Below are 72,089 nucleotides of genomic sequence, written 5' to 3'. Positions count from 1 at the left end.
ACTGAGGGTTAGTACTCCAGGAAAGGATAAATATGAAATAGAAACAGAGAGCCAATTAAAATCCTCCACAAGTGGCATGCGAACTTCGGATACATCAGCATTCGACAATATTATGGATAGTCCTAATGTAATATCACAAATTGAAGCAGTTGGGCATCAAGTTGATTCCGATGGCAAACCATTAACTAAAGAGGTTTTAGAGAAGACACAAAAGTCAGAAGAAATGGACATGGACATACCTAAAGTTGAGGTTTCTCTTGACATGCCAGATGTAGGACCAATGAGCAAATCACCAAGAAATGGCAGCGACAAGGAAAAGAAAGAAAGAAACGTTCTAGAAACAGAAAGTTATGGGATTCGAACTAGGGGACCAATGGCAGATATAGCCACATCAAAGAGTCATTTTGCAAACACAGTAAACAGACTAGAATTTACACCAGACACTTTTGAGATTCAAACAAAACAAGATGTCTCTTCAACAGTCATGGACACAAAGAAACCAATCACTCCAACACCAGTTATATCCCAGCCAAAATCACATGCTCTGGAAGTGGACAAAAGCGGGAAGAGTATTGGGGGTAGCACAGACATTGAAGTAACAACAAAAGCAAATATTGAATCAAATTTTAAACTACCTAAGGTGGATCTCTCTGAATTCAACCAGGAAGACTTGATAACTATAAGACAAAGAGACCCAAACAAAGTGCCTCTCCTGAAACGAGAGGAAATTGAGATTCCTGGCATGGAGGACAAAGGATCAAAAGCCAAGCTTAAGTCTCCTAGAATTAAGGAACAAAAAATTGAGAAGATAATAAATATCTCAAAAGCAGGAAAACCCCGAGCTCATGGGGAAGCAGAAGAGTTTAATGTTGAGGATGTAAAAGAAGCAGTATCAAAATTCCCTGCCTTTAAATTACCTGAGAGAGATATCACAGGAGTCCTTGTACAGAGAGAGATCAAAATCATGGAAATGAAAACAGACAAGACTGGCATGACACCTAAAGGATCCCCTTGTAAAATTTCGAGCATGAGCACAGAAATAAACATTAAGTTGCCTGACACAATGGATAAAGAAGAACAGAGACTTTCTCCTGTTGCTTCAAAAGATCAAGCCATCCTGTTACCTAAAAGTGAACAATTTCATCTTGACGAAACCGGTATAACTGAGAGCAAAATAGACAAATCAAAAATTAAGCCAGCAGACCACAAACCAAAAACTGGCAAAATGTTAGCGAGGGATAAAATAAGTACATCCTCAGATGTAAAATTCAAACTTCCAAAGCGTGAAGACATTGAAATACCAGGAATGGAAGCCATTGAACAATCAGTTCAACTGCAAAAAATCAAAGTAGCCAAAGATACAGACACTCAAGATGAGGCTGTGAAAGACTACACTGATACAGATATCAAAGCTGACAAAAAAAGACATGAAAAGAAATCAAAGAAAACAAAGGTATCAATGCCTAGTTTTGGGATCATGACTCCTGACATTCACTTCCCTGGTTTCGCGATTGAATTACCAATAAAGGCCACATCATCTAAAAGAGATGATGATGAAATTAAGGAGATGAAAACTGGAGCAAAAATATCTCTTGATGAAGAACATGTCTTTGAAAAATCTCAAAAAGGTGAAAGCTGTGCACCTGAGCATGAAACTAAAAAAGCACATGATATAGAGGGTGATCTAACAATCAAACATGACGTTTGCATTGGCACTGTTAAGGAAACCTCAAAACAAGATGTTGAAGGAGAACTGAAGGCTGAAATCAAAAGCAAAGACACAGATACCTCTCCACATAAAAAGAAAATGCCTAAATTAAAAATGCCCAAACTTGGAGGGAAATCTATGAAAGGAACAACTGAAGTCACCACAAAAGAGGATGTTACAGTGGAAGAAAATGAAATAATAGAGGTTGTATTAGATTCTGAGAAGAGAACATCTGAGACTGATCCTAAAGCATATAGTTCAGAAAAGGACAAAAACTGGAGTAAATTAAAAATGCCAAGCATAGATGTTTCTGTTCCAAAAATGAAAATCCCCAAGACAGAGGGAAAATCAAAGCAGGAGGAAACTGGGCTCTCAACACCTGAAATTCATGCAGGTGTTGAATGTAGCAAAGACTACATTTCTAGTGAGACTACACAAAAGCCGAAAAAAGAAAGGGTTGGGAAAGTTGACATGAAGGTTGAGGCTGTGGAAGATGCTCGAGAGGAGAGTGGATTTACACTGATCAAGTTTGGTATCGCATTGCCAACGGAGAAAACAGAAGAAGGTGGTGTGTTACCAGAGGAATCTAAAAAATCCATCATCAAGGTTAGTGGAAAAACTGAAGTGGAGCCATCTGAACTACCACAAGCTGAAATAAAAGAAACAGAGTCTAAAATGAAGAAAAGGAAAATATCATTTCCCAAATTTGGATTCTCTAAATCAGATACTAAAGTATCTGATGCTGACATAACTCTTCCAGCTGCACAGGTCTCTTTACAAGGTGCAGATGGGACAGAACTAGATGTTGAAAGTAAGACAACAGACATAGAAGCTGAATTCAAGGATTCAACAGATTCTCCCACAAAATTTAGACTTCCCACGATTAAACTTCCCAAATTTGGAGTTTCATTTCCAAAGACAACAGACGCTGGGGCTGATATTCAAATGCCTGAAGTCAGCACAGATGAAACTACAAAGGATGTTAAATTGCCTGAAGCTAAATTATCTGTAGAATCTACAGCACTATCTGACACAAAAGGCCTGGAGATGACTCTCAGTGTATCCAAACCTGAAGTTGACTTGTCTGTACCTGAGGGAAAAACAGAAATCAAAGGTATTAGCATTCCAAAAGTAGATGGCTTTCAGAAAAAAGAAATAAAATCATCTGAAGATATTTCATTTTCTAAACCAGAGGTTGATGCTAGTCTGACTTACCATATTGGAGAAATTCCAGCTGCTGAGTTTTCAAAACCGGACATCAAAGCTGCAGACATTGATGTCAGTCTTCCACAGATTGATGTATCCATTCCAGAAGGTTCTGTGGAAATAAAAGAGTCAGATGTGAATTTCACAATTTTAAAGGATGATGCTGAACATAAAGATCTAACAACTGGTGGTACACCAGTAAAGTTTAAACTCCCCTCTTTCAACTTACCAAAATTTGGTGGGAAATCATCCAAGGTAGTGAAAGACATGCCCTTTGTAGATATAGATTTTGAAGAACCTGATGTAAGCCTTCCCGAAACACAAATAAGCATGAAATTAGAAGATGATGCAGAAGGTCAATGTGTTAGTGTAGACAAGGAGGTTACAGTTACACAGCATAAATTTGGCATTAGCCTTCCAAAGGTTGAAGCCCGCAAGCCAGCTGATAGTATGGACAAAGAAGAATCAATTATAGACACCAAAAAATCAAATGCAGAGTCTGACCATGCTCAGAAAGATCCAAGATCTCCAACAAAAATGAAACTTCCCACAATTAAATTTCCAAAATTTGGTGTCTCATTTCCAAAATCAACAGATGCAGACTTTGACAGTCAAATGACTGAAGTCACCACAGATGACCCTACCATGGAAATTAAAGTGCCAGAAGCTGACCTGTCTGGAGAACTGCCATCATTACCTGAAATGAAACCCCCACAAATTGTTCTAAGTGTTTCAAAACCTGAAGTGGATATATCTACAACAGAGGTAGAAAAGGCTTTTGATGCACACTGTGAAAAGAAAAAAGAAAAGGTATTGTCTCCCGACCGTGCATTTTCTAAACCAGAGGTTAAGATGAGCCTTGTAGGTCATGGTCTTGATCAGGAAGCAACTATAGAAGATCTGAAAGTGCAAGCCGAGAAACTTGAGATGGAAGTCAAAGTTCCTTCAGGTACAGTAGATGTAGTCATCCCTGAGGCCAAAGAAAAAGAGAGTGAAATTAAACTTAAAAAACGTAAAATGTCATTTCCAAAATTTGGCTTTTCCAAATCTGATACTAAGATCCCTGAGGCTGACACCAGTCTTCAAAAAGAAGGAATATCTGTGCCAGACACTGAGATCAAGGAGACTGAGGTGACGATTCCTGCTCCAGAGGTTGAAGTCCAGTTGAAAACCAAAAGTACTTCTGGTTCTCCATCTAAATTCAAGCTTCCAACAATTTCTCTCCCTAAATTTGACATTTCCATTTCAAAGACTGGAGAAGAGTCTATTGCAAAAACTGATGATGATGCACAGTCAGAAATAAAGGCAGCATCAGCAGTTGCATCACAAGATAAAGGTACAGGAGATATAGAACCATCAAAAGCAACTTTCGAATCCCTACCGGTGGATGCTGAAATAAAGATTCAAGACACTGATCCTGGAGGTCAAGGGAGTCGATTTATGATGCCCAAATTTGAATTTTCATTTCCAAAGCTAAAGGGACCAGAATTTAAAAAGGGTGCATCAAGAACCGATGTAGAAAAACTAGAGGCTACACTTAAACATGACATTGAGAGTGCTGAGGGAAAAGCAGACGAAAAGCAGAAGGCTTCTTTGAAAATGGAGGTAACAATGAAAAAGCCAGAAGTGCCAAGCTCAGAGCATGAATTTTCTAAACAAGATGTTAAAGCTCCAGAGATTAATGTTGAGAGAGGTGATACATCTATGGCAGTAGGTGAAGTGGATGTGAATCTTGAGTCTGACATGAATATTCAAACAACAGAGATGTTAAAAGATGATTCAACCACCGGAGGGTCACCGTTCAAATTCAAACTTCCTACTTTCAAACTACCCAAATTTGGAAGTTCATCTTCCAAAGTAAAAACTGAAATAACAGATTTGAGGGGTGAGGAAATTACTTTGGAGGCTGAAGATATATTTACATCAGGAGAAGCATCAGACTTACAAATTGACTTTAATGTGCCCAGTCAAGAGCTGAAGAAACCCTCAATCAGTGTTGATCAGCCAAAGGTAGATACTGGAGGTCAATACACCCTGTCACTTACAGAGGCCAAATCATCAAAGGCAGAAGTTGATATTTCTTTACCAGAGACAAAACTCGGGGAACTGTCAGCTAAAGCGGAAGTACCACAAGCTAAAATAGAAAGCAAAATAGATCAAGAAGTTGATTTAAAAGACCCAGGTATAAAAATGAAAAGACAAGGCTTTTCCTTTCCTAAATTTGGATTTTCTAAACCAGATATCAAGGCCCCAGAGACTGATGTCAATCTTGCACAAGTTGATACCCCTGAACCAGAAGGTGATGTGAAATTGAAAGAAAGTATCAATATCACAGTGTCAAATGTTGAGGCTGAGCAAAAAGATACAACAACTTTTGGTGCCACAACAACATTTAAACTCCCTTCAATCAATTTCCCAAAGATTGGAGGACAAGCTATGGAGGAAGAGAAAACAATGCCAGATGTAGATATAGCTGTTAAAGAACCTGAAGTGAGCAGTCCATATACACAAATAAAAATATCAGGTGAAGCCCCATCAGTTGACATAAAGGGACCTCATCTAGCAACAGAGGGTCAATCTGTAAGTGTGAACTTAAAGGTTGAGGATGCTGAACTTGTAGGACAGGGTGGGAAGCTTAAGATGCCAAAGTTCGGTATTGACCTTCCTAAAGTAAAAGGGCTTGATTTAAGTGCATCAAAGACAGAGGATATGGCTGAAGTACAGGAAATTGATCTTAAAAAAACAGAGATAACAACTGAGGGGAAAATTCACCCACCAGAACGTGATTCTAAAGGCCTAGATGTGAAGATAAAAACACTACCCGAATTTGGGGTTTCAAAACCAGATGTAAAAGCCCCTGAGGTTGATGTAAGTATCCAAAAAACTGATATCTCCATACCAGAAGGCAGTATGAACCTAGATGAAGCAAATATGGACATTAAAGTGTCAAAGGTGGAGTCTGACCAAAAGGGTTCAACAATTTTTGGATCTCCAACAAAGTTTAAACTCCCTTCAATCAGCTTCCCGAAATTTGGCGCTAAATCACAAAAAGGAGCATTAGACGTTAATGTAACTGACTCAGAACTAGAAGGAACAAATATAAAAAGTGATATTTCTAAACCTGATGTTAAATTACAAGTACAGCCACCCAGTGATGAATCTAAAGTTGAAAAGAGTGCCGACATGCCTGAGGCTGATTCCAAAGGACAGCAAGTAAAAGTGAAGAGACCAAGCTTTTCATTTCCTAAGTTTGGGTTTTCCAAACCAAACATTGCAACTCCAGAAGTTGATGTCAGCATACAAAAAGTTGAAGTATCTATACCAGAGGGTAATGTACCCATAAAAGAACAAACAGTAGAAGTTACATTTCCAGGAAGAGAAGATGAACAGAAAGAACTAACAATTGTTAGTTCCCCAACCAAATTTAAACTACCAGAAGTTAACCTGCCAAAATTTGGAGTCAAAAGTTCAAAAGGTACAGCAAGTTTACCATCAGCAGATAAGGACATTAAAGGAATAGAAATTACTGCTCACGAACCAGACATCAAGATGTCTGAACAAGTGCCAAAAATTGAAAAAGAGGCAGATATACATGCCACAATAAGAGAAACTGATATTAATCTAGCAGAAGGTAAGGTGATACTACCCCAACCTGATGTTGATGTTCAAGGCATATCCATTGAAGGCAAAGCAGATATACCTGAAGTTGACTTGAAAGGGCTTGATGTGAAATTGAAGAAGTCAAGCTTTTCACTTCCAAAATTTGGTTTTTCAAAACCAGATATTAAGGGGCATGATGTTGATGCCAGTCAACCAAAGGCAGATATGTCTATGCAAGAGGGCAACATATCTGTTAAAGGCCAAGATGCAGAAATACATTTCGGAGATGAAATGAACAAACAAGAAGATCCAACGCATACAAAGTTTAAGATGCCCTCAATCAACTTCCCAAAGTTTGGACACAAATATCCAAAGTCCACATCTGATTTTCCAGAAGCTGATGTAGATATCAAAGAACCTGAAATCAGTTTCTCAGAAACAGGAGAGGTACAAACCACTGACATGGAAACAAACATAGATATTAAGGGGCCTACTGTTAATGTTGACATTAAGGTCAAAGAGATGGACACTGATGGGACAGGAAGTAAGTTCAAGCTGCCAAATTTTGGAATTGGCATGCCAAAAGTAAAGGAGATAGAGACGGAGGGTAAAGAAATAAACATAGAGACTGGCCTGCTGTGTGAAGGAAAAGTTCATGTACAACAGCCTGATGTTGAAATTCAAAATGTGACCATTGAGGGGAAAACAGATAAAGTTGAAGTTGATTCCAAAGGAATGAAAGTGAAACTTCCCAAACTGGGATTTTCAAAACCAGATCTTAAGGCTCCTGAAATTGATGTGAGTCTACCCAAAGCTGATATGGGCACGTCACTGGGACATGTTGATGTTTCAGAGCAATCGGTAGAAATTAAATTACCAGAAGAACAACCTGATTTGAAAGAGGACACTTTTGGCTCTCCAACAAGATTTAAACTTCCAACATTCAATTTCCCAAAATTTGGAACCAAAACATCAAAGGACACAGTGGATATTCCTACAGCACATGTGGACATCAGTGAAGTTAGCCTTACTGATAAGAAGTTAAACATGTCAGGAGAAGTAGCAAGTGTTGACATGAAAGAGCCAACAATAAATGTTGAGTATCCATCCATTGAGATGGACATTAAAGGAAAGGATAAAGAACAACAAGAGAGCAAATTTAAGCTTCCAAAATTTGGGATTGCTCTCCCAACAACTAAAGGTCCTGAGAGTGACCAAGGGTTTAAGAAGGCTCTGACTGAAACAGAAGTGAAAATGTCAGGAGATGTGCTAACTACAGACAAGAAAGAGCTAAAGTTACCCAAAGGATCAGTGGAATTGGATATGCAAGCCAGTGAAATGACAACAGATATTTCGCTACAGGGCACTACAGAAATGGGAGAAAGTGAGAGAGATGGCAAAACAGAAATAACAAGTCCACAATTTGGCTCTCCAACAAAATTCAAACTCCCAACAATAAAATTTCCAAAATTTGGATTTTCCACTTCAAAGGTCACTACTGATGCTCCTGATTCTGAGATCAAGGAAATTAAAGGTAGTTCAGTGGATTATGAGATAGAGACATCAAAAGTGGATCAATCAGATGACATCGAATGCAAAACTGCAGAGATTGAAACCCCATCTATTGACATCAACATAAAAGCAAAAGAGATTAATCAAGAGGGACAGGAAACTAAATTTAAACTTCCAAAATTTGGGATTTCGTTACCCAAAGTAAAAGGTCCTGAGGTGACAGTAACTGCAAAAGAAATAAAAACAGGAACACCTGAGGTGACAGTAACTGCAAAAGAAGTAAAAACAGGAACACCTGAAATTGGGATCACTGAACCAGAAATTAAAATCGCAGCAGATGATGCAAGTCTCCCAAAATTAGACATTGCTTTAGAGGGAAGTTCCAGCCTTGAAAAAACAGAGGTAGAGACAGAGTTGAAAGATGATAACGTTGCTGTTTCAGGTTCTCCAAGTAAATTCAAATTGCCTACTTTTAAAATGCCAAAATTTGGAATGTCAGCACAAAAAACATCTGATGCAAAAGGAAAAGTAGCAGAAGTAAATGTACCAGATACTAAAACTGATCTAAATATTAAAGACAAGCCTTTACAAGTAGAAGTGCCCAAAGATATACACCGAGAGGGTGAAATTAAAGAAACCACTGAACAGCCTCCAGAGGTTGCTGTTAAAAAACTGGAGGGTGACAAAGGCTCCCCAAGTAAATTCAAACTTCCTACTATAAAAATGCCAAAGATGAGCCTTTCAAGAACAAAATCTCAGGATGGAGAAGATGACACAACCATAAAAGCTCATGCTCCAGAAGCTAAAACAGAACCAAAAGATGATGCACAAGGATCTGGAAAGTCACCCAGATTTACAATGCCTAGACTTGAGGATGTTCTCAGTGGCTTTGAGGTTGAATTTAATGTTCCAACAATAGAGGAAATGGAAGCACAAATGGACAAACCATCTGTTAAGCAGGATCAGGAGGCTGGAGAAAAAGTCGAGGAAGCAGCAGAACATAAGGACAAAGGAGTGCAGGAGAAATCAAAGTTCAAATTTAAATTCCCAAAATTAGGATTCAGCCAGTCCTCAGATGAAAGTGATAAGTTAGCTGACGCTAAGATTGAAGAAAGTGAAAAACATTTGGAGGCTTCAGCGGATCAGAAATCAGCTGTTAGCAAAGAACAAGAAAAAACTGAAAAAGGAAGCTGGTTCAAGTTCTCATTTTCGTCTCCAACCAAAACTACAAAATCTGATGAGAAAGAAGAAATAATCAAACCGCCTGAAGAGGCTAAGAAGTCTGATGATGTAGAGAAAGAATCCAGCAAGGCACAAGAGGAACCTGAGAAGAACTCGCTCAGCGAGGCTGTGGAAGAAAACATCAGCCCAACTTTATCACTAATGTCATCTGATGCTTTTGCAGATGTAAGTTCTGCATTAACCACTGAGCAGATTGGCCTGTCACAGACCTCTCCTACAAAAGTTAAAGTGAAATATGCGGAACCCACTGCCACCGTTGGGGTCAATGATGTACAAACTAATGTTGTGACTTCCACAGCCAGATGTGAACTGATATCAATGGAGCCTCACCAGCCAGAGAAAGTCAACATCCCATTCTCATCAGATATGTCCTCACCCTCAGTGGACACTCTGAAACAGATGTCAGGGGAAATTCATGTCATCACATCGAACATACAAGCTATACCAGAAACACAGCAAGCTGCAATCCTTACTAATTTAGATGCTCATGGAATTCACACCTCACCATTACAAATAACACTAGGCTCAGACTCAGTGTTGACAGTGGAGGAAACCAGAGTGCAAAGTGGGAAGCAAACATTGGTGGAAAAACATGTTGTGAAAGAAACATTACATGATGATAAAGAGACAATAATTGTGACACAGAGAACACGTGTGTTTGAAGGAGACTCTGCAGAACCCATTTCTGACGAGACGGCTTCCTCGATTCGTAGGCTGAGAGATACGGTACACACTGAGAAAATGAGGTTTTTTGACAGCGTAGAAAAAAGAGAAGAGGTCACAGTTGTGAGCTATGAAACATCTCTAAGACATGTGGATTCCTCTACCGATGAGAATGGGGGGAATTGAACATGATATATGGCTGAGTTGATTTTATGCTTTTGAATGTATGTTTCAGTGTTCTCTTATATAATCATAAGCCAGCTGAATTGTAACGCTAATTAAGTAAAATGACACTTACTTATGAACATATCACAGAGTATTGTTTAGCTAATGGAGATTTTAAGCTTAAGAAAAAATATATATCCACTGTACAAACTATGTATGTACAAGGAATAATAGGAAAAAAATGATTACATTATAATTTGGTGTGTGTTTTGTCAGTGCACTTTACTGTAAAACTGTTATCTTGGGAAAATTGTTTACAGTGCAAACTCAATAGCATAATATTCAAGCAAACACCATTTAAATAGATATATTCACAAATAAAATTAATTATAAAGTTGGTGTAGCTTTCAAAGACTGTTGACAGTATCACATATTGAGGCATTTTTTTTTTCTTTGAGGTTATCTATTTTGAGAAAACTATATAATTGCATATAAATCAGTGTTTCTGCAGCCTTGACAATAAATAAAAATAATTGTGTAAATATGTTTTATTCATCTCAAAGTCTGTCCGTTAGCAGTGTTTTGAAATCGGCCATCACTAGATATTGGTGAAAAGTCGTTATTTTGTTTTTTTGGCACACAAAAAGTATTCTCGTCGCTTTATTATATTAAGGTTAAATCACTGTATGAACTGTTTTAAATATGTCTTTAGCACCTTTCTGGGCATCTGGAAGTGTTAATTATCTTGCTGGCAATAGAGTAAACTAAGTGTTTAGCAATAATTGATGACTAAAATTGTGTAATGGATTAAGGGTATAATAATTACATAAATCAATCAAAATCTAAAACACGCAAAATTATTATTGTACATAAGCATTGCTAAAAGCCAGATGATTTTGTCTTTAAAAATCATTTGCTATGTAGTGACATTAAATTTGGAGCAAAAACAGAGGGAGTGACTTTTTTTTGCATCAGACATGTGTCACTTTGCTCACAGCTGATTGGTTCAATTGTGGTTTAAGATCTCTTACCCAGAACATAACCTGCCCCGGAGCAGGTTAGCCGTGGAGCGTAAGTTAAAACCACTTTCATGGTGCCTAAAAATCAGGGCGCAAACTAAACTGAAATGTACCTGGCTAGCCACCTAAACTGGCTTCATGATATAGGACCCAGTGCTTCTCAAACCTGTCCCGGGTACCCCAAGCACTGCACATTTTGGATATCTCCCATATTGGACACACCCATTTCAGGTCTTGAAGTCTTTAGTAATGAGCTGATGAGTTAGATGAGGGAGACATACAAAATGTAGCGCTGGCCTTGACCACTACTTCGACCAGAGGAAACCATTGCTTAAGGGTAAAAAAGAACGACTGTGTCTATTGCCACTGAGTGATATACAGTATGTTCTCCTATAGAGGCGAAACCCTTAAATTAAGTCTGTGTGCATTCTTGTGGTTGCTTAGATATTTGATTTACACCAGCATTTGGTCTGTACTACAGTAGTTTGTTTTTATGTTTTTTTAATTTATTTTTTTTAATGAAACTCAAGAAAGCAATAGTCAGCCTGTTAGTAGCAATTAAAAGATGTACTTCATATTAGAGTAATTAGTAAGGGAATTACATTTGTGTGTGTGTGTGTGTGTGTGTGTGTGTGTGTGTGTGTGTAATTGCGATTCAACAAAGAATCGCAATTATTATCATTGCAAGAAACAAAGAAAGTGCAGACAATCAAAAACGATTCATTATAATTTCAGTGCAATAATAATCAGCAGTAACTGAGTAAAAAGAAGTGTGCTAAATGTGAAAAGCATAACAATTAAATACAAACAATAATACAGTAACCAGAGCTGTGTAGTAACGGATTACATGTAATCTGGATTACGTAATCAGATTCCAAAAATCAAGTACTTGTAATTAGAGTAAACTACTTTTTAAAATACTGGTAATCAGACTACAGTTACTTTTTTATGGATTACATGTTTATATACGTTTATATATTTTTTAACGTTCATATTTGAGGGGGAAATATAGATGAATATATATGAAATATAGATTAAATATATATAAGAAATAATAATAATAATAGTATATATATATATATATATATATATATATATATATATATATATAAATATTTGATGTAGCAGTGATATTGATTTGTTTTTGTAATGTTGCTGTTTTCTAAATGTATGTAATTTTAAGTAAATATGTTTTAAAATCATAAGATGTGATATTGTTTTATTCAGTGTTACTATCAGCAAACACTAACAGGTACATTAGTGTTAGTATTTTGAAGTATTAACTGTCTATACGTTAAATAATCTGTTGAGTCTCTTTTTGGTGAATAGAATTTTTTTTGGAATATATTTTTTCTTTGTATCTGTCAAAATTATACAAGATTATCCTACAATATACAGTACAGTCCAAAAGTTTGGAACCACTAAGATTTTTAATGTTTTTAAAAGAAGTTTTGTCTGCTCACCAAGGCTACATTTATTTAATTAAAAATACAGTAAAAAACAGTAATATTGTGAAATATTATTACAATTTAAAATAACTGTGTACTATTTAAATATATTTGACAAAGTAATTTATTCCTGTGATGCAAAGCTGAATTTTCAGCATCGTTACTCCAGTCTTCAGTGTCACATGATCCTTCAGAAATCATTCTAATATGCTGATTTGCTGCTCAATAAACATTTATGATTATTTTCAATGTTGAAAACAGTTGTGTACTTTTTTTTTTTCAGGATTCCTTGATGAATAGAAAGTTCAAAAGAACAGCATTTATCTGAAATACAAAGCTTCTGTAGCATTATACACTACTGTTCAAAAGTTTGGGGTCAGTAAGAATTTGTATTTTTATTTTTTTGAAAAGAAATTAAAGAAATGAATACTTTTATTCAGCAAGGATGCATTAAATCAATCAAAAGTGGCAGTAAAGACATTTATAATGTTACAAAAGATTAGATTTCAGATAAACACTGTTCTTTTGAACTTTCTATTCATCAAATAATCCTGAAAAAAAAATATTGTACACAAATATTTTGTACAATTGTACACATTAAATGTTTCTTGAGCAGCAGATCAGCATATTAGAATGATTTCTGAAGGATCATGTGACACTGAAGACTGGAGTAATGATGCTGAAAATCCAGCTTTGCCATCACAGGAATAAATTACTTTGTGAAATATATTCAAATAGAAAACAGTTATTTTAAATTGTAATAACATTTCACAATATTACTGTTTTTTACTGTATTTTTAATTAAATAAATGTAGCCTTGGTGAGCAGACGAAACTTCTTTTAAAAACATTAAAAATCTTAGTGGTTCCAAACTTTTGGACTGTACTATATGTGACATCAAATAAGGGTTAGCACAAAAGTAATCTAAATGTAATCCAAAAGTAGTCCGATTACGTTACCAAAAATGTGTAATCTAAGAGATTATATTACTGATTACAAATTTAACTGATTACAATTCATAAGTAATCAACCCAGCTCTGACAGTAACGTATGTAGGTTTGATTCTTAGAACTCTTCATTAAAGTTCAAATGGTTAGGAAAAAAATGAATAGGAAATATATGTGGTAAAAGTGGACAATGGGCAGTTACTATTGTATCCTGTTAAAGAGAAAAAAGTCCACGTTTGCATGAAATATGAGCGCAAACAAACAAACAAACACACAAAACCGAAGGCCTTTAAATACCTCAGTGGGAAAAAATGTCATGATGTGCAATGATTTCTGTGAGCAGCAGGGGGCATCAGCGATCCACAACCAACAAACGTCAGAAATGAGTTTTCAACAATGTCCATTTCCTTCAACCAGAAAAGCTCTAAAATATATTAAAGAACACTAAAGCTTTACCATATTAACTAGTAACATGAGGTATAACAATTTTGAATAGAAACTTTTTTTCCTCTCACTGTACCCCGTTGCTTCTAATAATCTGGTTCAGTAGTGCAGGTCTCTAAACTCACCCAAACACTTGCATAACAATCATCATCTGGAATCAGAGATCCTGAAAATTACATGAACAAACAGGCAGTGATGACGATGTGGATGCGCGCTTCTCACAACCAATCGTGCAGCGATTCATGCTGCATGCATGCAGCTCTCAACATGTAAATGAATGACGTTAGTAGGATGAGCACAAGCACTATGACAGCATTCAACAGTAACTTTCCGCTCGAACTGGACGGACTGATGTCAACGGAAGCTGTGTGAGAGTTTAACGGGAGGATATACTCAATATAATAAAATTCCTTGCACTTCAAGAAGAGAAGAGGACAAAATAAAGGTATTTGACATATATAATATGGTGGTACATTGTATATTTAAAGTAAAGTGTTAAAAAGAAATCTTGAGTAGTATTCAGTCTCAGGATTTATTGCAAAACTTAAAGGCTCAACAGCATATTTAGATATGCATATAATTTGTGCCTACATCTTTTTAATTGCTTATACAAATATCTGGTGTATTGATGAATAGCCTATATCTTTGACACAATTAAATTAGGTACCTTTTTGATGGTTTTGTTATCTATATGCGTGCTATATTGTCTTTAAACCACATTTGCCTTTCGATGGAGTTGCATTTACACGCTATGAAACCTTTTTATTATGAGTCATTCCATTATAGGTGAGCTTTTTTGTGTCCCTCAAATATTTTTATATTAATGACTTTAACAATGAAAAGATGACTTAACTTTTAACTATGCCTAGGAATAGCTATGTTCAGAAAACACATTAGCAAAATCCATTAACTTTATTTTTTTTTTTGTTTATTTATTTTTCCTGTTGTCTTGATTCATAAATGTAGTTTGGTCGGCCCCCAACCATGTTTTTCTAACTTCTCCTTGTTGTAATATTAGCAAATTTGCATAATGAATATGAAAATAAAATCTAATATTTTGTATTTATATATTTGTTTAATTTTAGGTTTTATTAAAAAGACTTGAAAAAAAAAAAAAAAAAAAACTGACCAAATGACATCATCCTTTCAGGATATGTCAGTAGGAGAATCTATCTTAAATAGTCAATCCTGTTACCATGGTTTTGTATAGTAAACAATTGATTATTAAAAGTGTCATGACACTTAAGGTCATGACCTTGAATACTAGGCTAGTTATGGCTAAATTAACTGTAAAACTGTAAATTCTGTTTTTTTTTATATATCAAAGCATAGCTATATTGCAAAATAAAATAATAATTAAAATAACAAATGAAAAAGGCACCCATGTCGTGGCATGGCCATCAAATCTAAATCTGTGATTGGTAAAAGCTGAGATCAGAATTTTGTTACACCTGTAGGAGTGAACTTTTAAAATCCAGGAAGCCTTTCTTTTCCTTCCTGATTATAATCTATCAAAATAATAATCATAAAATAGTTGCTCTCAGTGAACTCAAAAAAGGCCTAGACATGATTTGGCACGTATGGTGACGTCTGTGCTTGCAATCCAAAAATCATCTGGCAGCCAGAGGCTTTTGCCACTGAATTAAAATAATATCAATGTAATTTCTTGTAAATTCCACCCTTGCTTACGGGCATTAATACAAGCACACGTGCATTCATGTGTGCACACAAAGACACCAATAGACCTCACGCATCAGTGTTAAAGTTAGACTATACTTTATGGCGTGTATGTCTGTTTTAAAGACCTTGAGTATATTGAGCTGCCTCAATATTCGCCTAAAGCAAAGCCATAATTAAAGGACAGTTCTAACTAAGAGTATCTGTCAGTGTTATTCTAATTACACCACAATCTTATGTAAAACACTGTATTCAACAGCCTAGCAATTCTTTGAAAAAGACCAAAACAATACTCAAACAGTTGCTCAGCATGCTCCTAATACTGGTTCCCTGGTAACATCTTTTCTAACATCCCACAGAAATCTGTTTAATTTTCTCATTTTGCACTTTCTTATCTAGAAACTTAGCAATATACAGTTAGAGCAACTAATGAAACCCATTACAAACTTCAGGAAGAGCATCTTACCACACTCTTTGTGACAGTTCACCCAGAACTCCCCAGTCACACACAACAGGTTCCCCTTTTTCTCTTTAGTGGCTGGGGGTTCATATATAAAAAATAGATGAGATCTCATGAGAATTCATATTTGTTCGTAAAGTGTGGTTCTACCACATTACTTGCCTTTGCATTGACACTGAAACGTACCATACTGACAGCAACTTTACAGACATACAAATAAATCAAAAAACTTATTTAATCTAATACTGAATTCATGGTATTAATTGGTTGATTTTGTTGCATTTATGATGATTATATTATTTAATCGCATTTATTTTACGCAGTTTACTCATTTATTTACTATTTGTGACTTCTGATGCAAACTCATCTAAAAGAATTAAATAATGTTAAACAAGAATACACTTTAAAGTCATAAAATGAATAAGATTTTTGTAATTGTTTTACCATTTGTGTAATATTTTGTGTGTGTATATATATATATATATATATATATATATATATGTGTGTGTGTGTGTGTGTGTGTGTGTTAGGGGTGTAACGGTATACAGTAGTCACAGTTCAGTACTTTCCTCGGTTTTAGGATCACAGAACGATATGAGTTCCGTACAACGGGAAAAAGCATCAAATCCCCAATACTAGGTTTCTTTTCATTTATTTTGAACAGAGAGTAGTGCAAATTACAGTTTGTTCCACTGGCATTTAGTCCTCCCTGAGGTAGTTGGTACAGTACAGCCTCCTTTAGTGGCACTAAAGCACTAAAAATAAAAAAAATGATACTCTAATTGATAGATTCCCTAATGCTGCGCGGTAAAATGCAACAGCTGTTTTCGAAAATATTGGTTTGATTAATGTGTTGTGTGTAGCCTACACTGTCATTTTCTTTGCGTGTGAGAATTCATTAACATGCGGAGAGAATGGCGAATGCACAAAGTTTAATATTGCACTTTTGTTAAAAAAATCACAGAAAGATGAGCAAGAAGAAGTAAAAGAGCCTACTTCACCTTTCCATAACAGCGAGTGAAGCGGCATCTGAGGCTTACCATTTCCAGGACACGCATATTTCATCATTGGACTATAGTAGTGAGACTTACACCACACAAATCGGCACAATACTAAATGTTTTTCTCTCATTATAACAGCGGAAACATCTTAAAATACTCAGTCAATTATGGTCATACAGATAAGAGTAAGACATCATTCAAAACTGTAAAGCGTCTATTTTTATTTGTGTACACTGACAATAAAAACACTTTTGTAAAATAAAGAAAACAAACAGGATGCTGCTTTCTGCCATCCTGGTTTCCTTTCTGTGAAGCTTGTGGAGCGCGTCACAAAATTTAAATGAAAATCAGCTGGTGTTTCTAAAAAGGAAGGCTGCATCCTACAAAGGCTGCATATCTCTGCTGCACGCTCTTGAGGGAGCTGGCCACTTGCATTGTGAACGGTTCTCTACAGCCTCGTTTCTACCGAAATTACCCAGAACAATTTGTCCCAGGAACTTCCCCTTTGCACCGCAACAAACTTTTAAAAATGGTGGTTAAAATAAAATGCTGCGTGTAGTCAACCAATTAAAATGCTGCATGAACCAATCAGCATGTTCAACACCCAAGTCCCACCCTCGAAAGTTCCTGAACTTTGAAAAAGTACTACCTCTACCTCGTAATTTTTGAGGGGAGAATTTTTACCCGGAACTTTATTTAGACCCTGGTTCCTGTGGTTGAAACACACCGATTACCACTCCAAAGTCCTGGGGAAAGTTCCTGTGGTGGAAACGGGTCTTATTAGAGTGCTCCACTCCCGCTTCGCAGTGTTTTCCAAAGAGGAAGGCCAAGCATGTGCACACCGTTGTTCAGGTCCGGTGACTCAGATCATGGGTGTCACAAATGGAGTTGGCAGAGGATCTAGAGATTCTGATCTTTCTCCATTCTTATCCACCACTCCCCTCCCAAAGCCTTTGTTTCGGATCCAGAAGCCCACTCTGCAGTTTCATCTTTCTTTAATCTGAACGAAGGCATTTGGAAGGTGTGACTCAAGCTGTGGCAAGGCTCAGTTCTGATTTGCTAGCTGAGGAGCAGGAAGAAAAAGCAAATTGGATAAGCACTTCATTTACAGTAGAGCACAACCTCTTTGTCTGAGACTTTCATTTGGTTAAAACCATACTCAGCTCATGTTTTTGCCCCAGCTTTGTCTAATTATTACACAATTGCAGGGCTGAACGAGCATGGGTACGGACAATGCCTAAGGTTGAAGAGGCATTAAAAAGCTATCTCTCGCTTGAGTCAGCATCATGCCTGAAGGCTCTGACACTGCCCACAAAGCCCTGCAGGTTACTTCCGGGTTGGTGAGCAAAGCATACGTCACTGCAGGTCAGGCTGGTGCATGTCTACACATTATGCTGGTTTTACAGGCATACCAAGCTGCCCTGCTTATAGATCTGGATGAAGGCAAGGGAATCCTGAGGTGGTGAAAGAACTCAGTCGGGCCAGGGATCTGTCTCTTCATGCCACCAAGCAGATGACCTGCTCTATCGGCCATTCGATGGCTGCCTTGGTTGTCACAAAGAGGCACCTGTGGCTCAATCTATTGTCCATAAAGGAGAAAGATAAGGCTTTCCTTTTGGATGCCCCGATTGCTCACACTGGAAATCTGTTAAACCTACTACCTCAGGTTTTTCAGGGCGCAGTGGTTTCTAGCAGCTTTTTCGCCCAATCTCTGCCCAGGATCGGTATGTTTGTACCATTATGAAGGCTCCTTTGCAATTCCAGGACATCCGTGTGCTCAATAACATAGACGAATGGCTTATTCTAGACCAGTCCAAAGTGATGGCAGTTCGGCATTGAGATGTTGTTCTAACTCAGATGAGGTGCTTGAGTTTAGTTTTTGTCTAAACTCCAAGAAGAGTGTGCTTTCTCCAGTACAGAGATTGTTGGATTCGACCAAAATGCAGGCACATTTGTCCCCTGCATGGATAGAGTCGATTCTCATGGCCATGGGCAAGATCAGATCAACAGTTTCAGTTCCATCAATGTCAAAAAGTTTCAGAGACTGTTGGAATTCATGGCACCTGTGGCTCAAGACCAAGGGGTTTTCTCCAAGTGGCAACTCTTTTCATATTATCATGGTTACATGCAGATACTTATGTACCCTAGTGATGTGGAACAAGCCTTGGTTCTTGGCCCATGGTCCTGTGTTGGGAGCATTGTGTTGTCACAAAATGCTAACAACAGATGCTTACCTCATGGGCTGGGGTGTGATCCTAGACGGCGGCTCAGCTCAGGGTCTGTAAGGAGGCCACCATCTTTCATGGCACATAAATTGCCTGGAGATGAGTGCTGTATTTCTGGCTCTGAAATACTTCCTCCCAGATCTCAGAGGCTACCATGTTCTTGTCTGATCAGACAACACATCGGTCTCATATATAAATCACCATGGTGGTCTGTGTTCATGCCCTGTTTCTAGACTGGCATGCCAGATCCTGCTTTCAACCCAGTCTGCATACCCTGGTACCTGAATCAGGGAGCAGACATCCTGTCGAGGCAGGGGCTGAAGCCTGGGGAATGGAGATTTCACCTAGAGGTGGTGGAGTCAATCTGGCAGAGGTTCGGCAGAGAGGATGTGGACCTGTTTGCTTCAGAGAATTCGAAACACTGTCTGCTCTGGTTCGCCCTCACACCTCCAGCACCCTTGAGGCTGGATGACATGTAACATGTTACAGACATGGCCGAGGCTTCCAAGCAGTGTGTTGCACAATGGATTGTGCAGGCTATCTCTCAGGCCTATGGTGTGCGTGGAATACCTTCACTTCTAGGCATCAGAGCCCACTCTACTAGGGGTGTGGCCTCTTCTAAGGTGTTACTGTACTATTCAGACACAACATACTATTCCCTCAAAAGGGAATGTCTCGGGTAATGACTGTAACCCCGGTTCCCTGAGTTGGGAAGGAGAGACTGCGGCTGCGTCCGAAAACCTAGGTAGCTGTCTTGCTGCCTCGCTGTCTTATAAGAGAATGACTTGTACGGCAGTGTTTGTGCATGAAGGTACCTCACAAAATTGATTTCGGACAGACACCTGAGGCAGCGTAACAGTTTAATGATCTACAGCAATATAGCGCGAGCTTTGGCGAGAACTAAATAAATATTTAATTATTACAGTAGTAATTTCTCGATAAAAATTATATCAAAATTGAAATTTGTTGGTCAAAATTGTACATTTATACACAAACTGAGCAGCAAACACAACTTTTGGACTCCATCTTTATTTTTCTAGCTCAACTGTCACAGAATGGAAAGCACAGGATTGTGGGATATCAAAGGCAGCTAAGGATACATCTATGCTTCCTTCAAAAATCGATCTGAAGAAGGTATCTCATGAGACAGGAAGTGAAGCTAACATTGGATTCGGACGTGCCTTGATACCTTACTACCTTGAAATGTGTCCTCAGAAGGCAGCATTTACCAGTTTTCGGACGCAGCCTGCGTCTCCTTGCCATACTTCCTGCATGCCTGGGTGTCTTAGAATTGGCACTGTTTCACACATGCTTCAGATACCAGTCATGCGTAAACCTTCCCAAAGTGTCAACATTCAGATGCAGTCTTGTTACAGTCATAACCCGAGATGTTTTTCATCTAATATTTCTGCCTCATTTTATTTCAACTTTATTTCAATTACCGACAATTTAATAGTTTTATTTTCAGTTAGCAATAACAACACTAGGCACTGCCTTAGCAATTTGATCAATTTGGGTTTCATTGTCAAAATAACATGAATAGTTTTATAGGTCTTTGTACTATCCAGCCTTTAACTGCTGAATAATTGAACAGGATTTGTGAGTGTGCATGTGGGTGGTACAGTTTTATTATCCTTCAGCATTCGACTATGACTTTTGTCTGTTGAACAGACTGCAAACAGGGGATGAGTCCTTCAGACCGCCATCAATCTGAATGAAAAGGATGGAGGATTGTTTCATTATTTTACCACGCTTCGTTTTTGCAGACACCCTGTCACGCTGCAGTCAAAGCCTGGAGCAAAGTATAACTGGCGTGTTTGGTTGTGTGCATGCTGTTAAAACCATGTCAGTTTGAAAGGGAGTCAGGAAGGGATTTTTTAGGGATCACAGACTGAACAAACATTCAAATGCTGCAACTGACATGTTGGAGCATGAATTTCAATCAAGTATATTTTTTTATTATTAAAGGAATAGTTCACATACAATTAAAATTGTGTTATTATTTACTCACCTTTTTTTTCTTTTTCTCTGAAGTACAAAATTATATGTTTGGCTGAATATCCAAGTGGCTATTTTCCATACAACAAAAGTGGATGGTACTTTATACTGCCAAGCTCTAACAAGGACAAAAATAAATAAATAAAAAAAAAATAACCATAAAAGCAGTTCCATATGTGCTTAATATTACAAGTAATCTGAAGCCATCCTAACACTTATACTGTAGTATAAGGATCAATTGAAATACTTTGATTTAATTGATTATTCATTGTATTTCATTAATAATATTCCCTTCACATGTGTGCATTTCAGAAATTACATTTTTGATGCCAAAAGCATCAGCAAATTAGTTATTATGTGGTTTTCTGTTCTCCAACTGTTCCTGAGTGTTGTTACTTTCTATTAATAAAAGTACTGCATGCACTTGTATTCGCTACTCTCTCTGTGAACCAAGCCATGATTGTAGATACTTAATTTTCCTCATTTATTCGTCAGCATGCATTTCTTTGTATAATACAGAAGTGAAACTGGTAAAAAAGATATTGGATACTATTTATAATATAGGCTAATTTATGATTCATTTTCTTATTAGAATGACAGATATAATGAACAACCCAGAACACAGTCGAGAAGACTTCACTATGAGTGACACCGGAGAGCAAGGCGTTTCCTTTCAGGTTGGTGTCTCGTCCAAGTCTTTTCATTGGTCATTTCATCCCCAGACCCCAAGCTGGGGTGAGCATCGTTAGCCAACTATGGTCGTAAGTCCCATTGAACTCTATTGGTAACGACGGAACTTGCGACCATAATTCGCTTTGGGAAACGCACTCCTGATCAGTTCCTTCAATGCAATCTGATCTCTCTGTCAACTGAATACTGTAAAGATAATTGTCATCATTTACTCAACCTTGTGTCGTTCAAACTAGGGTTGCAACTAACGACTATTTTGATTTAAAAAAAAAAATAGGATAAAAAATCCCAGGTTTTTTTAACTGACAAAACACATTTTTCCACATCCTGCCCAATGTTGTCCAATAAATGTGCCAACTGAATGCTATGAAAAAATATAGTGAATATATCAATCTATATCTATACTCTATGCAAAAGAGCTATAAATCAAAAGGACAGTTTAAATCCCTACCTTAAAAATGAAGATAATAATAATGATAAGAAGAATGTTCTGCAGGAACACACACATTCACTCTGGACACAGAACACACCTGTTACTGTCATTTCTATATCCTTGAAATGTATGAAACGTCTTACATTTATATTCAATTACACGCAGTTATCCCTTTACAGTTAACACTCTCATAAAATACTTGAATTACATGTTGACATTTAAACCTAAATTTAACGTACAACATAATATATTTCAGCAAAATGATTATTTTTGTGCTGAATATTAATTGTCTCCCTCTAGTCCAGGGTTGTTCAACCCTGGTCCTGGAGGGCTACCGCCCTGCAGATTTTAGCTCCAACCCGAATCAAACACACCGGCCAATCATGGTGTTCAGGGCTGCTTGATAATTACAGACAGGCGTGTTGGAGCAGGATTGGAACTGAAATCTGCAGGACGGTAGCCCTCCAAGAGTAGGGTTGGACACCCCTGCTAGTCTAATGGTCCCGTCTATTTGACACGCATGCGCCAAAGTCTGGATTTTAATGCAACTAACTCGCATGAATTTTTAACACTTACCGAAAATGAAAGTTTTGCGCTGAGGAAATATATCTCACACATTAAACAGCACATGTATCTGTCAAAGTGCCTGACAGGGCAAGCCATGTTAAACATTACCCTAATGCATAGTTTAAAGCTTAAAATAAAGAATTCTCATGTTTTGGGCATGCTTGGATCACATACCTTTCCCGCAGCAGCTCACTCTGTTTTCTCTCTCTGTTTTTTTTCTGCATTTTGTCCATAGAAATGCATTATTCGGTGCTTTATTTTGACGCGACTGGTGGAAGTTTTCCGTGGACGGTGGGCAGATGCGTTATCGATGATTTTCATTATTTTATTTTATCGATTAGTTGTTGCAGCCCTAGTTTAAATTACCTTCTTGCATTTTTGAAGAACAACCTGCATGCTCTTTTCCATATATTGAAAGTGGCATAAAAGTAGGCGTACTCCAAATCATACAATAGCTCTGTGTGATAAATAGCCAGGAATTTAAGATATTATTTATTGGCATAAATGTTGTCCTGTTCATCACACAAAGTTATAGTATGGACATGTTTATGGTGTTGTTTTGTCATTTTGTTGCTTGACAGCCCTGGTCCACTTACACTTTCATTATATGAAAAAACTAAAAATATATGTAGTCTTAAAAAAAAAAAAAAAATTGTGTTCCATGGAAAAACGAAAGTCATTAAGATGATTGCAGGTGATTAAATGATGACAGCATTTTCCATATAGGTGAGTGGTTTCTTTATGTCACTAAACATAAGTGGAACATTCAACATCTACATTATCTCAAAGATAAAACATCTATTTTCAGATTTTTCCAGACACAAAGGAGCGCCACCCCAAGCTGTCCAAGCGCCTGCCCTCCATCGTAGTGGAGCCCACAGAGGGAGAGGTGGAGAGCGGAGAGTTACGCTGGCCCCCAGATGACCTGAGAACCACAGACCCTTCCAGCCATACGCACACACCCTCTGAAGAGATCACACCGATGTCCGCGTCACAAACCCAGATATCACACAGCCAGAGTGCAGGTGTGTAAGAAAATAATTTTTGTTTTGTTATTAACACTGACCCACACTACTAATACAAAGGTCTAAAGGGGAACAACTAAATATATGCTGCCTGAAGTCGGATTATACGTTTCAGTTTAGAGAAGTTCATTTATAAATGACTATGTGTGCATTTCCTCCCCTCTCAGATGAAGTCAAGTGCAGCAGCCTGGAAACATCAGGGGCAGCTGAGCATAACTGAAATTTAATAAAGACATTGTCGCAAGTCTGTCATTATCACAAGTCTCAGTTCTCACACAATTTTCACACTTAGAAAGGCAGAAAAACACAAGAGCAGCCAGTCTGTCAGGCTGGTGTGAATAAGATCAGAGCTCACAATGCTATATCTGAGCACAATTTATAACACATTTGTGGCTTTAAAAAGACATTTCGAAAGTCTTTTGTGCTTTTCAAAATGCCTTTAAATTGCTTTCAGATTTGAAGGCCTAGTTTGTATCTTTTCCTGATGCAGAAATTACGCTGCATAAAAGTATCTTCTACATTTGTATTTATGTCTGAGAATATGAGTTTCATTTGGATGCCAGAACAAAAAATGGATTGTATGAGCCCCTTTAAGTTGATAAATTTAAATGTACATAAAGAACTGTTCCTTTATCTTAAGTGAACAATATTGCATCATCATTTATATATTATTCCACTTAATCAATGGCAATACTTATCAAATAAATGGATGTAAAATACTGATTTGAAATTCTTTTATTAGGTGAGACAAAATCACAGAGTGATTACAAAATTATGAGAGAGATTAAATAAGCACAGCGATGTACGAAACCCATTGCCAGATGCATGATCAAACATACTGTATATATTTAACGGTTAATATACAGAAATATTTGACCACAGAAAGTTGTAATTTAGAATCAAGTATATCAATAAGCCATATAATAAGCACAACATACACAATGGTTTTCGTGTATTCATGTCAAATCTAGAGCAAGATATTATTTGATTTGTTGTTATCCCTTTCACTTTGATGTATCCCACAAGCCCATATATATTCGGAATGAACATTATTCATAACATGCTCAATGGCTGAAAACTTTATGTGAGGAGACTCCATCCTCTCTCAACACCATCTGGCTGAGGCTTGTGAGGAATGACTGCTGCTGAACTTCAAACATGTCTGCCTGTCAATCATCCTGAGGACAAGGACATCCTTATATCTCCCAGCCCCGTCTGACTTTCTGCAGACTTGAAATTATGTTTTTTTGTGCACATACACAATATTTTCAAAGTCCCACACTGGACTACAGACAGAGACTGCCTATTATACAACTTAATTCAACTTCTGATTTTAATTAGTTGTGTTTGCTATAAGACAAGCTTGGCTGTTAATTTTTTCTTTCTTAGGATTATAGGAATTTAAACAGACACCTTGGTATATAACTCATTTTGAACAGTTTGTACTACAGGCATGAATGACACTTTAATTCATGCTGGGAAATACTGGGAAGGCCAACTCCAATATCATGACTGGCAGTTCGTAACTATTTTACGCTTTGGCGATTCGGTGTCTTATTTGTATTATCTCATTCGTACGTTTATGTACAATCTGCTTACGCCCCAGTGATGGTTAATATTGAGGGGTGGACCTTCAAGCTTACTTTTTTCAAAAATGTGTTTTTCATACAAAATCACCATCTTGTAAAACAGTTCAAGGTTGTGAGATTGGGTTGGTATTGCATGTACAGTCACATTTTTGTTTAATGGCAATAGTTCAGATATTAATATTGATAATGTGATTCACTTCACAACATACATTGCACTCATTATATTTTTAAATCCCCATTGTGAAACTGCCTTGATGTGTATCTCTGTTTATATATTGAAATTACATTTTATCTACTGTAATATTGTCATAATCCCATAACTAAAGGCTTGTGTTTGATTTGAAAACACTCTCCATCACCATCATATAAGAGGTGTCTCCATCAGGATTATTTTCTCTTTTATTGGCATGCATTGAAAGTTTTGACTTTTAGTACTTTTTAATGAATAATGGAACTGACATAATTAACCAGAAAATACAACTTTTTGGGGGAAAAAATCTGACCGGAATTTTTTTTTTTTTTTTTTTGTCCTTCATTCTCGATAAAATTTTGCAGATGAACTGATATTTTGTATTACACTTGCTCTTATTATGTACACATTTTTTTGTTTGTTTGGTAAGTTAATAAAGATTAATATTAAATAACTGCTGAGTTTGTGTTCTTCATCTATTAAACTGTTCTCCATTGTTTAGACAATATAATCTACCTTAATATTTACACCATTTATCTCTATTTTCTTATAAACTACTGTATATAGATTATGTGCAGTTTTTAATCATACACAGCAAGTTCTCTTCTCTGCTCAACATCCCATTTATTCCCAAAATGGCAAGGAATAATGGGGATATTGTTTGGGAGGAGCATTTTCATCTGATCCTGTCGATAGACAAGGACACAACAACCTCCACCACTCCATCTCCACCTCCATAATTATATTAATTAACTAGCATTATGTAGTCTGGTGGGAACCAATAGCTCAAGTCTTCCCCTTGAGCTCATCTACTGCGGACAGCAAGCCAAATCTATTTAGCTTTATCACTCTCAAGAAGTACATGACCATGTGAACCTTTTAAAAATTAATTTAATGACATGAGGTAATAACATTCACAGATATTCAAACACTTATTTTATATTTTCTCTCTTCCATCACTATCCTATTGGGACCCAGCTAAGATGTATGTGGAGTTCATTGTATCATTAATTGTATCATTTTAATATATTAAAATAGAGACTTCTTTCAAAGACATTAAAAAACATCTTGGGGTTACATATGTAACCCTGGATCCCTAAGATGCTGCATCAGTTGCTGACACAATGAGAATGCATTCAGTGTGCACCGGTGCCTGAAGCATGTGTGAAAACATGTCAATTCTATTGGCAGTCATGTAACGTCACTTGTGCGCCAGCATGACTATAAAAGGGAGCATTACATTGCATTACACATCGTCAACTTCAGTTTGTCTGAAGCAAGATGCTTAAGCATGCCTGCAGTCCATCTTCTGCTCTGTCAACACTGCCCCAGTGCGTCCCCTTCTCTGCTCAAGCACCATGTGCCTCTAACTGTTAGGCAAAACAGGCAAGAGAGTGGATTGCAATCAGACCTGCGAACTGAAATGTCCTCTCAAATGTCAGAGGGAGCTAGAGGGGTTGACAGACCCTGGACATGGTGAAGGATGAACTTCTGAACGCTTGAGAACATACCTCTTGTGGAAGCTCAAACTTGCTGTGTAACACACGAGAATGAACCTCATTATTTCTTGCACGTCAAGCAAACATGCTTGAGCTTCCATTTATCATAACTGATGTGTCCGTTGTTGAATGTTTACATGTGAATATAAGCCTAAATTAAATCTGTTCATCATATTAAGCAATCATGTCTCTACAAAAACTTTGGACTAAACACCTCAATTCATATAGATTAGTTTTACTGAACTAAACACTGCTTCATGAAGCTTTACGAATCTTTTGTTTCGAATCAGTGGTTCGGAGCGTGTATCAAATGATCTCAAACAGCCAAAGTGACGTGGTTTCAGTAAATGAGGCTTCGTTGAGTGATTTCAGTGGTTTGCATGACTTTGGCAGTTTAAAACACGCTTCGAACCACTGATTAGAAACAAAAGATTTGTAAAGCTTTGAAGCTTCATGAAGCAGTGTTTAGTTCAGTGACGGGTGCTAGATATTGTCGAATAAAGTTGCTATTTTGTTTTTCTTTAGTGCACAAAAAGTATACTCGTCGCTTCATAACATTAAGGTTGAACCATTGTATTCACATTAACTGTTTTAAATATGTTTTTAGTAGCTTTCTGGGCATTTGAAAGTCTAAGTTGCTCTCAATGCAGGCCTCACGAGCCATCATATTTTATCAAAAATATCTTAATTTGTGTTCCGAAGATGAACGAAGGTCTTATGGGTGTGGAACGACATGAGGGTGAGAAATTAATGACAGAATTTTCATTAAGTAAGTAAAACAGATTCAATAAAACATGGGTCAAATTATGTTCAGTGAAAATACATATAGACAACAAGGCATGTGTGCATGAGGAGCACTTTAGAAGGGATTGGTATTTTAAGTGAAATAATCTTTCAGAAATAAGATGATTATGAATGAGACTGTTCAGAGTGTCCTTGTGTTTAACAGCATTGGGAAATAAAGAGAAAGGGGGCATGAAGAGATTAAGTTGTCCATGGAGCTCGATGACCTCTCTGTGATTAACATGACCCTGATGACTTAAATTCAGTCTAAAGCGTGTGACGAGCATCGCCTGCCCGCTGATCCAGAAATCCCCCAACAACCATGACATGCACTCTACTATCATTATTTTATCTTGCACATCAGTGTTAATGTCACTGTTCACAACTAAAACATTTTACTCGCCATGCTAAGTATCTAAGCTTCAAACTTAGCCTTTTTATTTTATGATATTAAGTCCTGAATAAAGTGACTCTTACTGACACACGAGTGCATAATTTCTAGATTTGCATTGCCCGTCCTCGGTTAATGTCATTGTTTTCCTTTTTATCTCTTTTCCACTTCTGTCAAAACCCCTCTGTGCTTGCGCTGGGTAACTATGGAGATGGTTCAATGTAGGGGTTTGGTTACATCAGACATGGATAGTGGCACTTGACCTAGTTCAGCAGGAGCCTGATTAGCCACACAGTTATCAGCTGCTCCTCCTCATCATCATCATTATAGCTGTAGTCACAATCTTACTTCTTTGTTTGTTCATGCCATTTGGTGTTTTATAGTCTGTTTTATTCTGTTATATTATTTCAAGGATATAAAAGGTGTGCCGCCCACTGAACAGTCTGCCGTAGTGAACGGTGCTAAGGTTTGTCTCTCTAGTTAATAAAAAGTAATAGCTTGTATCTTCCCCTTCACTTTATCTGTGCTGGCTTCAAACACAGCCAGGTGGGACGCTAAAGAAGGAAACATCTCCATCTACACACATGCACAAACATGCATGAACACACACACACTAAATATACTCCTACATCCTGCAGTCAATGAAATTTAAAGGAGCAAGTCACCCAAAAACCAAAAATAAGAATTCTGTCATCATTTTCTTTCCCTCAGTCTGTTCCAAAGTACACTGTACTGTTGTTTTTACAGAAAACAAACCTTTAAGAATCAAAATTGGCAGTTCTTATTTTTTAATGGAATAATTTTTTTAAATTCATGTGCCCTCTTAATCTTTAATCAAAATAATTTCCCCTCCCTCATGCATGATGTGTTTACTGCCGTGAGAGCGGGACAATAGCAAACCACAACCATCCAAATATCCAAACAATTACTGATGGACAAAATCAAGTGGCGGCCAACATTTTTTCTAGTTCGAGAAGCCATTTCACTATAGGGAAGAAAAGATTATTGTAACTTTCGTTTCATGTTGACTTTGTTTGGTCAGCACAAACTTATCCTACAGTGAAACCTGTGAAATACTGTCAAATTTATGGTTCTTGAAAGTAAAAAAAAAAAAAAAAAAAAAATATATATATATATATATATATATTACCAGAAGTTCCTGCCTGACAAATCACATGATTATATTTTGTATAAATAATTTGATCTCTTCTTATTTTTCATGATTCGTCATGTAACTTTCTGCTTTACCCCCTGTATTAATATGGTGGTTATCAGCAGATTTCAAAGCAAATTTTCGTACTTAATGAAATATACAGTTAATATACAGGCACCAATATGCCATTCCATAACACCTAAAAACAGTTTGAAAACCGCTGTCATTGTCATTGGATCATTGAGTCAGTGAATTGTTATCGAGGATTGCATCAGTCTGAATCATGAATTGATCACATTTAATGGTACTGTTTATATCATTTGATTCAGTGAAGAGATCTGACTCATTCATTCACAAATCAGATATCTCTCTCATGGAGGAGATCTAGAGCAGACATCAATATTTTAATTTTTGGGTGAACTATCCCTTTAAATACACTTTTAATGGGTCAGGGTGTTGCATTTTTATTTCTAAAAATAACACTCAGTAATGAGCATTCTTATTATGTCTTTGATTAGTTTTCATCTTATGAGTGTTGAATAGTGTGTGTCCATGCAGTCTGTTTTTTATTGTAGATATTTGATAGTTAACCCAAAGAAAATAATTTATTTTAAAATAAAAATAGTATTTTCTTTTATGTTCTGTTTGTCCATCTCTTTTTTTTTCTTTCTCAGATGAATACTAAAGATTTTTTTTCCTCCATTAACATCTTGGCAGACCTGCTACTGTAAATGTCATCTCAATCAAATTCCCACTAAAGTCATCCATTAATTGTGGACACGCGCTGTTAAAGATGGTTGTGTGTGCTTGTGCGTGTATATGTGTATGCATATTTGCAAGCATTAACAGTGATTTTCAAGTATGTGTGTGCATGTACTATATGTTTAATAAGTAAAGTTTCTAAATCTACTTTATTAGATTCATACATATAGCACTGAATACATTTATTCATGCATTGAAAAGGAAAGATTTTTTTCTATCAGGAGAAATGATTTCTATATGAAGAAATCAGTTAGGAGGTGAAGGAACTCAAAACAGTGGAAACCTCAATGAGAGAAATTAATTTTAATGTAAGAATGGCACTTAGATAATACTGTTAGGGGCATGTATGTATCTTGATTTCAACATACAGTATGTTCATAATAATGTAATAGGTTGGAGATTTATGTAGCTAATGGGAATCCCTAAAATGATCACATATTTTGGAAAGTATGGTTTATTCTGGTGAATTGGTTTGTTATTCAGAAGGTTAAATGAAGATTTAAAAAATATTAAGCGTTTCGAGCCCATATGTGTCATTTCATGTCTTTTTTGAATCAGTATGTCACAGTTAGCCTATTCAGATTTCATGTCACCTGCATTCATTTAAAAACCCATAATGATATACCAATTTCAATCACGACAACTCTAGATCTGCTTTGCATGCTGCTGCTGCTGCAGAGAAAGTATGGAGAAGTGCTACTGTCATTACATTACACAGACACTCTGCTGTGAGCATGAAAGACATGCTGCTGCTGCACAAATAGGCATACATAAATCCAGCAGTAGATCTGGAAATCTAGGTCTAGGTTTCAGAGTAACTCTGATCAGGACCAGCTTATAGCAAACACTGAACCAGACAATTTAAATGTTGAGCAAGCAAGCTCAATTGGCTGCAGAATCAGCAGAGGCCAATCAGCTTGTGACATATAGTAAACAATGTGATTGCTAGCAGATTGCATGTATATGATCAGTCTGTGCCCTCTAGAGTTTCATGACTGAACTAGTCATAAATAAGATCATTAAATAGATGCACAGAAGAGACGTCCACCCTGTTTCACTGACTTGGAGATTTCAAGCCTCACCACTGTGTTGTATGCAAACAAATATCACAGTCGCAATTGTGCCGTTTTTCCGAATATCAGCAGAACTGTGACCTGAGGCCACAGCACACACCTAAACAACAATACTTGCTCATGTGATATATCTGACCTTGGACCACAAAACCAGTCATAAGTCACACAGGTATTTTTGTACCAATAGCCAACAATTCATTGTATGGGTCAAAATTATCGATTTTTCTTTTATGCCAAAATCATTAGGATATTAAGTAAAGATCAGCTTCCATGAAGATATTTTGTAAATATCCTACAGTTAATATATAAAAAATGTACAAACACAATTCCAAAAAAGTTGGGACACTGTACAAATTGTGAATAAAAACAGAATGCAATGATGTGGAACTTTCAAATTTCAATATTTTATTCAGAATACAACATAGATGACATATCAAATGTTTAAACTGAGAAAATGTATCATTTTAAGGGAAAAATAAATTGATTTTAAATTTCATGGCATCAACACATCTCAAAAAAGTTGGGACAAGGCCATGTTTACCACTGTGTGGCATCCCCTCTTCTTTTTATAACAGTCTGCAAACGTCTGGGGACTGAGGAGACAAGTTGCTCAAATTTAGGAATAGGAATGTTGTCCCATTCTTGTCTAATACAGGCTTCTAGTTGTTCAACTGTCTTAGGTCTTCTTTGTCGCATCTTCCTCTTTATGATGCGCCAAATGTTTTCTATGGATGAAAGATCTGGACTGCAGGCTGGCCATTTCAGTACCCGGATCCTTCTTCTATGCAGCCATGATGTTGTAATTGATGCAGTATGTGGTCTGGCATTGTCATGTTGGAAAATGCAAGGTCTTCCCTGAAAGAGACGACATCTGGATGGGAGCATATGTTGTTCTAGAACTTGGATATACCTTTCAGCATTGATGGTGCTTTTCCAGATGTGTAAGCTGCCCATGCCACACGCACTCATGCAACCCCATACCATCAGAGATGCAGGCTTCTGAACTGAGCGCTGATAACAACTTGGGTTGTCCTTGTCCTCTTTAGTCCGGATGACATGGCGTCCCAGTTTTCCAAAATGAACTTCAAATTTTGATTAGTCTGACCAAAGAACAGTTTTCCACTTTGCCACAGTCCATTTTAAATGAGCATTGGCCCAGAGAAAACACCTGCGCTTCTGGATCATGTTTAGATTTGGCTTCTTTTTTGACCTATAAAGTTTTAGCCGGCAACGGCGAATGGCACGGTGGATTGTGTTCACCGACAATGTTTTCTGGAAGTATTCCTGAGCCCATGTTGTGATTTCCATTACAGTAGCATTCCTGTATGTGATGCAGTGCCGTCTAAGGGCCCGAAGATCACGGGCATCCAGTATGGTTTTCCAGATTCTCTGAAACTTTGGATGATATTATGCACTGTAGATGATGATAACTTCAAACTCTTTGAAATTTTTCTCTGAGAAACTCCTTTCTGATATTGCTCCACTATTTTTCGCCGCAGCATTGGGGGAATTGGTGATCCTCTGCCCATCTTGACTTCTGAGAGACACTGCCACTCTGAGAGGCTCTTTTATACCAATCATGTTGACATTTGACCTAGTAAGTTGCAAATTGGTCCTCCAGCTGTTCCTTATATGTACATTTAACTTTTCCGGCCTCTTATTGCTACCTGTCCCAACTTTTTTGGAATGTGTAGCTCTCATGAAATCCAAAATGAGCCAATATTTGGCATGACATTTCAAAATGTCTCACTTTCAACATTTGATATGTTATCTATATTCTATTGTGAATAAAATATAAGTTTATGAGATTTGTAAATTATTGCATTCCTTTTTTATTCACAATTTGTACAGTGTCCCAACTTTTTTGGAATCGAGTTTGTATTTTTGTGAGTGGATATGCATTCCTAAGGGCTTCATTTGGACAACTTTTGGCGATTTTCTTGGTATTTTGATTTTTTTTTTTCTTGCACCCTCAGATTCCAGATTTTCAAATAGTTGTATCTTGGCCAGATAATTCCTGGCAAACCAATGGAAAGCTTATATATTCAGCTTTCAGATGATGTATAAATCTCAATTTCGAAAAATTGACCTTTATGACTGCTTTTGTGATCCAGGGTCACATATCTTATATAAAAGAACCAGAAAAAAATACATTTACCTCCTTTAAATTGAGTTTTCAGTCACATGACTAGCATGGAGACCTTGAGGCCAAAACATCCATAGAACTGCAGCACGGCCCTTTCAATTATCCATATGTTTCAAGCCATGAATATTTAGATCACCGCTCAGGTGATATCTAGAATATCTAAATATTCTGGGTTCAGCGGCTTGCCTGTGCATAGCATGTTTTATTAATAAGATGTATACCGAATTTTGTGTTTTAATATTACTGTTTTAGTACTTAGTACAAACCTGTTAAAAATAGCTAGCAGACAGCGGAGGGAAGCCTTGTTTTGCTCTCCAGGTGGGTGTTCCTATAAGGGTGTGACATCATGTGAAATCTATGAATTGATCTAAAAGAACTCAGTTCCAGGGTCTTTCTCTTTTCTATGGACCAGTGGATGTGACACTGAAGAGACAATTTCCTAAACGTCATCCTTTTGATGATCTCGTGACCTCCCTACACACCTCTTTGTGTTCTCTCACTGTGTGACAGTGTGTTTATGCTTATGCTTATTTGTGTAGTCCGTTACACCTACTCAGGTTGGTTTGGTGACAGATGGATCATGAAGAGCTTGGCACTTGTCTGTCAGTGCTTGTTTGTAAAGACAGCATTCATGAGAACTCTATTATAAGCCCTTCGGTGAACTGAGGGTGAGGCTTAGGTCAGCTTACACAATAACAAAAAGATCAGTAGCGTTAGTCCATTTGTTGCCTCCCCTTTTTAATTTCTTTTCATTTAGGGAGCATATAGGCATATTCAACATCCAAGCAACATTCCATAAGTTATTTATACTTCTTCATGAGGATTCTTCAAGGGATACAGCCAGACAGCACATAAAAACCCAACTCAGAAGATACTGCCCCAGGGTATCTGAATGGAAAGTAAGTCATGAAGTGTGAATCTGCCTGGTTTGGATCAACTCATCTTCTCGTGTTATTATTGATTTTTAAAACTACACCATCAAGATAAAACAGAATCAAATGAGGTGCACTGGGATTTGAGTGCTGCACTACACATTCTGTTTGTTCTTACCCATAATGCCGTTCAGCTCTCAGTGGTGACTCTCAGTCATGCTTTTTCTTTTTCAAAAACCATTGCTGACAGCACAGGGAGTGACACAAGCTCGTTTTTGATTTCATCCCCAGACAAGAGTATTTTAGCGAGATCTGTGATGGAGGGAGAAAGAAAGAGAGAAAGGTTGTTTCATGGTCAACAAATGCAGGATTACATGCAAGAAAATTATTTCATTTATCCCTGTTCATGTCAGCCATGGTTGTTGTTTGTGAAGTTGTGCTCATTTCCCTTCAGTCCTTTGTTTTGCGTCTGGCTGTAGGCCTATTATGTATGCAAAGCTGTATATTTGCATCAACAAAATTAGCTCCTCGCAAGCGAAAAGTTTCCCTGTATGTCTGAGACAGATGTTTGTTGGTTAAGTTAGTCATGTCATTTCTCTTCTGCGTGGCAGGGAAAGAGGCAAAAATACAGTGGCTCCGCAGCCACATTGCAGACAGTGTTTAATGTACGACAGGTTTTTACAAGGCCAACAATTAACAAACATAACAAGTACAGGCTATAAATACAACACTTCATAGAAGATAACAATAAATACAGACAGTATACTCAATTAGTGTCCTGAACAAATATTGTCCAAAAAATTAACAGGTTAAAGCAGAAGGTTGTGCTTAGAGTAGACATTATGTAGCTCCGCCCCTTTTCAGCGCCACACTCATTGTCTTCCGGTTTGTATTTCCACAGCATGAAGGTAAGATCTTACAAATTTATGAATGAATGAACTGCTCTTTTTGAAATCTTCCCAGTCTACTGACTTTTATTTTGACATCTGTTTCAAACATCACAATGCTCATGAAATCTTTTGTTAAAGGCACAATATGTAAGATTTTTGGATTAAAATATGCAAAAACCACTAGAACAATGTTATATATTTTGCTGACTTGTGTACTTACATTATCCCAAATATTTCCAAGAATGTTTGAATCCAGAGAAATAAGTAATTTTAACTAGGACATGGAGCGTGTCTGTGCGTCGCCTATCGCTGACATCATACCTGCATTACCCTCGATTTCCGGTTTTATTTTATAGAAACCATGAAAACATCAAAGACGCTTAAAATATTATGTTTTACTAGACAGTTGAGCAACTGTTTGGATACATTAATCGGCAGAAAACTAATCATGTTATATAGCTCAACACAGTAAGTCCTACTGTTTAAATCTCATTTTCTTGATTTACCATGAGTACCATGTTTTACCATGCCTAATATCGATCTAGCTTACTGCAGTGTGCAACAAGTGTCTCATAGTATCCGCAGAGCGAACACACAGAGAAACACTATACAACTTTCAACACAAATATATCTAATATGATAAAATAGACATACTCATGACCAGATCAAAGTGGAAGTGTTCATCTGCGGCATAATAAAAGCTCCACTGCTCTCGAGATGCGTCATCCATGATTTCTGCCTGAGTCCCGTCGGATTCTTTTCCAGCGGCTATAGACGTGAATACAACACCTCCCATGATTCCACAAAACCAAGGCAGCATCAAGCTTTGTTTTGAATAAGTGACCTCTAGTGGCAGAAAATTACATGTTGTGCCTTTAACTCCACCATAAGTAAATATGCTTCACCAGTGATGCCATAGTAATATACAGCCCTACTGCAAAAATGGAGGTTCAAACACAAAATTCTAAAGATGGGTGCATGCTTGTTTCTCTGGATCTATATGTGTATAGACATCCCTGAGCCAAAAAAAAAAAAAAAAAAATTAAAAAGCTTTAAAAAAAAAAAAAAAAAAACTTTAGGCATTCTGAAATTCATGTTATTTCATGTAGTGTGCTCAGGGCACAAAGAACACCCTGGTTCCAAGAGTTTCTGAAACTATGAACTGATGATGACTGGCAGTGTTAGAGCAGAATACAGATTTCTTTTGAAGTGTAATGTTGCTGTTTCTAGAAACGAGAATAGAAAACTAGGGCAGTCCTCTCTTATTTTTAGTGAAGCAATAATCAGCATTTGGACCAGTATACTCAGCCCTCGTCACCCATTAAATGTAGAATTAAAAAATTTAACAAAATAGTTTTTACGTTTATTTGAAGTAAATCTGAGTGGTCCTTGCCTTTGTAAAAGTGGTTTCTAGGGTGTTCTAGATGGTTGCTATGGTGTTCTGAGAGGTTACTTTTGGATTGCTAGGTGATTGATATGGCATAGCAAAGACAGTTTTAGGGTGTTTTTTATGGTTTCTATAGGATTACTAGGACGCTGCTGGGGTGTTCTGGGTGGTTAATATGGCATAGCAAGATATCTTTTATGGTGTTTTAGGTGGTTGCATGGGTGTTCTAGTTTGAGTGACACACTTAAGGTGATATACGGGGCAACTTTTTGAGCAATGTTGCCGTCAGAGGTCAACCTGGTGAGACATAGGACAACTAATTAGGGCAACGGACAGTTGGCAGCAACTAATCAGGGAGGAGCAAATCTACTGCCAACCCAATAAGTACTTTATTATAAACACTTGTTGGGCACTTTATTTCAACTTTTCAAATATTTTCTTCATTTTTATTAAAAACAAATGCCTTTCCGATCTGATTTGTGATAGGAAAAGTTTGGCAAAAGACGGATTCGAACCCACGTCAAAACCTACTTTCACATGCCAGACTCCCTACAACTTACACCACTTCAGACGTTAAACGGAACATGTCTTTTTAGACATATGTTGGTATTTTAAGCATTAAATGAGGTAAATTCCCTGTTTTGGGTTGACACATGACAATCTACCACCATAAAAAGATACAAGTTCACGCTCCTTTTCTTCGCTCTACTGTCACTGAGAGGCCGCCATCTTGTTTTGAAATCTCTAAGTCGGTCATGTGATCGGCTGCTTGCAATCTAATTGGAGGATCTCAAAAAATTGCCCACAATTGATCTAAAGTATCCAGATAGAAATTTGTTGCTCATTCTCAATGGGAAAGTTCCCAAGCAACATTGCTCAAAAAGTTGCCCCGTGTGGCCAAGTATGGTGTCCTCTGCATTTCACCTATCCAAGTGCACACACACCCGGAGCAACGGGCAGCAATTTTTGCTGTGCCGCAATTCGAGGGTTAGGAAGAGTGGAAGAGAGCGCTGTTCATTCACTCCCCCCACCTACATTTACCCATACATAGACTCGAACCTGCAACCTTCGGGTTACAAGTCCGATTCTCTAACCAGGGGTGCATTTCCCAAAGCGAACTATGGTCGCAAGTTCTGTCGTTACCAATTGAGTTCAATGGGACTTACGACCATAGTTGACTAACGATGCTTTCGGGAAACGCACCCCAGGTCTACCCCAGGTTGCTAGGTGGTTGCTATGGCATTGTAAGGTGGTTGCTTTGGTGAATGTTATGCATGGTGCAAGTTATGCAGAAAAGTTTAGGGATGGTTAGAGATCCCTGAAAAATCCAATTCTGTGCAGTTTAATAGTAATCAAAACTCTGTCTAAGAAGAAACTGAACCTCCATTGGAAGTATACACTATAAAGAAAAAATGCTGCGTTGTTTCAACTAATGTTTGGGTCAAAATTTCATTTTTTAACCCAGCGGATGGGTTTGTCCATATTTGACCCAAACATGGGTTGAAATTTTTTTTTTAGAATGTAAAAATGCCAGAAATTTACATAGAGTGACTGAGAGAGAGAGAGAACTTTACATTTTTTCCAAATAATTGTCCACCTTTCACAACACTATTCTGGCTTTAGGTTTGCATGTTTTTTCCCCATCCACACAATGTCAGTATTATATCCTGCAACTTTAATGTTCGCCTCATTAACCCTCCAACGATGGGTCTGGGGAACCTCATGAGGCTTTTATTTAAACCTGATAGCATTTATCATGACTGATGTGTTGATTACATGCGTGTGTGTGTGCTGTATCTCAGCGTGACACCTCCTCCTCCTACGAACGATAAGGTAAAGCAGGGTGAGAGAGTGCTGGAACACATCTGACATAAGGAATGCTATGATGAGCTAAATATAATACTTACTGAGCACCGTAGGGACAGCACCACAGACATGTATTTTCATACAAACACACACACACTTGAGTCTAACACACATCTTCACAATGACATGACACCCAGGAAGTCATCAGCTGCCTCTGTATTCAAATCAGCCAGAAGATATTTGAATAAGCTGTATCCTCTTGAGAGACAGGAGAGGAGAAAAAAGGTAAATATTCAGACCTGTGAACACGTTAAATAGGGCAAGTTGGAGAAAAAAGAGGGATTATGGATTTGCAAAGAGATGCTCATGTGGAGGTGAGAGAAGGTGAGCAATGTGTCATTTATGCTGAAGAGGACTTATGGATGAGCCAGAGACCTATGGCATTCAGTCTCTGAACTACAAATATCTTTAAAATCCCCTCCTACCCATTTCATGACATCTAACTCTACAGACTGTGGATAAGATTGTAATCCTCAGGACATCTGGACACAAGCCAGCCTGTCCTGAAATAACATACCCTCACGAGAGACACAAATATACACTATTTGCATATGGAAAGGTATAAATATATGTTTAATCGTCATTTATACATATTTAGGTCCATCCCCTCATATGGTTAAGAAATTGACAAAAACAAACAAATGTATAAACAAAAGTAGCATCTTGCATCATCATCTCTATAAATGTTCCCAAAAGATTAGAAAAGTACAGAAAAAATCCTTTCAATAACACACTGTAGTTACAGGGGAAAATGATTTTTATCTTCATGTTTTGCTCACTGAACATAAAATATATTAGGCTTAGGATAAAAATAGATTTAAAATTTGCATCAAATAAGAGAACAGAGAATAACAAAATATGACCAACCAATAGAATTTGTTTCAAAAGCAACACACACTCTGTTTTGTCCAACATTGTGTTTTACACATCACATTTTCATGATTGATATCACAGTAGATGAACAGACGGAGTCCATCAAGTCTGTTTTTGCATTAGACAATTCTGTCTATAGTTTAATGTCTCCCTCTATTGGTAGGTATAAGAACAAACAACCAAAAACACAGCAGGCCATATTAGGGCTGCACGATAAACTGATAATCACAATCATTTTGCACAAAACCGTAATCATGATTAGCCTAATGATCACGGTTGATCTAATTTTAGAAATTTCCTTTTACATTTCATTAGAATTATTGCACTTTTCCTGCAAGTACAACTCAAGAACGTAAACTTGTACACAGGGTTTATTTACCTCATAGTTTCCTGATTGATTATATTTATCATATACATTAACACATTCTTTACATTATGAACACTAGTAAAACCATTCAGAAGCTTCTCTCTGAAGCTAAAAATTCTAAAATTAATTCCAGTAATTTCAAATTATGTTCGAGTTTTTAAACATTAAACAAAAAAGCACAATGTCTGTTGTAATTCCATTTTTTGACATGGGGGGAGTGTGAGAATTAGTATAGGTAGCCAGAGAGTAAGAGAAGTTTTTTCTGAATAACATTATCAAGATTGTTATTTTTATATTATTATATTATTTTTCCCAATATTTTGCCTAACCTGATGGTTCATGAAGCTGCAGAGTGGCCAAAAGAAATATCACTGTAAAAGATAAAATTGTATTACTTCATAAGAATAATGAATGCCTATATAGGCTACATATGAATATGTGCATTTATAAAGTCCTTAAATAGTCAGGTAATACAGTGATATGATCAGCCATCTTTACCATTTTCTTATTTTTAATTAATTAATTTTATTTAATTTTCTTTTTTTTATTAAACACACATGATATTTGTTTTTTTCATTCACTGTTATCTGAGAGTTTAGTGCATCAAAGAATGTATCGCACATCTACAATACTGTATTTCAGGAAAGTACCTCAATGTCAGTGAAGAAGGAGTGATCATAATTTGTGTTCCCAGCATCCCGCTTAAGCACATTAAACTGATTGATAACATTGTGCTTCTCCAAGCTAAAACCGTTGTCTCGGAAGTACAGAACAGCTGACAACTGCTTCTTGCTAGAAATGAGAAGTTAAGTGGTTAAATCAAACAAGTGAACAAAACAATGTATTTTTTTTTAGAATAGTAAATCGTAGAATCGTTCATCTTCGGAACACAAATTAAGATATTATCATAAAATCCGATGGCTCAGTGAGGCCTCCATTGCCAGCAAGACAATTAACACTTTCAATGCCCAAAAACATATTTAAAACAGTTCATATGACTACAGTGGTTCAACCTTAATGTTATGAAGTGACGAGAATACTTTTTGTGCAGCAAAAACAAAATAACAACTTATTCAGCAATATCTAGTAATGGGTGATTTCAAAACACTGCTTCATGAAGCTTTGAAGATTTACGAATCTTTTCTTTCGAATCAGTGGTTCGGAGCGTGTATTAAACTGCCAAAGTCACGTGAAAGTCACGCCCCCCAGTGGTGAACCATTGAAATTTCTAAACACTTATCACGTAACGAAGCCTTGTGACTTTGGCAGTTTGATACACGCTCTGAACCGCTCATTAGAAACAAAAGATTCGTAGAGCTTCGCAGCTTCATGAAGAGGTGTTTTGAAATCACCCATCACTAGATATTGTTGAATAAAGTCGTTATTTTGTTTTTTTGGCGCACAAAAATTATTCTCGTCGCTTCATAACATTAAGGTTGAACCACTGTAGTCACATGAACTGTTTTAAATACGTTTTTAGTACCTTTCTGGGCATCTGAAAGTGTTAATTATCTTGCTGTCAATGGAGGCCTCACTGAGCCATCGGATTTCATCAAAAATATCGTAATTTGTGTTCTGAAGATGAACGAAGGTCTTACGGGTGTAGAACGACATGAGGGTGAGTAATTAATGACAGAATTTTCATTTTTGGGTGAACTAACCCTTTAAAACACTTACCTGATGTCTGGGTAATTACTAACTAATGGAATTAACAGATCTTTTATCTTTTTCTCATTTTCCATTCCAATAATGTCACTAAGGTAATCTCCCAAAGGATAAAGCCAGTTTAAGGATGATCCCTGTTAACAGAATATTATTTTCAGTGCATCTACCTTGAAAAATCCACTTGTACATTCCGTGATGCTAGACTGGATCTTACCATGTCCTCAAATAGTTTCTTGAGTTCATTCCATTGTTCTCTCATTTTTGCAGCAGCATCTTCGTTCTTGCTTTTTTTGCATGAATATTTTTTCTTCATTAGCTGGGAGACATATTCTCTGGCTACATAATAGTGCACATCATTCACGAAAACCTGCAGATACAGACACTCTGTTAAAAGTGTTTCTCTGCGGCCATTTGAGAGCATCTTTGAGCAGATGAAAGGACTCACTTGAGCTGATGGAGCTCTCATGGATTTACAGAGCCCACGATAATTCTCTATTATAGAAGCCACTTCTTTAAAATCTTCATCTGTTTTCAGCCATTTTTTTGTCATCATACCATCAATGTAAGGCTTTGAGGAAAATGGCATTGTAGTTAGTAATATTCTAAATATTAAACTATAAAAATAATGTGTAATGCGCTCTTGACTAGGTATAATTTTAGATTATGAGGAACTTAAGACAAGAAGTTGGGTATATTTTAGATATTTATCTGCTGTATGGCTCACCTTGACATCAGTTTTGAAATGTTTTATTAGGGTCTGGCTAAGTCTTTGAATCAGTCCATCCACCTGTTTCTCCAGCTGCTCCACCTGAGCTGAACAGTTCTTCTTATAGCACTGCACATTCTCTCTGTAACAACAACAGCGACATAAAAACCTTTGACATGCATCTCTCAAAAAACCCACACAGGGACAGTGAGATTAAACAGATTTCTGTCATGACAACTTTCTGAGTGTTTGGCATGGGGATAGGTATGACAATGTTGATATGTTTGGACTTGACGGAATAGATCTGTTACACTGATGCTGCTGTTGGTTATTGCTGCTGCAGAGCAAATACAGGACTTGCTACTGCCATTACATACACAACACGCTGCTGTGAGGAAGTAAGACATGCTGCTGCTGTACAAAATAGCATACATGAATTATTCGTAGCAGATCTGTACAGGTGGAGCTGGGGAGGGTGGAGGGTTTCTGAAAGTGCGCTGCAACTGCTACAGCAAATGCTGACATAGTATTTGAAGGTTGAGCAGCGAGCTCATTGGCTACTGATACAGCAGGAACCAATCAGTTGTGCCCTGTAGAGGGTATGCACGTGATGTCACCGATGGCCAGAGTGCGGTTACAGCCACTGAGTGGTAAAAAGACTGAGTGGCAGCATTGGTTTTCAGCCTGAATGCCACAAAACAACACACAAAACACATTCAAAACAGGAAAGAGCTTTGCGATTGACTGCATAAATAGATTTGACAAGAAATCTGAGGTATATTTTTACAGACTGCTGAAAGCTAAAAAAAAGAGAGAAAAAGAGAAGGGATCGCTGCAATTTAGAGAAAGAACTGGACTCCAGGCAGTGAAACATGGATTTGCAGTTATCATTTTGTCAATATTTTGAATTTTGGTGTAAAATCATACCGTTTGTTTACCATCTTATATTCTGCATAATTGGTTGTTTTTAAATAAACACTGACAAAATCTATTCCAGTTTTAATACTGGATGATATATATATAACATTGATATAAGTGGTCACCTGGATTTAGACCTACCTATATTGTATTTATATATATAGCAGATGCTTTACGTATTTCCCCGATGTCGAAATAAGGCACATATAAATGTATGGAAGCATGATTCCTGGCTGCATGTCAATATCCATGGATTACTGGATCTTTGTTAAGTTGTAACAGGAACACTATTGAGTTAATGACCTATCAGCCTGTGCCATCAAAGTTACTTTCAAAAGGCATAAAAAAAGATTGTTCAGATTATGTTATTTACATTCCATTTTACTTTTCTAACTATCCTTTGTACATCTAACATGTCTGGACACAGCACCCTTGTGAAAAAAAGTTTATTTAACTGTACTGAATTTTCCAGCTCTTTTCTCTTATGAATTTTCCAGCTCTTTCAAGCTCTTATGTTTATGTTCAGTTATTTCACTTTAATGGCAATGAAAATGACCTGTTAATTGCCATTAAAGTGAAATTACTGACAAGCTTGATAAAAATGCTCATTTTAGAAGAAAATTTCAAATGGCACTTAGAGGCTTTTGCATATAGTCAAACCAAAATTTATTGAGATATTTTTGATATATTTTTACTAGTCGGTGCAGGACACTATGGTTCATTTATGTAAGTGAGGATAGCAAAATAAAGTAAACTGTGACATATTATACCCAAAAATTCTTCATACAGTGGACTACCAGTAAAATTTATTAAAATTTGGAACCAAAAATTATTCAGGCACTTCGACCTGACCATGTTTTTCAAGTGCTATCTGACATAATTAAAATGATTTTTTTCTGACACAGTTTAACTCTGAGATCTTGTCATATTTTATTACCATTTTTTCAACTATAGTGAATAAACTGTATTAATGAAAGAAATGTTCAAGGTGTCTGAATAAATTTTGGTTTGACTGTATATATATATATTTAAAAATATACTAGCAGATAATGTAATATTAATAAAATAATGACTACTTTAAGTGTCCTTAAGTAGTCTTTCAAGATTGTTTCTTAACACACTTAAGTACACTTTTAAAAAGTGCACTTTGTAATAATGTCAAAGTTTTATTTAAGTACATCTTAAATCATTATGTTTTACTAATCATGTTTTAATTAATATTTTAATTTTGTAATGCTAAGTACACTTATTTTAATGTGTTGACTAACTTACTAAAGCACATGTAAAATACTTGATTATAATTTTAAAATTGCATTTTCATTATTACAAATATGTAAATTAATTACAAATATTTTAATACATGACATACAAGTTTCAATAGAAATTACATTAAAGTATATATTAGTTTACCATATAAAGATGTACTAAAGTCCTATACTTAAGGACTTACTGTAGATTTAGTTCACACTTAAGAATATTCTTTTAAAGTATATTATTTCCATAATAAGTACTTTTTATATATATATATATATATATATATATATATATATATATATATATATATGACAGTGTTCCTTTCATGATGGACTTACTTGAGTGAATTAAAACTGTTGATGTAGCTGATGTGATATTGTACCCATAGACAGCTGTCCAGCAGGTCAGAGGTCAACAGAGATTTGGTGTGTTGTAAAAACTCTTCTTCAAATCTAAAAGAGAAGGACACTTTCAGAAAAGGAAAGATGCAGAAGTGATCTCAAGTTAAACTATAATACTGTGACACAAACCTTGTATGAAATGGATTTAGCTCCTCTAAACAAAAGCATACCACTGACTTCCCCAGATTCTCATCGATCTTCTCAAGATTCCCAGCATAACTTGCTATCCGCTAACAACACAAATCAATAGGTGCAATTATGACCAAGACTTTTTTAGGTGTAGGAATTCTGATATGGGTAAACATCATATGAACTCTGTATGGAATTTATAAAGATTGTAAAATTAATAAATAATTAATAATATATAATGTTTTGATCACCCTCTAGTGATAAGTTTGATAAGTCCTGACCTGACAGATGTCCATGTAGGTTTCTGAAGTGAGGAATCCATCATCTGTTCTATAAGGAGATTTCTTCTTTGTCCACACTTCTTTTTCAAGTATGATGATATTCTCCAGTGCAGATTTAAAGTCGTCCTGGTATCAAATATGGTATCATAGTAAAACAAATTCATGTAAACAAATTCTAATGCTGCCTTCACGTGCTCTCGGAATTATCGTAAATATAAATAGAGTTTCCTAAGTAAAAATTGCACATGAACGCCCTCCCGTTTCAAAAATGCGATGAGCTCGTGGTGACTGGGGGAAAGCGGGAATTATCAAATTGCCAATAGCACGTGAAGGCAGCATAATTAGGCTAGGCTACTTCACGTGATGTTCACTATGTAACCTTTTTCGGTTCAAAATTAACATTTAAGTCAATCCTTCTTCCAAAACGAGTTTTTGTCTTGCCTTCATTCTATGGTAAGTGTTTATATTTTAGACCAAGCGGGATGGTTTTCGCGGGAAATTCATACATACTGCACTTGCCCATTCGTGTCTCTCATATGTGTAAATACAGAAAAGTTTGGGTTAGTTGTCACCACCAAACGATAAAGACTTACATTGAGCATTTAATTCTCGAACCTCTGGGGAAATCATTTGAGAAAAAAGGAAAGAAAGAAAAAAAGCCAAACATAGGAGATTCTGCTGGCAAAAGGGGATGCGACAGCTGACAGAGCTCGTAATACGAGAATCAACACTGGCTTGGCTTATTGGAGAATGTTGTAAAAGCAATACTGAGATACTTTTATTACTCAACGAGTAAGGTATTTTATTTTATTGCCATATGTAGCTCTCTTTCAGAGTTCATAAGCATTATTGTAAAGGGTCATTTAAAGCTTTGAAACGATATGTATTGTGAAAAGTGCTATACAAATAAAAAATGTGAATTGAAAAGTCACGCAGAAATGTATGCATTTTTTTTTAACAAAGAGTACCTTCAACCTAGAATGCACTATACTCTCTTTCCTTGCAGTAGCTTACCTCTTGGCGATCACGGTATAAGGTCTTTATTTTATTTAGCAAGTCTTCTTCCATTATAAGAGTTCTCTGCTTGTCTCTCAGATCACTGTGGAACACCAATGAGATTCCATTTAATTGAAACTAAATTAAGCAATGAAGTGCTATTCAGATATTTGTGTGTTTTGTTTTTTAAAAACTCACCTGGGGTAGCGATGAACAATGAAATCTAGAAGAGCGTAGTAATCTTTCAGCTCTGTCGCCTTTTCCAGAAGTGTCTTTAAATGCTCTCCTACAGCCTCATGATGGCAGGACACATAGGTTTCAAACACTTTAAAGTCTTCTGGATATGAGCTCAGAAGTTCATTCTTCACTCTCTCCAAATCCTCCACCACAGCTTTACCCAGAAGCTCCAGATGCACTGCCAACCAGGAAGCATTCTCCTCACGGCTGTCCAGGTGAACTTTCTTTAGAGTATCTTGAACCCCGTCTCGTATCGCATCCCTCCATGCTTCCCTCCATCCCTGCATCACTCCTGGTTCTCCCTGTCTCTTCTCTTCCTCCAGGATAATGTATGCTACATACACCAACAGCTCTTTATTGCACGAGGGCAGAGCGCTGGAGTTGCGTACAATGACAGACATTTTGTTTCTTAGAGTCCCAAATAGCATATTGACATCCGTCTGTTTATTATCCGTGGGAGGAGCTCTTTCCCCCACAGCTTTCCATTCTTTCTGAAGCTCCAGGCGCATGGAGAGCAGGTTCAGATAGGCCTTCTTCAGCATATCTGTTTCTATATACTCTCTGATCTTCAAAACTAGTGTGAAAACGAAGACGAGAGAGAGTATTGCTATGATTAATATCATATATATAGCACTATGCATTACTTGTGCCTTCATTACCATCACAACAAATGGACTAGATATTTACTTGTGCATGGCTTTTGAGGGATATCTGTGTTGTTGATTTCAAAGTTGTTACTGGTGGATTTCTTTTTGCTTCTTTTGAACGAGGTCAACCTTTTAAAGATGTCTTTTGCTGTGCAAACATAGAAAATATTATAAAAACCATACTGCACAAAATCAATATTAAACTTTTTCTTTCTCAAAATGACCATAGATGTACTAAAACATTAACACTTAAAGGTACAATATGTAGTTTTTTGCCACTAGAGGTCACCTATTCAAAACATCTTCAATCACACACAGGCGGTGGAAAATAATCAGGATGGGACTCGGGCAGAAATCATGTTCATGGATGAGATTATTAACGTTACTGTATGAAGCAGAGCAGGGCTGAGTGCTGTGGGAGCTGAACGAGGCCACTGGAGCGATTGCTAATGAGAGACGAGCGCGACATGCCTCGAGAGCAGTGTTTTTTTTATTATGCCACAGTCACCGTTTCTGCTTCTTCTGGTCAAGCGTACAGTATGTGGGTAAAGCAGCTCTGTTTTATCATATTAGATACATTTGAGAGTGTGTTATGATGTTATAATGTTACTTTTAGCGTTCACTTGGCGGCTGCTATGAGACACTTGTTGCACACTGTAGTAAGCTAGATCGATATTAGAATATCATATTAATAAATGCTGGATGACTTGTGTTGTTAAATGGCATGCAATTAATTTTTATTTTGTATGATGGAGAGAATGCTGTATTACTGTTACTAAAAATGAAGCTGCATCTGATTATGCTATGTTAGCCACTTGACAAAATAGTGTTGTCGCTGAGGCATGATAAAAACATGGTACTTGCAAAAAAAATCAAGAAAACAAAATTCAAACAATAAGACTAAATGTGTTGAGCTATATAACAATGATAATAAAACATATATTAAAGCGTCTTTGGTGTTTCCATGGTTTCTACAAAATAAAACCGGAAATCGAGGGTAACACAGGTATCATGTCATTGATAGGCAACGCACTCACATGGTCCGTGGTTAAAATTGCTTATTTCTCTGGATTTAAACATCCTTGGAAACATCTGGGATAGTGAAAGTACACAAGTCAACAAAATATATAACACTGTTCTAGTGGTTTTTGGATATTTTAATCCAAAAATCTTACATATTGTGCCTTTATTGTTACAGTTAACAAATTACTCTATCAGCAGACCATGAATAACCCCAAAAGTTCAGTTGAGTCATTCAGCAGCAATATTATGTATGTGTTAAATAGGCTACCGTACAGTAATATATGTAAGTATGTAACATCATTAACAGTGATTGATATTTCACTGCTGATAGGGATTAGAAGTGAAAAAGGAGAGAAAACTATGTTTTAAAAGCACCTTGTGAGGATTTGTGGAGAAAAACGGTAGAGCATACCACAATTGTGCAGTGCCTGTTGTTTTTACAAATAATGTCACATTAAAATACCAATCTATAATTCAGAAAAAAAGGTGGATTGCACATATTAATATTAGTAGCTATTGTACAATCGCACACCTGCACATTTACAAATTGTTCCTTTTATTTTGCATAGTACCTACAACAATTTCCACTGGGCCAGCCATGTGGCAATAAAACATTCTTTGCTACTCTATTGTATTTATTTATTTCAATTCAATTTCATGTAACTGACATCGATCTACTTACCAAAAGTGGGAGATTTTGCCATTGTTACACTTACTCCAAACTGCTATTAAACAATCCTATACAATACATGAGAAAAGGAAAGTCAGAATGTCTTGTCATGAAAGTAATATATTACGCAACACCAGCCGTTCAAGGCATTTTAAAATGGTGCTTTATCAATAGGAATGATCATGTGATAGATCATACGAAAACAAGAAATTTCCACATGCAAAAAAGAGAGAAGAATCTAAAAAATAAAGTACAGTAGTGAATAGAATTATTAGAATATGATAGCCTGCCATAAACATGAAAAGCATGAGTGAAAAAAATAAGCAAGGGTTGTTAGGTCTTTTAAATGGTATCAGAAACATCTTTCAATCTAACCGATGATCGAAATCATTTTAGTGTCGTCTCTAAAAAAGCACAAAATATGACAGGTAAATAATGTGTAGCTCTTACCTGAAACCTTTTCAGGGAATGTGCCTTTCTTCTCGGAGGAGCTTTACATAAACTTGCTTTCACTTTCATGTATACTAGAAAAGACACGCATACACCTTTGAAAGCCGGTGTAAGGCTTTTATCAATGGAAGAATACGTTCTTTCATGAGGAAATAATAATAAATGTCTCTAACAACATGAACATCTGCATTTGCTCTAATTCGGAGGGAGTAAAACAAACAAAAACATGCAGCCAAAAGAAATCTAACATAATGTTTACACATCCATTTAGTTACAAATTAACAGAAAGAGATAAAAACATATTTCCCATGTAGGCTAGATACAATATTCACAACTGATTGGCTTCAGTTTGGTCAATACAACTTCCCAGTTTTGCTAAAACTCAGAATTATGCAGAGGATTTATCTTTGTTGCAACTTACTAGAAGATATATAGGCTACTAACCATTTATATAGGCTATATATATATATATAAAGCAATAGGGCACAGGCCTTGCTGTATTGTGAATACGCTGTATTTTGCTCAAGGGAAACACAGACTAATGCTTTGCATAACCACTATTTTCTTTTTCTTCAGTGGTAGGCACAATTGTATTTTCATAGATTATGGGAATCTGAAAGTGTAGTGTAATCATTTTAAAAACTGTCAAGTCAGTGAAAACAGTGATTCATTTGTCAAACTCGTATTTTAGCTGAACTCTTGAATCTGACGCTAGTTCCTGTACTAGGCTACCTCATGCGGATTAACAATTAACAATGCACCTATTCAGTGACGTTTCAAGGTGAATCCCATGCGAGAACCAGGGTTTTTCGCAGCTCGTATTTACGGGAAAGTAATTAGTTCAGTCTTGCTGTTGAACCTGTCGGTGCAGTGCGTTTGCCAAATGTTTATGTTGGAATAGATTTTAAGATAAAAGACAATTACCAGTGGCAGACTTTGACAAGAAACTCGGACCTAAGGTGAGTGACGGACGGCGTTCGTTTTACAATGCCATGTTTTACGAACATATTTATACATTAATATAAAGTAGCCTAATAACTGCTACGTTTGTCTTTAAACGTGTTTTTAGAACTGACTGACCTTTAAAAATATATCTTTCTCCCCAGCCTTTAATCTGGGGCTGAAATCGCTACGTCGTTTCAATAACACATACATAAGCGTCAGAGTTAAGTGCTATAAAAGATTAAAACTTATGTTACATTAATGTAATGTGCAAATTAACGGGATTCCTTTGAGAAAATGCCGAGCTGTTGTCCGTGAAACATATTGAAAGGGTCGAAAAGTCTATAGTTTAGAAAGAGAGCACAGCCTGTATCTGTATTTTCGGTCTCTAAAGCACTTCAATTACTTACGAACATTTATCATGGTGTAATGTGCTCAAAATACCACACATGGTGTTGCTTTTGGTATAAAGCAGACATTTCCTTCCTAAATTAGAGTCTACTTCCAAGAAACGGTCATCTTTTGGTGTAAGAAACATATGCTCCCATTTACACTGAGAAATATTATATAGCCTAATAAATAAGTTAAAGTGGGCCAGCATATCAAGTCATATAAAGTTATGAGTTAATTATTAACCTGTACAGAAATAAGTGTATTTAAATGGCAATGAAGTGCTTTGTATAATACAGTTACAGTAGTGCAAATGTAGCTACTAAAGAATCTGATGGCACAAATGGAGGCATGAATGAAGATAAAAGAAGTTGACATTTAATTATTGTGTAGGGTATTAACATGGACAGGAGAATTAAGTGTCCAACTTGGACAATACAAGTAATGCACTTAACCAGCATTGCCTCAAAGAATCTGGGCTATGAAGGTTCTTTCTTCAAAATATGTGTATTGCTTGTTTTTGCTTTTAACTATAAGAGACATCCTAAGCTTTCCATAAAGGTGTAATGACAGGTTAAGTGGCGTATAGATCCTAATTAAAAATTGTCCTACTTTTTTTCACCCTATGTGTGGTTAATCTATCAAGTTTGGGACTGGTATTGTGAATTTATTTAATGATTTTATATACGAGTTCATGTCTTTCTGTTGTTATGACAACATGTAGGCCTATGCCTTCTACAAGATTCCTCTATGGTGAAAAAAGTCATGTTGTCAGTAAACAAAACAAACCCAAAAAAAAAAAAAAGAAAGAAAGAAACGAGATCATGATGTACCTGCTGATAGATTCAACAGTTCATTCTCACATTCGGCTCACAGTCAAACCTTGCATTGCCTTTTGGCACAGTATTTCAACATTTCTTTAAAGTTCTTTATATATTTTCTGCAAGCTTGATCCAACTGACGCATGGCAAAATGGCAGAAACTAGAAAAGAAGAAGTAGACGGGGGAAATGAGGTTAATGACCCACCAGAATGGGGTGAGGACGCAACAAAGGATTTGAAAAATGGTGGAAAACAGATGGAAAGTCCAGTCAAGGAGAAGAGTATTGGACTTATGAAGTCATTCAGAGCGAGTTTGAAAGCTGTGAGTCCTATGTCATCGAAAAACAAAAGGTCAGAGAGCACAGACAGCGACCAAAGCCAAATCTCAAATTCTACGTTACGATCACCTTCTTCTCCAAGTAAGTGTATATCTATAACCTGATGAAAAAGTGTTGTTGTTATTTAATGACAATGACTTTCCAAGGTCAGAGTTGTAAGAGCTAAAGCAGAAGATATGGTACTTATAAAGTAAACAGTATTAGTTTAACTTAACTTCTGGTAGCCACAGAGCAGAATTGTACTAGCAGATCCTAATCATAAGGAACCATGCTAGCCTGTATAACAGATGGTAGTTGCATATAAGGCTTTTTTCTTTACTTTGGTTTTCTAAACCCCTTGCATGTTTCTTTATTCAGGCTTGAGCAGAGGATCGCCCTCACAATCTTCATTTCAGAGTCCCAAGGCAGAAAAAGCTTCTGTTACCAGAACTATGTCAGGTGACTGGCCTTTGCATGTCACTAGATTTACCTCTAGACAAGTGAAATATGCTTTAAGCTACCATGACAGGATGTGTTGATAGTAAATGTTGCAAACAATGAAGAAAGGTTTATAACTTAAATGTTAACTGTGTTCTAAAATTCACAGAACAGTCAATGAACAAAAAAATATCTTTATATCCGGTTTATTAAGATGCATAAGGTACACAAAGACACTGCATAAGTGTATATTTGAGATATTAGATTATTCGGATGTTTTCTTTAAACTATAAATTTTCATTCATTAAAAGGATCAAATTTAGGGTAAAATGAGCTTTCATATTACATGGTCATTTTTTTTTGTTTGTTTGTTAGAGAACATTTGCTCAATTGAATGTTACACATAATGACATGAATCATCCCCAGTAACTGTTCATTTTATTCTCAGATTCTGCAATTGGATTAACAGGTACACTGGCAAAGAGGGGAGCATCGATCAGGCAGAGTTTGGGTCTGGGACCTAAAAAACACAAACAGGACCTACTTGAACCTGTCACAGAGACCATAACTTCATCTGAAGAGCAGAAATCAAATAGTGTGGAGAGCATAGACAGAGTGTTGGAGCTCAGAGACACGTATACTCTGCCTGAGATACCAGCTTTGCCTTTGTCAGGTGAGTGTTTAATCACACAAGTAGTGTGTGTTCTCTCTCTAGGTAGTTGACAAAGAATTGTTCAACATCATGGTTTGACTGATTAACATTTTTGTTACACCATTAAAGGGTTAGTTCACCAAAAAATGTAATTTTTGTCATTACGTACTCACCCTCATCCATGATTACATGATATTTTTAGTGATATTTGTAAATTGTCTTTCTAAATGTTTCGTTAGCATGTTGCTAATGTACTGTTAAATGTGGTTAAAGTTACCATCATTTATTACTGTATTCGTGGAGACAAGAGCCGTCGCTATTTTCATTTTTAAACCCTTGCAGTCTGTATAATTCATAAACACAACTTCATTCTTTATAAATCTCTCCAACAGTATAGCATTAGCCCATTAGCCACAGAGCATTTAGCCTCAAACTCATTCAGAATCAAATGTAAACATCCAAATAAATTCTATACTCACATGATCCGACGCATGCATGCAGCATGAATGACGAATATCTTGTAAAGATCCATTTGAGGGTTATATTAGCTGTGTGAACTTTGTTTATGCACTGTATAACTGCACTTATAGTCGAGAGCTCGGGAGGGCAGGGAGTGAGAGATTTAAAGGGGCCGCGCAGCCTGAATCGGTGCATAGTTAATGATGCCCCAAAATAGGCAGTTAAAAAAATTAATTAAAAAAAATCTATGGGGTATTTTGAGCTGAAACTTCACAGACACATTCAGGGGACACCTTAGACTTATATTACATCTTTTGAAAAGACGTTCTACGGCACCTTTAAGATATTTTTGATGAAATCCAACTGTTTTGAACCACACATAGACAGTAACGTCATTACACCTTTTGAGGTCCTGAAAGATAATAAAAACATTGTTAAAATAGTCAATGTGAATGCAGTGGCTCAACCTTAATGTTATGAAGTATGAGAATAATTTTTGTGCTCAAAAACAAAACAAAAATAACGACTTTTAACTGTTGTCATAAGCAGTTGACGTAATGAACGCAGTGCAGGCTTTCGTGTTCTATGTCAGGACAACGACTCATTATTGGCCAGCATTCAGACGTAAATGCGGAAGCCTGCACTGCATTCACTACGTCAGATACCCTCGGATTTCATCAAAAATATCTTAATTTGTGTTCCGAAGATGAACAAAGGTCTTACGGGTTTCGGACGACATGAGTGTGAGTAATTAATGACAGAAATTTCATTTTTGGGTGAACTAACCCTTTAACTTTTAGGTCTTACTTGAATATTGTTTTTGCTCATGTTTTCTAAAATACAGTAGGTCAAGTCAATATCATCTAAAAAAAGTTGTTCTTGGCCCTGCAATGTTGGTCTTTACACTGAAAGGGGGCTGGGGCCCACCGTCTTTTACCCCCAAGCCTGAAGTGTCCCGTCGGCGGGACACCACCCCCCACGATAAAATTCATAATCAAATTACTAAGCAACCACTTGTAACTTCATAAAACATGCTCCGATTGTGGAAAATTGGACATCATTATTTACAGCAGACTCTCACAATTAAAAGGAGTCCAACCTGCACAATCCAGTAAGCCGATCACGAGTTATTGCTTATGCAATTACGACACATAAAACCCCACAAGCGCACAGATGCTAACTGAAACTAAAATGTAGCTTTAACATGGAACTTTAGCTTATAACTTCATGAAACATGCATAGATTGTTGAAAATGGCACAACATTACTTACAGAGGATGCTCCCGATTGAAATGTCTCCAAGATCAACAAAATCCCAAGAGCCGTTCTACAAGTTACTCCATGTGAAAGAACGGTTTTAAAATGTCCATCAGAGGGCGCCAATGGCTAAACAATAAGGCTACCTTGATTCCAAATGCTGTAACTTTTGATTTCTTTATGCGATCACCACAAAATTTGAGCCAGATATAGCTCACATATAGTGGAACATCACCAAAAAAATGAATGATCCTGCTATCATGCTACCATTTCAAACGATACCAACCTTTTGACTTTCCTTACTATAGTTTGTGTAAAAAAAAAAAGGAAATACCCTCGGGGCTTAAAGGGTTAGTTCACCCAAAAATGAAAATTATGTCATCATTTACTCACCCTCAAGGTGTTCCAAACCTGTATAAATTTCTTTGGTCTGTTGAACACAAATTAAGATATTTTGAAGAAAGTTTGCAACTAGACTCCTTTGGGGCACCATTGACTTCCATAGTAGAAAAAAAAAAAAAAAATACTATGGAAGTCAATGGTGCCCAAAACAGTTCAGTTTCCCACATTCTTCAAAATATCTTCCTTTGTGTTCAGCAGAACAAAGAAATTTGTACAGGTTTGGAACTTGAGGGTGAGTAAATGATGACAAAATTTTCATTTTTGGATGAACTAACCCTTTAAGGGGTTAAACTTTATAGGGGCTTTGAGCCACCCTTATCATTTTGTTTGGGTTCCTGTGAATTCAAGCAATGAATCTTCTCTGAAACGATAAGAGATCATAAAACAGGCATGCCACAACAACAGCAACAAAAGAATTGTAAAAAGCAGTTTAAAACAGTCTTATATGGTGTATAGCCTGTCACACTGCACAAAACAACCAACATATACTGTACACTACACTTGTTGAATTTTTTATATACATTTATTTGGCATTAGCACATTAAATTGATAAAAAGTGACAATAAAGACATTTATAATACAAAAGTTTTATTGCTGTTCTTTTTGAACAAAAAAATGTTTCACCTTTTCCACAAAAGTATTAAACAGCACAACTGTTTTCAACATTGACAGTAATAAGAAATGTTTCTTCAGCTTTACCATGACAGGAATAAATGACATTTTAAGATATATTCAAAATATTTCACAATATTACTGTTTTTATTATATTTTTGATAAAATAAACACAGGCTTACTGAGCATAAGAGACTTCTTTCAAAGACATTAAAAAAATCTTAATCTGTAAAGGACTTCACATATGCTGACATTACCCAGACCACATCATAAGATTATAATCAGAATCCCTTCAATTGCTAATCTATGGTAAACAGAGCATGGATGGGATATTTTTGGAAAGCATGAGCTCATAATGTTTAGATCTAGAGTATCATTCCAGAGTGAAATATAACAGCTGGTGATGCAAGTGTGTTATTGATCCAGTATAACGACACAACTCCTGCAGTAATCCATTTACTAATATTTTGCTTTTCCCCTCCTCTGTTCTCCCTCTGTATTGTGTTATTTGCTGCAGTAATGGAAATTAACAAACTGATAGAGGGGGAAGTTTTAGAGGATGCTTATGTGAATCTACTCTCTCTACGTTTGGAGCTTCAGCGGGAGCGTCAAGCTCTAGATCAAGAAGACTGTCCCATCGAACTAGTGCATAAGGAGAAAGACCTCAGTCTGCTTTATGGCACACTAAGAAAAAAAATGTCTGCCATTGTATGCAAATCCAGTGATGAAAAGTACTGCAGTGCTCACAATAAAGAGCTGTTGGTGTATGTAGCATACATTATCCTGGAGGAAGAGAAGAGACAGGGAGAAACAGGAGCGATGCAGGGATGGAGGGAAGCATGGAGGGATGCGATACGAGACGGGGTTCGAGATACTCTAAAGAAAGTTCACCTGGACAGCCGTGAGCAGAACGCTTCCTGGTTGGCAGTGCATCTGGGGCTTCTGGGTAAAACTGTGGTGGAGGATTTGGAGAGAGTGAAGACTCAACTTCTGAGCTCATATCCAGAAGACTTTAAAGTGTTTGAAACCTATGTGTCCTGCCATCATGAGGCTGTAGGAGAGCATTTAAAGACACTTCTGGGAAAGGTGACAGAGCTGAAAGATTACTACGCTCTTCTAGATTTCATTATTCATCGCTACCCCAGGTAAGTATTCAATTAGATTCTGTTTTACTAAATACAACTGGTCAGTATCACCTAGAAATCTTTTTGTTGTTGTTGTTGTTGAAGAAGAAGTAAGTCATGCTGTTCCAAACCTGTATCAATTTAATTTTTGACACACAAAAGTTGATTTTTGTTGAATATCCTGGCCGTTTGTTCCATATAATGAAAGTGAATGGGGGAACTCAAGCACAAGTCAGGAAATGACAATAAAAGCACCATATACAGTATGTATCATAAAAGTGATTTGTATAACCTACGGTACACTACCATTCAAGAGTTTAGGGTCAGTAACATTTTTTAATGTTTAAGAAAGAAGTCTCTTAACCTCACCAAGGCTGCATTTATTTGATCAAAAATAGTCAAAACCATAATGAACTTTTTTAAAATACATTTTAAAATGTAATTTTTACTTGTGATGGAAAAGCTACATCATCTCCAGTCTTCAGTGTCACATGATCCTTCAGAAATTCTAATATGCTGATTTACTGCTCAAGAAACATTTCTTCTTACTACTATCAATGATGAAATCAGTTGTGCTACTTCATATGTTTTATACAAGTTAAAAAGAACAGGAACAGCATTTATTTGAAATAGAAAACTTTTGTAACATTTTAAATGTCTTTACTGTCACATTTGGTCAATTTATTTGGTCCTTGCTGAGAAAAAAAAATCTTACTGATAATAAAACCTTTGACTGGTAGTGTATATTCAAGGTCTTGTGGAGCTGTACAGTAGATTTGTATGACAATTTTTAGTCATTGTTCACTGAAACACCACATCAGGGTTGACATCAATGGCATGTAATAAGAAAATAAATAGCATTTGATGCCATTGACACCAAACCTGGCATGACGTTCAAAAATGGATTCACATAACTCATTCACATGAGCCAATCAAAAGACTGATATACTGCATCAACCAGAGGCTCTTCATGTGAACTTTCAGAGCTCCAAACATCCACTTCTCAAATCGTGAAAGGTCTAGTGGTCTCTACGCGTTTTTAAATGACCCAAAACTCCAGTTTGATAAATAGCTCTTCGTGATTTATTCCAGTCCTCTTCAGACCTTATATGGAAACTCATGTATGAATCAGTTGCTGAGATTCATTGTGAAGTTGGTTTCACAAAAAAGCACAGAACCAGACATTTAAAGGATGTGCCTTGGGAGTTGAGAGTCACATGTATTATGACAGATTATGAGATTTCAACCCCTGGTTTCACAGACAAGGCTTAAGCTAGTCCTAGACTAAAATACATGTTTGAGCTGTTGTAGCTGAAAGTAACTTATACTGACAGATCTTAAAATATGTTAGTGCCATTGTTTTGTCTTAAGATGTTTTTTTCTGGTGAACATTTATAAAATGCCCTAATTGAACTAAGGCCTAATCCTGGTTTAGGATAAGCCCTGTCTGTGAAACCGGGCCCAAGAGTTATGATGTGACTGTAACTTAAACTGTATTTAACTGCTGTTTCCATAGTGAGAAGATTATGGGAAGCTGCTCTCTGCAGCCAGAGCTGAAGGAAGATCAGAGAGTGCTTTCGCTGGACAAAGACTTCCTTAATCAGATTAAAGTCAAATACTGCAGTCGCTTACAGGTAGCACATCTGTCATCTGAGATAACACTAGTAGCGAGACTGTACTGACAGTATGATTTAGTTAAGTACGATTCTGAATTCAGTGTCCAATCCTGTGCTCTTAATAGGCTGACATGAGAACATCACTTGACAGAATTATTGAGTTGGAGAATGAGGAAATGTGGAGAGAAAGGAGAAAACCAAACATTGATGAGGGAATCTACAGCTCACACATTGACATGGACATCTGCACAGTGAGACTGCACTTTCATAATTAGCTCACCTTCCCTTAGTTTTAAATGGAAGTCAAATGAGGTTTAAAGGGAAGTCCTTTGATTTCCCATTAATTTGTTTACCAATAGAGGGCAGTATAGGACCTTTTTCTTAATTTATACTGGCCCCAAAACTATTTAAACACACATAGCACAATCACACTTTGCAATTAAATCATTTCCAGTTTTAAGTGATAAAAATAGGTATAGTAGAGAACACACACACAAAAGTATTTGGACACTTAAAGAGATAGTTCATCCAAAAATGAAAATTCTGATAATTCATTATTTACTCATTCACAAGCTGTTACAAACCTGTTTCTTTCTTCTGCTGAACTCAAAAGAAGATATTCTAAAGAATGTATGTAACCAAACAGTTGATGCACCCCATTGACTTCCATAGTATTTTTTTCCCCCCATACTAAGTCAGTGGGGCCCATCATCTGTTTGGTTGCCAACATTCTTCAAAATATCTTCTTTTGTGTTGGATTAAACTGCTCAATTCATATTGATTCATTTTAAAATGCCTTTATATGTTTCCTTTCCAAGAATATTAAAGGGCATGTACAAGGATCCAGTAGAATCGATGTGAACCTTGAGCAGAAGGTTGTCCGATCCTGTCTGGAGGAACTGAAGACCTTTCCAAAAAGGTTTGTGATAAAGAACTAACATGCTAACTGGAAGTAAGTTTTGTAATTTAACAGCTCTGAAAGCTTCTGTAGTTTATATTTTATGTGCAGATTGTTTCACTGAACAGCTGTTATATCTTTATTTGCTGATTTGACATTTATTATTGGAGTAAAATAAGGTTTCCTTCTGTGTCAACTCAACCAGAGGTCTCCGGCTAAAATTTTTGATTATGATTAGGGGGAAAAAAAAATAAAATTCTGGTGAAAGAAATACATAAATTATGAAAAAAGCCAAAATATTAAATGTCATATTGGATGTATATTTACTGAAAAATCCACAATTTTGTAGAGGGGGGGGGGGTGGGGGTCAAAATGTCAATTTTCACACTGCAAAAAAATGATTTTCTTACTTAGAGTTTTTGTCTTGTTTCCAGTCCAAATATCTAAAAATTCTTAAATCAAGAAGCATTTTCTAGACCTGTTTTACCTGTTTTACTGCCATAAATCCACTGAAATGTTTAAGTTGAGCCATATTACCTTGCTCTCAAAAGTGTATTTATAAGAATCTATATTTGAATCAATTTCAGGAATATTTGGAAAAAGGGATTTTGTTCTTTTTAACAGCTTCTGAAGCTAGAATTCAAATACGCATTACCGTAACTACATGCTGCTGCATTGGCATAAAATGCAATTTTACTAATAGACCTATCAACCTTGGTGTAAAAATAAAATAATGATGCTGTCATCTTTCTATAGTAATTTTTACCCCCCTGTAATCTGGCTCCAATTTTCACACCCTTCCATGAAATAGTGGATTATTCAGTAAATTTACATCCATGACATTTAATATTTTGGCTTTCATCGTTTGTCTTTCTACAGAACAAATATTAACAAAATCAATAATTTGAGCCGTGGACGTTTCTGAAATTTGTTTGATTTTACATGAAATGATGCACATAATTTTCAGTCCCCCCCAATCTATTCATGTGACAGACTTTTCTCACTTAATTAAAACCACATCGCATTAAAAAAATCCCACATTTATTCCCCCGCCCTCAACAATATCTGACAAATCACGTGATCTTAGATAAATATATTTCTTTTTACATCTCTGTATCCCTGACTGTTGTTATTTGTCTCTGAAGGTTTGAGTCAGCATTTGTTGAGTGGAGCAGTCCTCTCTCTAACTCCTCTCTCTGGGCAGAGTATCACATCAGCTACATCAACAGCTTTAGTGCACTAAAGTAAGTCGTTTACACAACACACAGCCCAAAATTAAATAGTTATTTTCACTGAAACTATTTTACATACGTGTTCTTGAGGAGTAGAAATAATATATAACTTTACATGTCTAGTTCCAAAATCAACATTATCTCATGAGCACCCATTGAGAAAGATTATGTGATTACAAAGCCAGGAGGTGGAGAAAGCTATTTGTTAACTTTCACATTCATCTCAATGGCAGAATGTTTATTTGAGCTTCTAATCTTTACCTATCATCACATAGTTCAGACACCAGCTGTTTTAAGCCAATCACCTTAAATGCCATGAACCCATAAATGAAAAAAACAACAACCCATAAAACAAACAATCTGTCACGTGATTTCCAGTAATTCATGCTGCACAGAGGCAGTCAGGCAGTTGGCAGGGGAAGTCCCTGACGCTGGGGAATGTTAATGCGACGTAAACCCCTAGATGTGCGTCGCTAAAACTTAAACCAATGATCTTGCATGGTTCTAACTAATAAAAGGGGTTATTAGAAGAGATTTTAGATATGAATGCCTTAAATATTACAAAGCAGAAAATACTGTATTAAGGTGTTCATTATTATGACATAAATTCATCCTCTTGTGTGCCTTGTTGTTAGCTGAAAAGGCAAGAAACCCCTAAGCTTATTAGCTGTAACCCAATCCATTTGCTAAATGTCATACACTATCATTCAGAAGTTTGGGGTAAAAAGTATTTTTAAAATAAGTAAATAAATACATACATAAATAAATGTATTTAGCACGGATGCATGAAATTGATCAAAAGTGACAGTAGAGTTTTACCTTATAAATGTTGTTCAATTGAAATTTGTATCCAGCAGAGAATCCTGAGGAGAAAGAAGCATATTAGAATTATTTCTGAATGATCATGTGACTGGAATAATGATGCTGAAAATTCAGCTTTGCCATCAGATGAATTACAATTTAAAATATATTAAAATAGAAAACTTTTGAAACTCTAATAATAGTAATAATAATAATAATTCACAATATTATTGTATTTTAAATGCAGCCTTGATGAGTATAACACTTTAAAAAGAGCAAAATCTCACAGACCCCAAACTTTTGAGCAATAGTGTATATCAGCATACATCCACGAGTTGTCAATTTATTTCTGGTTGGTTGGATGTATTTGTATGTATTTAATGTGTGTAAAACTGAACGATTTCATTGGTCTTACTGTTGTACGATTAAACTATTGTGATTTTTATGCACTAAAAAGGTTTCTAAGAGCCTAAATCACTAGCTATGTTTCCATCCACCTATTTTTATGTGCATAATGTAATATTGCATTAAAACAACCGCTAGATGAAAAGAATTTGTTCATAAATTCAAAAAATGCACATAAAATACTTAATACTTGCTCTATCAAGGCAGATTCATTTTTATCCGATAAGAAGACATGAACATAAACTACGACGGAAACACATTTACTGAATAAATCCCTTGATGTGCAACAAAAAACTCACATGACATTGCCTCAACAGTGTGATTAGATAACCGAACTAACCAGCGGAACAATTTCATTGCACAGCATTGCAAATGTTGGTTTGATCATTCTGAAATGCCTGAGCCAAAGTCTGTCATCAAAATGATTAGGTATAATGTCCTCCCAGAAGTGTCTCTCTCATTTATGATGAAAAAAAGAACTTCTGTTTTTATTACAGATATTTTGCGCCAATTTCCAAGGAGGTGATGATTTTGTTCTCTTGAACGCATGGGGTGGAAACGCTTTATTCACAATAGTTTTATGTGATATTCCAGTTTTGTGCACAACTTTGGATGGAAACATAGCTAATGTAGCATTGCTTAACAAACAAACAGACAAACAAACAAAAAGATTAAGTAGTGAGCATGTCATTGTACAGTCCTTTGTATAATAGAATTCAAATCTGGATATAAAAAAAAAGATAAAATCTAAATGAAAATAATTATTTTAGATGTTATTATTATTTTTTTTTTTTTACTTTACAAGATAGATAAGAAAATGTGGACAAAGAGCAAAATACAAACTGCATACAGACAAAACTCACATTTTATAATTTTTTTTTGCTTTTTCGCTTTTGGACAACTGTAAAGTTGACAATAACAATTTCAACATTTCAATTTTTATCTGCAGAGAGCACATGGAGAGCTTTAAGGACAGCTGCCCCATTCCGCTAGAGCTGGTTCGAAGGGAAATAGATGGACTTACCACCAAATTGAGTCGATCTTTGATGGATCACTTCAAAACGGATGTCAAGGTGTGAGCTTCTGAAATACTCATTGTTAACTTTAATTGTTAAACAATGGCAATAGTTTGAGAGACACACCAGAAAAAATTAAGACAGTACCATTCAGACAGTAATAACAGGCAAACTGACCTGATATTCACCTTTTATGAACAATTTTACTATAATACAAAACTGATATAAAAATTATATTGTGCAGAATCCTAAAAGTAAGTAAATAAATCACTGAATTCAGTCATAATGTTTGTGAATATGCATCTAGAATTTAATAATTAATTGAATGTGTAAGATTTATAATGGAGTGAGTGAATATTAAGTGCTTCTGTTTGTAGCCTTTCCTCAGGAGACAAATGACAGGAAAATGGTTTTCATTTGATGAAGACTTTTCACAGCTGATCAAAAGAACTAAGATTCTTTCTGAACAGACCAAATACATGAGCCCAAAACATAAACAGGTGAGACTATGACCAGCTTATTAAAGGGTTAGTTCACACGAAAATTAAATTTCTGTCATTAATTACTCACTTTAGTGTCGTTCCACACCCGTAAGACCTTCGTTCATCTTCAGAACACAAATTAAGATATTTTTGATAAAATCTGATGGCTCTTTGAGGCCTGTATTGCCAGCAAGATAACACTTTCAGATGCCCAGAAAGCTACTAAAAACATATTTAAAACAGTTCATATGACTACAGTGGTTCAACTTTAATGTTAGGAAGCAACGAGAATACTTTTTGTGCAACAAAAAAACAAAATAACGACTGATTCGAAACAAAAGATTCGTAAAGCTTTGAAGCTTCATGAAGCAGTGTTTTGAAATCATCCATCACTATATATTGTTGAATAAAGTCATTATTTTGGTTTTTTGGCACACAAATGTATTCTCGTCGCTTCGTAACAATAAGGTTGAACCACTGTAGTCACATGAACTGTTTTAAATATGTCTTTAGTAGCTTTCTGGGCATCTGAAAGTGTCAATTATCTTACTGCCAACGAAGGCCTCACTGAACCATCGGATTTGAACAAATATCTTCATTTGTGTTCTGAAGATGAACGAAGGTCTTACAGGTGTAGAACGACACGAGGGTGAGTAATTAATGACAGAATTTTCATTTTCGGGTGAACTAACCTTTTAAGTATATACACACATAATACACAATTGACCGCACAGAGCAATGTGCAGGTACCCTAACCTCTGTGCCACAGCTCTCATGTCACATCTATTAGTAAACTGTTAACACCACCCATCAATTTAATACACATCTTCATGTATTTATTGTAAAATCCCTCTCTTTTCTCTGCCTTATCTTGTTTATGCAGGCCTTTGTGAATGAAGCTCACTTTTTCGTGGTCAAGGAATATGTTTCTCAGCTCATGAAGAATAACTACTCATGCAAAAACAGGAAGAATGAGACGGCTGCCACTAAGATTGCAAATCAGTGGGAGGAACTGAAGGAGATTTTCCAAGAAATGGTATAATAAAATGCATCTTTGAACACCAGTGCTTTTTAATTAAAACATTCCAACATATTCCTTACTGCATCATTCTCTTTATAGCATTCTACCTCAGATTGGCTCCATCCAGTCGGGGACCAACTGAGCAAGATCATTGGGTGCAGGAAAAGTGATGTAAAACTTAACCTACAGCCACTGGTTGAAAACTATCCAGACATCAGGTGCAAGTCATATTATGTGCTGGCGATATCATTTACAATTTAACAAATGTTAATTTTACTTTAATTCAACAAATGTTTCACCCTTTCCAGAAAGAGCCATCTTTCAGCTGTGCTGTACTTCCGAGGAATTATAAGAGGCAGAGAAAAGCACATTATACTACAGCGATTGGCAGAGCTGAAAGAGAGTGTTGGGAATGCTGGGAGTAAAGAGCATGCTCTCTTTAATGAGATTCAAGCAGCAGATAACACAGAATGCCTGCCTGGTACAACTTTCTCCTGTCTGTCCTTCATCATGCCAGACAGCTAATCCAAAGAATTGTACTTCATTTGATTTGAAGTGGAAATAATGATTATACTGTTTGATAGTGACAGTATGCCTAATAATATGAGCGATAAGGAATGGTTTCATGTCACTGTGAATGATTCAGTCTTGTATTCTAACAAGATTATTTGGTAAATGTGTTTTTGTCTATTATCATGTGGAATTCAGTGTAATTGAGGGTGACACTTTAAATCTAATTAGACCATATTGTAAGCATAGTTTTAAAACAATGCCATTGGCCTTTTGGTGATGATAATGTGATATTTCTAGATGCCACATCTTAGACAAGAAGCTTTCTCAAAAGTGCATGCCGATGGTGTTTCAGAAGTCCTGCACAAGCAATTAAAAACTCACATTCAGGTCAGGTTAAACTGATGTCTTGTTTCATTTAGAAATGTCATAATGCAGAAATGGGTTGTTAATGTTGAGAACCATATCACAACATCCTTAGTACACCACCAAGGTCTCTAAACACCACATCAGTGCACTTTGCAATAGGCATGCATTAGGCTATAATCTAAATTGATGTATCATATTTCTTCTTAAACACATATCCAATTTTAACCACTGTTATTTGAAAATTAACTTCTGGATTTCAAACTTGGACAGTGTAATTTTTGGCCCTTTAGCAGATGAAGCATAAAACTGCATGTCACTCACGGAAGAATGTTGTTTTGTAATAACGGGAGTTGTTCTTCGGCTCCGTTCTGCGCGGATTAATCTGATGGCTTGAGGACCACCATGTAATGTATGCTGGTACTTACCACTAGGTGGAGCCCTGTATACATTTCAGTGTCACAACAAGGATACGTGTATGCTGGTACTTACCACTAGGTGGAGCCCTGTATACATGTATCCTTGTTGTGACACTGAAACAACAGAACAAGAAATGGATTCACCGTGAACAACTTGTGGGTTGCGTCCGAAAACTGGAAAATGCCTTCGGAGGACACATTTCAAGGTAGGAAGGCATAAAGGCACGTCCGAATTCAATGTTAGCTTCAATTCCTGTTTCCCGAGATACCTTCATCTGATCGATTTTTGAAGGCAGCATAGATGTATCCACAATCCTGTGCTTTTCATTCTGTGACAGTTGAGCTAGAAAAATAAAGATGGCGTCCGAAAGTTGCATTTGCTGGCCAGTTTGTGACTACATGTACATTTTTGACCAACATTTTCCATTTTCTAGCGAGAAATGACTACTGTAGTAACTAGATATTTGTATAGTTTTCACCAAAGCTCGCTCTATTTTGCTGTAGATCATTAAACTCTTATGCTGCCTCAGAAGTCTGTCCGAAAATCCGTTTCATGAGGTGCCTTCATGCATAAACGCTGCTTTACAAGTCATTGCTTGATAAGGCAGCAAGTCAGCTACCTAGGTTTTCGGACACAGCCGTGGTGTGTCGTGTCTTTATCTGCATCTATTAAGTATTAAGCCTAAACAGCTAACTATGAGTTACCCAAAGGGTATTACATGGTGTCAGAAGTTCACAATGGACCAGCTAAAACCTCCGCACGAACTGCAGAAAACTGGTGAACTTACTTGGATACAGAAATTTGAGCAATCAGGCAAGATAAAATGTGCTACTTTTCTTCACGTTGCTGGAGATGAAGCGATAAAGGTATTTAATACCATGGATTTTGAAGAGGAAGAAGCGAATGATTGTGAAGTACTGAAAGAAAAATCCAGGCGTAAATTGTGAACCACGGAAAAACTTAACATATCTAAGACATGTTTTTCACTCGAGCTCAAGGGCCAGCTGAACTGATTGATGCTTATGTGCCTGAGTTAAAAACAAAGCCAAAGAATGCAAGTTTGCTCAGTTGACTGAATCAATTAGGGCCACTATCCTGCAGAGTTTAGCTCCAACCCCAATTAAACACACCTGAACCAGCTAATCAAGGTCTAATTAGGCATACTAGAAACTTCCAGACAGGTGTGTTGAGGCAAGTTGGAGCTAAACTCTGCAGGACAGTGGCCCTACAGGGCCAAGTTTGGACACCTCTGGTATGTGGCGTAAACAATTATCAAATTAAAGATCGACTCTGAACAAAGCAAGTGAAGTCACAAAAAGCCAAAGTAAAGCACTCCACTAGAAAATTGAAAGTGACTGTGAACAAAATTAGCAAATTAAAGTTAACTAAGAAGTCACCTGAGAATATAGTTCTTCTCCGAAAGCTTGGTCAAAGAAAGAAGAGGAATGTACCAGATGTGTTAAAGGAATGAACCAAGCGACAACCTCCTGCGGTCTCTCTTGAAGCCAACACAGAAGTGCTTTAAAATGCAATCCATCAACTGGCCACTAGAGACAGGCTCTAAAAGGTAGTCAAATCTGTATCTTATTAAAATGCCCAACTTTACAGCAGAAAATAATATTCTTACAGCCTGTCTGCTGTCTGTGAGCCATCACATCTCCTCAGCTAATTCCAGCCACTGAACTTGGCATCTCTGCCATGTTTGTGCTTTTTTCGGGATTATTTCATACAATTATCAAATAATATGGCTTGCTGTGCAGTTAATGCTCGAGACAGATGTACACGTGTGTACATGTGCACGTATGCGGAAGATGCAGAACACGTTGTTGGATTGCCTTGGCATTAGCTAAAAGTTTTGTCTGTCAGATTTACTACAGTTATAAAGGCTGGAGAATACGTTTCTCAAAACACCACAAGATCCAATAGCACTGCTTGGATATTATAACTAAAACTGCTGCACTATTTTGAAAAATTAGAGTTGACCCTCAGAAGGACTGCTGTTCAAACACACAAGACTCGTGGTCCCACAATGCCTGCAAGCTGAAATGCTGGAGAAAATTCATGAAGCTCATTTGGGAGTGGTGATGTGTAAAGAGAAAGTGAGAGATGTACTGTTTTGGCTTGGAATGGGAAAACAAAGTGAGGATGTGGTGTCAAAGTGTGCTGTGTGCAGTAGCCTACTTTAAAATCAGTCATGACTTACCAGACAGACCGTGGGCAAAGGTAGGAGTTGACCTCTTTCACTTCAACCAAGCATGTGTGGACTACTTCTCGAAATTTCCTAAAACTGCAAAATTAACACAGTCGACAAGCCAACATGTGATTATGGCATTGAAGTCGATATTCGCAAGACATGGAATTCCGGACGAAGTTGTCACAGATAATGGGCCACAATTTGCGAGTGCACAATTCAGAAACTTAAGACCCAGATTCATTCAACTTCAAGTTCCAGATATCCTCAATCAAATGGTCAAAGTGAAAGAGTTATACAGACCATAAAGAACCTGCTCAAGAAAGTCATTGAGATCCTTACATGGCTCTTCTTGAGGACAGGAATGCACCACTTGGAGGAGTGAAGTTATCTCCTGCACAGCTGATTGAAAGCCAGACTTCCAACAGCGAGTAATTTGTTACAATCTGCACAAAGGAGTTTGGAAAAGCCTAAAAGACAGACAGCTAAAAAGCTCTACTACGATCGAGGAGCAAGAGACCTACCTGCTCTGAAGGAAGGAGAAAAGGTGAGATTGAGAGCAGAAAATCGTCGGCAGCCAGCTGTAGTGGTTGAAAAGCATATCTGGTTCTTCAAACTCAGGACGGAAAAATTTACAGAAGAAATCAGAAACACCTGCTCAAGACAAAAGAGTCACATTTCCAGAATTCACACATTCAGGATTCATTTGATCCAGTGATAAATGACTGTGTTTCCAGTGTGGTACCTGCACAGCCAGTGTCGCCACCAATAACACCTGGGTTGTTGTCTTTAACAACTGAAGTTACTGCAGAAGAGACTGTAAAAGTGATACGTTCTGGAGTGGTTAAGCGTTATTATTGCTAAAATTCTAAGGACTTCACTAAAAGTAAAGTAATTATTGAGAGTTTAACACCTGTTGTTTTGTTTGGTGAGATTGAATTCAAAATTTGAAGTAAGTAGCAAAACCAAAAGTTTTGAAATAAGTAATTATGGCCCGCTAATCCAGGATTAGGCCTTAGTTCAATTAGGGTATTTAAGTAGCTTTTATAAACGTTCACTAGAAAAAAAACATTACTGGTGTGCATCTTGAGACAAAACAATGGTGCTGGGATATTTTCCGACATGTCAGTACCAGGGACGTGCACAATGGGGTTGCTCAGGTTGCCCGGGCAACTGCCCATATGCCCTTCTCGACTCATGTTGCCCTTCCGAGGTGGAAAAAAATTAATTTAAAAAATCGTACAATGGATGCAGAATTTCACGTAGGCCTAGATAAAATAAATAAATAAATAAATAAATAAAATCGCAAAGCCTCATTCACTTCCATATTCGGGCACCCGTCCGAAAGTGAAAGTCAGTAGGGGAAGGGCAAACTCTGTTTACGTGGCTGCAGCGCTGCACGCGACCGGCACCTGAGCTGAGCCTGCATGAGCGGCACTAGAAGGAGATTGTCGCGGTTGTCAGGTGAGACGACTTAACGTTGTCGGAAAGGTGATAAAGACCCTGTTATTCTCAGTCCATCATATAGCCCGTGAGGGGGGGTTGGTAGGGGAGTGCCCTTTTTTTAGGTCAGAGCAACTGCCCCTCAAAATTCCTGTGCATGTCCCTGGTCAGTATAAGTTGCTTTCAGTTAAAACAGCTCAAACATGTATTTTAGTCTGGGACTATCTTAAGACTTGTCTGTGAAACCCAGTGATAGTTTATAGTGTATAAATACTGTTTTTTCTTTAAAGTCGGCATGAAATCAAAATTGATCCTATTTACTTTGTTAGTGCATATTACTAGTCTTGTGGTGAACAATTAATCTGTGCAAGTTAATACACTGAAAAAAAAAATAATCAAAATCTGAAAAGTTACTTCTGGTCTAGAATAGCTTTCCTTCTCTGATGACGTCAGTTTGACGGCTTGGGTTGAACGCGCTTAAACCACTCCCCTCCAACCGTGTGTCTGCTATGAGCGAGAGATGGAGAGGAGGAGCGCTAAAATAAAACCCTGCCCTCTATTCAATATTCAGTTTCACTTGGAAATACGTCACAACCCTGGAGAAAAGTCGTTTGCAACTTCCGGTTCACAGGGACTTTAAGGGGAAAAAAGGGGGAGATGTGATGTATGCTGGTACTTACCACTAGGTGGAGGATACTTTCCCTGTATCCTTGTTGTGACACTTTTTCATCATGATTTTGCTTGTTAAGCATAACATGGTATAATGTATGCTCATGGCTGGCAAACTGAAGGTTGTTTATCAGATCCTCACAATAGTGGCCCAATGAGCCAACACCATCAAATAATGAAAACTCCCTTCAAATTAGAAGTGGATTTTTGATGATAGACCATCACATATCTATTAATTGATGTTTTTTTTTTTATTAAAGCAGCTCCACACCCCATCTGTTGGTCACTGTGATTTAGCAGGGCATAATAATATTTCAGTTCTATGTTCAGCAGTCTCTTCAACTGCTCACCCACAGATTCATTAATGTTAAATGAATAAAATCTCTGCACTTTTAAAATAAACAGAACCATATGATAACCGGTCTGATAACCATTTGTGAACATAAAGAAAAGAACCCACATGCTAATCTAAACAAGCAAAAATAAAACGAGAACCTAACTCCAGAGATATATAAAGTGGCCCCAAGAGAAGTATGCAGCATAAAATAATAAGTGAAACTTTTCTGCTATTCTGAAACAACAGAAATAACCAAATGATGAAATATATAAAAACACCATGAGGACAGGTTGTGGCTGGTTAACATGGTTCCCCTTGCTAGTAACCACACGCTCTGGATCTACAAAATATCATTCTCAATTGGCAGCCTTTCAAATGTAGCCATGTTTTCTGATGAAACCATGAAGACATATACCTATCTTAATACCAGGACACTGAAGGAATCTCTGGCAGGGTAGGCCTACTTGACATTTGACACCCTGACTGTATCTTCTTTGCTGGTTAAGCCATAACCTCTAGTGGTTCAAGTGGTGTCTGGTCAGACTGCCTCTTTTTTTAATGTGGCATCTTTATCCACTTGTCTATGCCAGTTTGACTGTAATGGCCAGGGTTGCCAGGTCTGTGCAGCAATATTAGCCCAATGGCCAATCAAAACTAGCCCAATGAAGCACTGGGCTGCGTTCAGCCCTGACAAAACGTTGCAAAACGTTTTTTAAACGGAAACGGTGGTGCGTTGAACACCCCGTTCTGATGACGCAAGAGTTGCAACAATGGCAGCTGAGAAGGACATTCTTTGTGTTCTTTTTGAAGAATTTTCAGAGCCTGATTAAGTTGGTATAAATAGGCGTTTAATACTGCAACATACACTCGATGTTACAGTCACTGCTCTTGCCGTCCAGAATAAAAGATAACATCCCAATCCAGTGAAAGGATTTGTGGAAACTTCTAATTATTGTGATACAACACTTGTCTTGCATTTCAGGATGAAAAGACAAACATTTCAGGTGAAGGATAATCCACTTCTTACCTTTAAGACTGTGTTATGATCTATATTATTTTTATTGTTTGTATTAATTAGGCTTATCATTATTGCTGATAACTGTTGTTGTGCTTTGATATTGTAATATTTACCATTATATAATCAGAGGAGTATAGAAAAGTTTATTAAAGGTCCCGTTTTTCATGTTTTTTTGACGCTTTGATTGTGTTTATAGTGTGCAATATAACATGTGTTCATGTTTCGCGTGTAAAAAAACACAGTATTTTTCACATAATTTACTTATCTGTATACCGCTGTTTCCACTGTCATAAAAACGGGCTGATGACTTCCTTGTTCTATGAAGTCCCTCCTTCAGAAATACGTAACGAGTTCTGATTGTGCCAGCGGTTCCTGTGTTGTGATTCGACAGCAGTTTAGCGCATCTTGCCCGGAAAGGTCACGCCTCTTACCATAACGTGGAGATGCACGCGCTCAGTGTTATTGTAAACATGTCTTTAATTTTACCCTATCAATTTGAGCCGGAATCAGACCCGGTGATTGGACTGCGGGATGAAAATAACAGCGTTTCGACGACATGGCGACAAACACACTCTACAAACGCAACTCTTGTGTATTCCTGTGGGTGGAGGTTAGTCAAAAAACTGTTTTAGTGACGTCATTAAAGAAGGAAGTAGAGGGATGTAGTCCAAACTGGCCGTTCGATGTAGGCGACTTCTGTTAAATAAAATATCTCGCTTGGTATTGAACTTTGAGCTTTAACATTTTACAGATTTTATTTATACTCTAACAACAACATTACACACTAACTAAAGTTTGAAACATGGGATCACGAAGAACGGGACCTTTAAAGTGTCACTTCTCAATACAACAGCAAAATATAAAAGTATTGTATTTTTATATTACATTACTCATTGTGCGAGCTGTCTCTTTAATACCGCGTGGTTTATATACATCTTGCCGCTGATTGGGCTGACATTTCTTGACACGCCCACCAAACGAGAGAAAACACATCTCAAACCCG

General features: G+C 36.8%; 4 protein-coding genes across 6 annotated transcripts in view; 3 read left to right on the top strand and 1 right to left on the bottom strand.

Moving 5' to 3' along the window:
• The window catches only part of LOC125276674 (protein AHNAK2), a 23,342-nt gene extending 12,704 nt beyond the window's left edge, over nucleotides 1–10,638 (top strand). For both annotated transcript variants that reach the window (XM_048204391.1, XM_048204392.1), the window contains exon 7: nucleotides 1–10,638. This exon is cut by the window's left edge and continues 611 nt beyond it. In XM_048204391.1, coding sequence (XP_048060348.1) covers nucleotides 1–10,117 — 10,117 coding nt within the window. In that variant the 3' untranslated portion in view covers nucleotides 10,118–10,638.
• Nucleotides 10,639–14,135: 3,497 nt separating this feature from the next.
• Nucleotides 14,136–25,771, top strand: si:ch73-49p17.1 (protein LBH). 2 transcript variants are annotated; one of them, XM_048204390.1, is made up of 5 exons: nucleotides 14,136–14,399; nucleotides 17,056–17,171; nucleotides 21,908–21,992; nucleotides 23,814–24,030; nucleotides 24,198–25,771. In XM_048204390.1, exons 3-5 carry the CDS (start codon nucleotides 21,909–21,911, stop codon nucleotides 24,248–24,250), a joined length of 354 nt encoding a protein of 117 aa, XP_048060347.1. In that variant the 5' UTR covers nucleotides 14,136–14,399; nucleotides 17,056–17,171; nucleotide 21,908; the 3' UTR covers nucleotides 24,251–25,771. The 2 variants fall into 2 exon arrangements, with proteins under 2 accessions (XP_048060347.1, XP_048060346.1); XM_048204389.1 differs by lacking the exon at nucleotides 17,056–17,171 and having other exon boundaries at nucleotides 14,142–14,399.
• Nucleotides 25,772–39,181: 13,410 nt separating this feature from the next.
• si:dkey-45k15.1 (exocyst complex component 3-like protein 4) lies at nucleotides 39,182–49,459 on the bottom strand. The gene is made up of 14 exons (XM_048204388.1): nucleotides 49,249–49,459; nucleotides 48,811–48,866; nucleotides 47,146–47,253; nucleotides 46,420–47,032; nucleotides 46,240–46,324; nucleotides 45,226–45,351; nucleotides 44,945–45,045; nucleotides 44,753–44,866; nucleotides 42,261–42,384; nucleotides 41,982–42,104; nucleotides 41,751–41,903; nucleotides 41,549–41,670; nucleotides 40,522–40,663; nucleotides 39,182–40,242 (listed from the first exon to the last, which is right to left on the bottom strand). The coding sequence occupies exons 2-14, from the start codon at nucleotides 48,830–48,832 to the stop codon at nucleotides 40,240–40,242; spliced, it is 1,836 nt and encodes a 611-aa protein (XP_048060345.1). The 5' UTR covers nucleotides 48,833–48,866; nucleotides 49,249–49,459; the 3' UTR covers nucleotides 39,182–40,239.
• A 501-nt stretch (nucleotides 49,460–49,960) lies between these two features.
• Nucleotides 49,961–65,043, top strand: exoc3l4 (exocyst complex component 3-like 4). Its single transcript, XM_048204387.1, has 14 exons — nucleotides 49,961–50,207; nucleotides 51,528–51,820; nucleotides 52,097–52,177; nucleotides 52,605–52,829; nucleotides 56,055–56,682; nucleotides 58,178–58,295; nucleotides 58,403–58,528; nucleotides 59,096–59,196; nucleotides 60,321–60,419; nucleotides 62,563–62,686; nucleotides 63,007–63,129; nucleotides 63,995–64,147; nucleotides 64,232–64,350; nucleotides 64,441–65,043. The coding sequence occupies exons 2-14, from the start codon at nucleotides 51,553–51,555 to the stop codon at nucleotides 64,655–64,657; spliced, it is 2,382 nt and encodes a 793-aa protein (XP_048060344.1). The 5' UTR covers nucleotides 49,961–50,207; nucleotides 51,528–51,552; the 3' UTR covers nucleotides 64,658–65,043.
• Nucleotides 65,044–72,089: the final 7,046 nt, after the last annotated feature.

Source organism: Megalobrama amblycephala, linkage group LG10 (assembly GCF_018812025.1).
Source record: "Megalobrama amblycephala isolate DHTTF-2021 linkage group LG10, ASM1881202v1, whole genome shotgun sequence".
In the NCBI taxonomy this organism is placed as follows: domain Eukaryota; kingdom Metazoa; phylum Chordata; class Actinopteri; order Cypriniformes; family Xenocyprididae; genus Megalobrama; species Megalobrama amblycephala.
Note: the sequence above shows the minus strand (reverse complement) of the source record. Positions and strands in the feature narration are given on the sequence as shown.

Bases quoted from the DNA above. Each gene is read 5' to 3' on its own strand.
- exoc3l4 (XM_048204387.1), top strand. From the start codon at position 51,553: ATGGCAGAAACTAGAAAAGAAGAAGTAGACGGGGGAAATGAGGTTAAT. The intron at 58,296-58,402 runs GTAGCACATCTG...TGCTCTTAATAG, and splicing joins AATACTGCAGTCGCTTACAG to GCTGACATGAGAACATCACT. The intron at 64,351-64,440 runs GTGCAAGTCATA...CACCCTTTCCAG, and splicing joins GAAAACTATCCAGACATCAG to AAAGAGCCATCTTTCAGCTG.
- si:dkey-45k15.1 (XM_048204388.1), bottom strand. From the start codon at position 48,832: ATGGCAAAATCTCCCACTTTTG. The intron at 41,904-41,981 runs GTGAGTCCTTTC...CTGTATCTGCAG, and splicing joins TGAGAGCTCCATCAGCTCAA to GTTTTCGTGAATGATGTGCA. The intron at 41,671-41,750 runs GTAAGATCCAGT...TTCTGTTAACAG, and splicing joins AGAAACTATTTGAGGACATG to GGATCATCCTTAAACTGGCT.
- si:ch73-49p17.1 (XM_048204390.1), top strand. From the start codon at position 21,909: ATGACAGATATAATGAACAACCCAGAACACAGTCGAGAAGACTTCACT. The intron at 21,993-23,813 runs GTTGGTGTCTCG...ATCTATTTTCAG, and splicing joins AGCAAGGCGTTTCCTTTCAG to ATTTTTCCAGACACAAAGGA. The intron at 24,031-24,197 runs GTGTGTAAGAAA...CTCCCCTCTCAG, and splicing joins ATCACACAGCCAGAGTGCAG to ATGAAGTCAAGTGCAGCAGC.